This window comes from Lycorma delicatula, chromosome 10 (assembly GCF_047948215.1).
Source record: "Lycorma delicatula isolate Av1 chromosome 10, ASM4794821v1, whole genome shotgun sequence".
NCBI lineage: Eukaryota > Metazoa > Arthropoda > Insecta > Hemiptera > Fulgoridae > Lycorma > Lycorma delicatula.
The window spans coordinates 29,658,688-29,714,557 of record NC_134464.1 but is presented as its reverse complement, the minus strand read 5'-3'; the positions used below and the strand labels follow the sequence as shown (position 1 = coordinate 29,714,557).

Below are 55,870 nucleotides of genomic sequence, written 5' to 3'. Positions count from 1 at the left end.
TTTGGCCTACCAGGTATTAAGAGTGTGTTTTCTGCTGAACTATCCACTATAAATAAGGTTCTAATATCATTAACCTTAAGCACCAAAATATCCTTATTTGCAGTGCTCTCCAAGCCTTAAAAACTTTTATTCTAGACATCTTGTCATCATCAAAATCTACAACGCAATCACACAGTTGAACAGTCGCAGCACACAAGTGAGTTTCTGCTGGATCCCTAGCCATGCAGGGATTTTGGGTAATGACCGTGCAGATCCTGCTGCTAAAGACGCATGTGGTCAACCCTCTTTCACTACTCGTGTTACTACATCCAACTTTATTAACTGTGTAAAACTAACACTTCATGCAAAGTGGCAAGATGACAGGTGTGCCATAGAAGACAACTTCATCATATCAACGACACTATGTGGCCATGGGATTCCTCCCGCAAGAAAATTCACAGAGGTGGTCCTCTGCAGATTACAGATAGGACATACGAGAGCTACTCATGGGTACCTGATGTTAGTGGAAAATGTATCACTATGTGTAAGATGTGACTGCCGCTTAACTGTGTGCCACATTCTTGAGGATTGTGTATGTTATGCGGTCTTATGTAATAAATTTATATCGTCCAGAAACATTAATCAAATCCTGGGAAATGACAAGGTTTTAAACTGAGTGTTATTTCTCTAATGGATCAGTTTAGTACATAAAATTTAATACTGTTATTTTCTTTAGCGTTTCTGTTTTATCTGAGAGGAGCCCTTTACACTTCTCTTGGACTTTGTTGAATTTTATTAGTTTATCTAAATTCTATATTTTTTTTGTTTTAAATTTATTTATCTTATTATTCTGACTGATTTTATTGGTAGGTTTTTTGTGATAATAATTTCCTAAGTCTCGTAAAAAAAGATTAACATAAATATTACAGTATTTTCATTGCAACAAGCTCTGAAAAAACCATGCCATAACTCGCAATGGAGTCACATTACCGACTTATGGCATGGTTTCTAAGATGTGTATTTCAAGATCTGTTTTTGATATTTTAAAAGCTGTTGCGACATCTGAATTTAGTTGAAAGTTTAGTTATTGAATTCATTCAACAGATGGCGTTAATACCTAAAAATCAATTTTTTTGACAGTACTAGTTAATCTTTGCTCTACATCAAAATAACACATGCTGACTTACAGCATGGTTTCACAGACCGCATCACACATATTGTATGAACACTAAACTTGTAACTAGGTGAGTTATTACAAAATAATTGTCAATACCATTCCAATTTAATACAACTTATTGAGTTCAGACTTCTACTCATACAGTCTTGCTGTATAAACATTGTCAGAGTGGTCTGATGCATTTATTTTTTCCACTCTGTAAAGCTTCAATATAAGCACCTTTCATATGATAAATTGTGTGCTTCATATTCTAATATCTTCATATACAGTTTTAACTTCAACACACTTCTTTGAAGTAACAAATTCATTAACTCCAGGACCCAATATATTAAGCACAACACTTCATTGGTGCCTGATATTTCTATTTATTTTATGCATGCCTAGGACATAATTTGACTTGTTAATTTATGTTTGTGTAATGTTAGTTTCTACACTTTTACCACACTTAATATGTATGCTGTCTATTACTAATCTTTGTTGTCCAAGAATGTCCTATTTTACATTGGTGGTTGTAAAATATAAGTCTCATTAGTACAAATTACACAATAAGTCTATAATTTTAAATTTATATATTTTACAAATAACATACCAGTTTCTTATAACTATGTCTCTTCCAATTTACTCTCTACAATCTTCACTGACAAACTACTTGGCTGAGTTAGCAGAAGTTACCTAGAAGTAAGATAATACAGTAGCTGGCTACTTAACCCAAGTTAAATGTTTGGGAATTAAAAGATGATTAACTAATGAGTGATGTAGGAAAATTCAGACATCTTAATAATTATATAATCTATGTATAATAAGCACATACCAATAAAATAGGGACAGAAATAACAAAGTTTCAGTTGAAACTTAATTATATATTTAATATTAATGCCTCAATTTTAAATAAAATTAGTGTTCATAATTGTAACAAGTCTAATGTAGACCTGTTTGTAGTTCCTATTCCATCAAATTAATGTTTTTCACTTTTAGAATAAGTGAAAAAACATTAATTGCTTTATTGCTATATATTTTACCATTGTTTATGTGTACATTCTCTTTTCTTGAATCACATCCTGTTCATTATATCTGTATCAGTCAATGTTTGGCATGATGTTTTGTTATTGTTGATGTTTACCCACTGTGTCCTTGAACTGATTAACAATATTTATCTGGGACAATAAACAAGGAGTTGCTAGTTTTGTCTTTGTTTCTATATTTTCCTCTTAGGCAGTAACATTTTTTTTAACAATTAGGAATGGAATCGCTTATATTTTCTCGTGCATTTTGCAAAATTAATCTGTAATAAAAAATATCTTTCAGAAAATCTTCTCATGAGAAATACAGACAATTGTGGCTGTCTGTATTTATAGTATAAAGGTTCCTGTGATATAAGCACTGTATTTAACAGAAATATTAGGTAATATTTTAAAGTACAATGGCAAAATCAAAGCTTCCATGGGCAAAAAAAAACAGGCACATGAGATCACATAATTCAGCATAGTTGTTGGGTACATTCCTTCACGGTTAAAAGTGTTTGATACTATGAAGGAAGTACTGTAGTATATAGTTTTCACTATACATACACGATTAACATGGCTGATAAATAAAAAAGATAAACTCATTAAATCATCGAGAAAAAAGTTTTATTATTTTTTAAACATTTGATATAAAACAAATATTGTTACAAATCACCCTGAGGCTGCTTTAGCTGCTAACCTCTTATCTCTTTCTTCAGCAATACTTAATTTGATACCCTTACCTTTGGGTAATGAAACATATGGTTTGCTACCTTTACCAATAATAAACACATTGTTCAACCTATAACAGACAAAAAAATTATAATTATTAACACAAAACGTAATGTATTTCTTTAATATAAACCAAAACTATGTTCTAAAAAGAAGCAGTTATAAATAATAACTGCTGGGTAATATGAGGAATTTATTTTTAGCCTATTATTAACTAATGATACAAAGTATCATATCTGAAATGGTCCTGTTTGGGAAAACTTATTTCAAATACAGACTACAGCACAAAAATCCAGCCATGGAATTAGCTGTATGGAATTTGGATTGAAAGGTTAAAACAGTGTAATTAAACAAAAAATAAAGATATATACCTTCAGTGTTAAGAGAAAGGCACATGGATTGTGCTTCCGCAAATTGGTTGATTTGATAGTTGAGGGTTGTAAGTTAAGTAGGTAGTCATGGTTGGAGGAGGCCATGCAAAGGCGATATTATGTTGTGTAAATGCACCAATGGAATGTCTGCTGAGGCATTTGCATCGGTGGCATCCTGATGACTGTTTTGTTATTAAGTTTAGAGGATTTAAAGGACCTATGGGTAAAGGCCATCAGGGCTAGGAATGGAGGGGATGACTGGGATCACAAGGCTTCCTTTATAGAGGTCAGGATATGCCATTTATCCAGAAAGTACATAGTTATGGCACTTCAGGCTCATCCACAAGGTTCTGTGGATGAATTTATACTCTAAATAATCTTTATAAGCACATTTGTTTACATAATAAAGGCTATATAAAATATTAGTTCAGTACAGCCCCACTATAACATGGCTTGATATACCGTGGATATAACCTGTCCCCCTAAAAATATATGAAAAATAAAATAGGATGAAAAAATGCTAGTCACCCTACAACTGTATTCAACATCGGGGTAAAACCCACCGTAAATCCTTTGAAATTGTCAACAATACGCTTCTAATATAACACCTGTCAATTAGTCATGGCTAATTTTAAAGCCTTGGAATTCCCAAAAACATGATTCAATAAAACTAAACTATGATTCTAATACAGTAATAGGAGAAATTATGATATCCTGCACATGACTATTTCCTGTAACAGCGATAAGGCCATCTGTGCTGCCTGCACAAGACACAGTATATGGTATCCGAATGTTTACGTATTGTGACTTATTCTGAGCTGCTTTCACTGTGTTTAAAGATACTGATAAACACAGTGAAAGCAGATAAGTTTTATAACATTGGTTAATTTAGATTTTGTAACTTTTTATTTTCGTTCGTATTTGCCTAACATGTAGTCTAAATGAAAAACATATTCTGTAAAGGAAAAATTATAAGTTATTGAAAAAGTTGAGGCAGGTCGTTTAAAAGTCAGTTTAACCCGGCAATTCAGTATGCCTGAAGGTACTATACATGGTTGGGTGAAAGAAGAAGATGAACTGCATTCTTTTATTGATTTGGTAGATGAAACAGTCAAACTTAATTGCAAAAAGGTTCGACTCAGTAATGTTGTAGATGAGTGTATATACCTTTGGTTTTTTCAAACAGAGTGAAGGAGTGCCACTATCATGGCCAATACTTCAAGTTCAGGCACTAAATTTGCATATACACATTAACAATGGAAAGGAATTCAGTGCTTCTAGTAGTTGGTTATCATGATGGAAAATCCGTCATGGCATAGGTCAAGTAATTATTGAAGGAGAATTTCGTTCAGCAAATGTGATGGCAGCCGAACATTTTTCACAAACAATATTAAAAACAGTTATAGAAAGAATAACTTCAGTGATGAACAGTTGTATATAATTGTGATAAAACTGCTTTGTATTATAAACTATTGCCAAAAAAAAATTTAGATGCAAGCAGGCAACAAATATGAAAATGAACGAAGAAAAGGTAACTTTTCTTTTGAGTGCCAATAAGTCAGGAAATCATAAATTGAAGCCGTTGCTCATTGACATGAATGCCAGCCGACACTGCTACAAAAATGTTAATGATTCATTACCAGATATTTTTAAAAACAGTAAAAATGGTTGGATAATGTGTAATATTTTTTTAACGTGGTTTAAAGACGAATTTGTGTCTTGGGTTAAAAATTATTTACACGTTCGAAAATTGGAAGAAAAAGCTTTATTTACTTCAATTGCCCTGCTCATCCATCTACTGACTCGCTGAAATCTAAAGATGGGAAAATAATCGCAATTGTTTTACTTAAGAAAACCACATCTTTGATCCAACTATTAGACCAAGGAGTTATTCAGGCATTTAAAGCTTATTACAGACAAGAGCTATTGACTGCTATCGTTAATGCAGAATTAAAAGAAATACAATTTCTTAAAACTGTGTCATTATAAAGTGTTGTATAAAGTGCTGGAACAGCATGGATTGTAAATTCTATTACAATTAAAAATTGTCGGTCAGTATTGTCATAGAGTAATACACACTCAGCAGTATTGTAGAGGTCTACACCCTCAATAAGATGTTCTGGAAAATATAAATAGTGTAATAACATGGATGGATCAACAAAGTGTAAAGAAATATATTATAAAGAAGAAACAAACTACAAAACAAAATACAATAACCTTAAATTATTTTAAAAAATAATTTACATTCAAAGAAAAAATATTGTGTCATCTGCACTTAACTTGTTTCGGATAAGTACACGTTATACTGTATTGGCTTTTTCTATTAAAACCATTACTGTTTGATTTGCGTGTTTTTTCAATTAATCTCCTTTATGATTTAAAATTTACTTCTCAAAATAATGTGGTTAGCCTCTAACACGGGTGTTATATAAATTCTCTGATAACTGCGTTATAGTAGGGGTAACACTGTAGATAACTGATACTTTTGATCAGTTAATTAATTTCAATTACATACATAAAATAAAATTTTCAGTAATTACAAATATATTTAATAAAATTAAGTCACACTGATTATAAAGTATAAATAAACAATACCACTTTCTTTTACATACCTCTTGTGAAATTACATAAAAATACTTTTGGACTATATTAAATATATGTTTTTGACATAAGTTAAAAAAAAACTTTACACAAGGAGCTACAGCTATTAAAAAGAATATAAAATTTTATTGTATCCTCTGTTAGGAAGCAGCTATAAATTAAGAAAATTTATGGCTGGGCAAAAAGAGGAATTTAGTTTTTGGTCATTATTAACTGAAACCGTGTACCAGGAAACAGTCCTGAAATGACCACTACTTATATATATATTAAGCAAAATTTCAAGAAGAAAATGCCATTAAAAATAAATATTACAAATATATTATCTGAAATCATTCAGCTAACCAGTAAATTTTTTATCTTTATAACTTTTTTTTATAATAGGATAATTATCTATTATAACTTTACACAAGGAGCTACAGCTATTAAAAAGAATATAAAATTTTATTGTATCCTCTGTTAGGAAGCAGCTATAAATTAAGAAAATTTATGGCTGGGCAAAAAGAGGAATTTAGTTTTTGGTCATTATTAACTGAAACCGTGTACCAGGAAACAGTCCTGAAATGACCACTACTTATATATATATATTAAGCAAAATTTCAAGAAGAAAATGCCATTAAAAATAAATATTACAAATATATTATCTGAAATCATTCAGCTAACCAGTAAATTTTTTATCTTTATAACTTTTTTTTATAATAGGATAATTATCTATTATAACTTTACACAAGGAGCTACAGCTATTAAAAAGAATATAAAATTTTATTGTATCCTCTGTTAGGAAGCAGCTATAAATTAAGAAAATTTATGGCTGGGCAAAAAGAGGATTTTAGTTTTTGGTCATTATTAACTGAAACCGTGTACCAGGAAACAGTCCTGAAATGACCACTACTTATATATATATTAAGCAAAATTTCTAGAAGAAAATGCCATTAAAAATAAATATTACAAATATATTATCTGAAATCATTCAGCTAACCAGTAAATTTTTTATCTTTATAACTTTTTTTATAATAGGATAATTATCTAGTCAGCTGTGTGCGTTAATATGGACATACATTTAATCGTAAAAGTTGTTATTTGATTGGGTTTCAGCAAGGTATAGTAAGTGTTATGAAATCACAAATACAAATTTTACTAAAACAAATTGTATCCTCTGTTAGGAAGCAGCTATAAATTATATGTAATTTATTGCTGGGCAAAAAGAGGAATTTAGTTTTTGGTCATAATCAACTGAAACCATTTATCAGGAGACAGAACTGAAATGACCACTTAGAATACAATATTTACAAAATCTCAAGAACATGTACACCCTTGAAAACAAATGTTAGTAGCAAACACATTATACAAAATAGGATGATTAGCTTGCCAACAATTTGTTAAATTGGACAAATTTATAGTTTTAAAGGTTGTTATTAGATTTCAGCAAGGTGAGAAGTCTAAAATCTAATAAAATTTTTTTATTTTAGTATAATATAGTTTTACTTTCTGATATCACAGCACTAGAGCTATACTGCAAGAAGGAAAGTTTGGTAATTTGACAAAAAATGGGGCATGGGGCACAAAAAATTTTGTGAATTTTCTCAACTTTTCATGACCCAGGGACTACCCAAAGAAAGCGGGAGTAATGTTCACACATACATACGTATATGTTCTAGAGTGTTAGATGCTTCATAACTTTAGATTGGATAAACCAATTTTGATGAAACTAAATTAAAGTTTGGCATAGAGACTTATGTATTTTGGGGTCAATTTTCCCAAAACTTTCCAAACAGAATACTACTTTAAGAACTTTTTAAAGTGTTTCTAGTTATAGTAATATTGGTGCAAGTAACCCCAAAAATACTTTGGCACAATATTATGGGTGGGGGTAGCAGACCAAATTTTAAATATCAATTTTTCAAAACTTTTTTTGATTTATTTTCATGCATTATTTTTCCACTATACAAGTGGCCAAAAGTAACTTCTCAACTTTCGGTTTAAATAAAACAACAAATTAACTCAAATCTATCCTTAAATTAAATTTCAGTAAAAACATGATTTACTGAATTAGGTTTTGATCACCTTAAATGCTGACCTCTGAAGCATTCATAAATATACAGCTTCTTTTTTAACCCATGTTTTGCATAACCAAAACCAATCTTTCTTGTATTGCAGATATTTCAGCTCTAACTCTTCCAAATTTTGTGGCTTATTTACATAAACCATTTCTTTCAAATAGCCCAAAAGAAAAAAATCAAGAGCCATCAAATATAGAGTTCAACTGAAATCTAAATCTCTCAAAATTATTCGATTCCAAATTTTGACCTAAGAAACTCCCATTGTGGCTCTGTTAGGGTGATCTGTGGCTCCATCTTGCTGGAACCAGGCCTCTTTGACATGATCTTCAAGATCTGAAATGAAAAATTCCTCAAGCATTTGCTGATATTTTTTGCTATTCATTGCCACTGAAACACACACCATTTTCTTCTAAAAAAAATACAGCTTGATTGTTGAAAAAGAGCATACCACACCATAACTTTTTGTGGCTGTAAAGAATGTTCATGTCACTTCGGGATTGGTAATACCCTAAAAATGAGAATTTTGTTTGTTGACATAGTCACTAAGGTGGAAATTAACTTCATCACTCATCCACAAGTTGGACAAAAAGAAATCATTAGTTTGATAAACTGAAAGCAGTATTCCAGGTGTAATGTGTAATTGTTCAAGTCAATTTTATGAGCTAACTGGATTTTTTAAGGAAATATTTTTAAATACTTGTGCAATATTTTGATTAATGCTGAACTGAATGGAACGTTTTTGTGTTGACGCTGTGGCATCCTCCAGTAAACTGTTCCTTACAGACTCTATACTTTCATTATTTCTGGAAGATCTTTGTCTTCCTGATCTTCTGGCATGTCCCACTGATCTGGGCTCTGTTCAAATTTCAAATCTGTTGGGTGGGTGGCTGTGCCAGAAGAAAAATTTTCTAGTTTTGCAATCAAAATTTTAATTGTTTCAGAAACACTCCTCTTGACTTTCCAAGTAAAATGTGACAATTTTTATTCTTTCTTGGAGGGTGTATACTTTTAAAAAATGTATCTAGTTTTTATTTAAAAAACCGAAAGAAATCTAAAAAAAAATTTTAAATTTTTGTAGGAAGTGATCTTTGGCCTACCTAAGATTAAATAACCAATGCCAGACAGATATTACAACTTTGTTGTCATGGGTTTTTTACAGCACAATGGTTATAAATGAAAGATAAGAACACATGGCAATAACCTGTGGAATTCCTGGAAAAAACCTGCTATATAAAATACAGCTTAAAAACTGGGGAAGGGGAATTAATTTCATTAACACAAATTATATGTATCCTCAGTTAGGAAGCAGCTATAAATTATGAATAATTTATGGCTGGGCAAAAAGAGGAAATTTATTATTTGGTCAATATTAACTGAAACCATTCACCAGGTAACAGACCTGAAATGACCATTAAGAAAAAAAAATTTTTTTTATCACTGTCAAATATTTGTTACTATATATATAATAATAATAATCTGGTTAGAGAATCCTCAGCTATGGTTTTGAGTAAACTTTCTATGTAGATTTTCTTAAATTGAAATAAAATATTTTTTATATACTGTCACATAACACTGGCCTCGCCTTTTAATTTTGACTTAATATATATTTAATTTAAAAACAATATTCTAATCTGTACTTTTAAGTACTATATTTATCTTCTAAAAAAAACAATTAGTTATTAAAAAAAAACAACTAAATACAATTTCTTGCACCAAAATTAGTTATGCTACTTCAAAAGAGTGATGTTTCACAATTAATTTTTCTTTATTTTTATTATTCTGTTTTGACTAAAAATAGCTTATAGTTTCTCCATAAGTGGAAGTTAGGTCATTAAAACCAAAATCAGCATTAGATATTTAAATGTTTTATTAAGACAAATTGTAAAAATAAAATCATTTCACTCAACTACAGAGTAAACCATCTGCAATATTTATGTAACTAAGTTTACATTATAATGATGCATGTAGCATTAAAGTTTAATTTATAACATTAATATTAAATAACAAAAACATTTACAAATAACTGTAATCACCTAGGTAACACGAAAACCAAATATTTAAGTTATCATGATCAATGGATGAAATGTTACTATAGCCATTACTCAAAACTGAAATAGTAAATGTTCTTATAAACAATTTACTATTGAAATTGAATGGCATATAATAATAAACAAAACAAACACACAGCAAATAAAGTTCAAGTTAAGAAAAATCTATTTAAAAAATTATGATTTATATATGTTCAGTGTTGTAGATGTAAAAATAAGCTTGCAGGATAATTTTAAAAAGCAATTAAATTTTACCATGAAAATATGACATTAAAATGCGTTAAATTTCCTATCCTCAAACAAAAATGGGTAAAAAAAAATCCCAATAAATACAAATATTTCACACCATGCTTAACATGCAAGAACAATGAGGAACTAATAAATATGTTTTATTTATAATTTCATTAAAACAAAAACATTAGAGAGATATAGTCATTCAATCTTATCTAGTTTTATTTCTATTAAATTGTTAAAAGCTAATTATGTTGGAAAGAAGGGGAGAAATTTAATCTAGGGGATAAACAGTTTCTTTACTAGTCTAGCAGAAGTGGCTTCTAATTTCCCACATACTTTCATTAGACAAAATTATTACTATTATTTCCATCAAGGATCATCATTACTTCCTTCCATAGTATACCAGTAAGTTTGGTATGACTATAGATGTGTAATTTTTAGAAGATATTATTTTTATTTATCTAATTTTAGACTTAATAAAGATATATTAAATTTTTAAGTATACATGTTCATGTAGAACGAAGTTAGTTTATAAACGTGGATTATTCATCTACTGTGCAACCTCCCACATTTTTTCAAAAAAAAAAATAAAACAGCATTACAAAAAAATAATTTGACAATTTAAACAGGTACAGTTATTCATCTCATCATCATACAGGTACTTTATTCATCTCTTATCAGATTCTTTATAAAGTAATTTAAGTCTGCTTTTGCTCTTATGAAGATATAAACATTTTTCCACTTTTTACCTATTGTTGTGGTCATTTATCTAAACCAGCTTCAGTTCACAATTTCATTAAAAGTCATGATCAATCATTCATCAATTGTAGTATTACTTTTACCGATTTTAGAAATATTCCAAATTTTGTTATCAGAAAAAAATATTTTTAATTATTAATAAATAATAGGGAAGGAATAAAAATCTGTTTTCATACTGGGTAATACAAAATCTATAATCAATATTAACAGATCTTGTGACCAAAGAATGAATTTTTATTTTTTGCCATTTTTTGACCATAATATTTATGAATTATCTATTATGGCTTCGATAGTGGCAAGTGTATTCATTTTTCAAACATTATAAATCAACAAGTGTGGTTAAGTATGTTTATAAATGCACTTAGTAGAATAACGAACAGTTATAATATACATGAATATATATATTATATATATATATAATATATATATATATATATACACACACATTATTATAATTGTAACCATAAAAATGTTTCTGATAATTGTAATTAAATGAATTAAACTTGCCTAGTAGCAAATGTATGTCCTAATGCATCCTTGACGTGAACAATATCAAATGATCCTGGGTGTCTTTCTCTGTTAACAACTGTACCAACACGACCCAAGTTACGACCTCCAGTAATCATACACAAGTTACCTAAAAAAATACATATAAAAAAATAAATTACTATATGTTGTTCACAAAAAAAGAAAACAAAGACAAAAATAGAACTATCTTCCTCATATGAGTAAGGAAGGATTATCACACTGATCAATGAAAAGAAATCAGAAGAGCCCAGAACTTTTAATCATTGGAAGAAAATCAATCTAATTTTTTAAATAATCAGAAAGAATTTTATACATAGTCTGTCAATTACTATTTAATTCATTAATATTATTACTGTTTTCTTTACTTGGCAGAGACAGTGAATAAACAAATGGCACTAATAGACATATTAGAAATAAAAGTAATTTAATAGCAACATATATTTGAATTACACATTAGTGGTAGAGAAAACTTTACTTGTTAGTTATAATTTTGTGTAGTTTGTATTTATTACACATTTCCTGTAAAATTTAAATTCATCACACAATGTCAAACGTAATACCTTTCAAGGCCAAACATATAACATTTGCATTAGAGGAATGGAAATTTTACTTTTCTATTTAATTTAACATTGACAGCCACACTGGATTTTCCTTAATTGAAGGGGCTAAACCACTTCTACAAATTTGCTATTCAATTTTTAAAAAATTGTTTTAACAGAATATTGCATTCCATTTTCTTCTAAAAGGAAGGGGCTAAAAGGCAAGTGCTGGGGAGCCTGAAAGTAATGGGCTACTACAAACTACCTTTAGATAACTATTGTAATTTAGTATATACAGGGAAAAGTAAAAATAAATTGGAAAAATAGGGGAAAATGTGACTCAAATACAAAGAATGTAGAGATCAATGTCAGATTTCTGCTTTGAGCAAGGAGAATTGACGAATTTAACATAAATTAAAAAAAAAAACATTTTTAACAAACGACAAAAATTAAATCAATCGAAATTACTCTATTAGCAATTAAAGAAAATTAATTACCAATGATGTCCTCTGTTGTTGAATAAGAAATAAAGGACCAATATCTAATAATTAAAATTTCTTAAAAATTTTAATAGTTTTACATTCTGATATAAAAACTATCATGTCCAAACAATTTGTCAAAATTTTATTTAAGGAAAGATATAACTGATATTTGAACTTTCTAGAGATTAAGTTTATCTTAATGTAAACAGTAATTTTATAAATGAAACAAGTTACTTTTGATAGTCTATAAAATTTTTCAACTTTTATATGTAAAAATAATAAATATAATAGTTTTATAGAGAATGGTTTTAAGTTTGCACAACTGCTGTTGCTGATGTCAACACTTAATACAATCGCACAACTAGTCTGACAAGATGGCCACTACTACTGTGAAAAAAGCTTTTTGTTTGCTTGAATTAGCCAAAACAAATCCTGTTATTAGCGTGTTTGTTTCAGAATAGAGTGAAGTGATTGACTAGAAAAAGCAATTAGAAAACTTAGGGTACTTATAAATTTAAGTGACATTGATTAAGTCTATATAAAGATTTCTGTGTGGACATGCAGGAACACGCTGCTTAAGATGATTTCTTTCATTACATAATTTTTGATGGCTGTGTATTTTATATTAGTGGTAAGTTTAATATATACATCTGAATGTGGGGAACAGAAAACCCTAAAAAAAAAAAAACTGTGCAACATATAAATGATTTGCCTGAAGTAATGAGTTTTGTGCTATTTCCTGTAAAATAATGTACAAATAATTATTTTTTTACAAATATATATATATATGTATCTTATGACTACTTTTCGTAGGATTTTATGAAAGACAAAATTTTGTCTTTTCCCTTTCTGTTGATGGCTTAAACAATGTATCAAGAACAATGATGCTAATGTTGAAACTACACTTACAGCCACAAGAATTTTTCTGTAAAACAGGTAAGTAATAATCCCCATATTTGAATAATAATTTTTTACAAACCATTGAATGTGATTTCTTTTCATTTGTAATCACCTTTTAAAATAAGATCTTTCTTAATCAGAAACTACTTGGGCACAAAACAACTTCTACTCCGACAGGTTTCTGCTTCAATTACGGAATGGAGTTTTTCTTTAGATAGGTTTGTAAAAAAAATCATTTTAATTATTGTATTAATTCTGTTCAGTTTACCTGTCATAGTTTTATAAGCAGTGTCTCACCTTATCCATTCTTATTTTAACATGACTGATAAAAAACTTTATTTAATTTAATTATTTGAAACCAATTCTTGGAAATTTCTCTTTGCTATTATTTTACAACCGAGTTTGGTATTTTTCCTATCTATAATACACTACAAAATGATTAATATTGTAAATATTAAAAATAAAGAAGATAATGTTTTTCTTTCAAAAACCTACTACTATTCAGTTTATTTATAGAATGTAAATTATATTTTTATATCATGAAGCAGTTACATATTTCAAATACAGGGAAAAAAGAAATAAAATTTGAAAGACCAAAATTTTCTTCTAAGATGCACTTTAATAACATACTTTCCCTTATAAATTTAAATGCTGTATTTTTGTTACTTATACTGAAACAAACCCCGATAAAAATAAATGAAAATAGTTATACAGTATGGCCACCATCACCACTAATCAATGCTATAAATGGGTTTATTTTTTTTAATATCTGCGCCTCTCAAAGGAATTACATTCCTTAAGAAATAGCTACGTAATATCTGTAAACATTATTGTAAACATACATTTTTTAAATCCAAAATAGGTCAGTCTTGTGATCAGAATTGAAGATATAATAACTTAAGCAGTCTCTAAAATGTATTATTTACCTGAAACCACATAAGGACTCATGTTACAGGAAAAACAACAAGTAACTGAAAATAGTAAAAAATATTAACAGAATAGATAGTAAAGTTATTGTTTTTAAATCCTTTTGTTAAGATTAAAGGTAACAGCAACCATGGTAAAAAAAAACAAACACAAAACAGTGTGTTCAATCATGTATAAAGTGAAACAAAAATATATTTGAGGATGAGATAGGCATTTTGTACCAGTAAACATGGTTCCTAAAAAACCAACAAATACATACCTAAAAAAAGTCTTGGAAACTTGAGTAAATTTTAAATAGAGTAGAATAGCATTAACTGGACCCATTATCCAAAGATGTGATACTACAGCTCATAATGTATGAGGGTAAGTCAATTATTATCAACAATTTAGTTATATTTTCATTTATGTTGGTAATACTGTTGTGTTGATGACGCATGCGTGGTTTAATTGTTATGTCTGTGCAGGTTTGTTGCTGCCCTGCTGTTAACCATGGCTGCTCCGCTTTCAGTTTGCACCAAAGAAGAGCAACATTCAGTGATCCGTTTTTTATGGTCGAAAGGTGTATCAGGAGCTAAAATTCATAATGACTTTTGGTACAGTATGGGATGAGTGTGTTGCCGCAACGGAGTGTCTATGAATGGATTGAAAAATTAAAAAATGGTCGCAAAAGTGTTACGCACGACGAAGGAGCCAGACAAATGTTTACCGCCACAAATGAGGAATAAATTGAGCATTGCAGGTGATGTGGTTTTCTTAGACAGACAAGTAACTATTGATGAAGTGGCACATCATCTGCAAATTAGTCACAGTTCTGCCTACAAAATCATCCAACAGACTTGGGTTTCAAGTCTGTGCAAGATGGATCCAAAAACAACTCGCACAGTTGCATAACAAATGCGCTTGGACATCTGTCAAAAACATTTAGATTGCTATGGTAACGAACGGGACATCTTGTTAGACAGAATCATCACTAGTGACGAAACATGGATCCATCATTACGAGCCGGAGAGTAAACGGCAGAGTATCAATGAAATCATCCAAATTAATCCTGCAAAAAAAAGTTCATCCGCAGGAAAACTGACGCGTATGGTTTTTTGGGACTCACAAGGCCCAGTACTGGAATATTAGGAGGAAAGGTGCACAACAATTAACAGTGCGCGTTACAGTGAGATGCTTACTGCCAAGCTGAAGCCTGCAATTCGAAGCAAACGCCAAGGACTGCTGTCGAAAGGTGTTGTGTTGTTGCACAACAATGCCTGTCCACACTACTGAAACGCTCCAGAAACTTGACTTTGAAGTACTGGCTCATCCTCCGTACAGTCATGATCTTGCCCCTTCTGACTTCTACTTGTTTGGTCCAATCAAAGAGGCATTAAGGGGCCCCATTGATTTACCTCGGACGAAACAGTGCATTCCTGGCTCGCAGCTCAGCCGAAAACCTTCTTTTACGAGGGCATCAGGAAGTTTGTGTAACGATGGACCAAGCGTGTTGAAATGTAAGGGGACTATATTGAAAAATGAAGTACATTGCGGATAATAATTGACTTACCCTCGTACTTTCTAAGCCAACTGCAAGACAGAGGTAAGGAACTAGAATGAAAGCAAAGATTTACTTAAATAAATTTAAAAAAATCTTTATCAGCTTTTTTTATGTAATTAAAATATTTTTTTTAATTTATTGGGATACAAAAATAAAAAAAATATCCATTTTCAATAACAACTGTCTCCTCCTCTGGTTTATTACAAAACTATTGGGAAAAATATAAGTGCAAGATCAGTTTTATGAGAAATGAAAATTATAACTGTTTTTTTCTGAAGTCTAAAGAAAACAAAAATTATTATCAACAGAAAATTATCTCCCTCATACCTTTCTTTTTTACAACACATAATCTTTCAGTGGATTATGCCTGAAATTATAATAATCATAGGGAGATAAATGAGCTAACTAAATTCAGCAAATTAAATTAATATTTTATAACACATTAGCCTCCGCTGGGTATTACTAAGACTCATACTCTACTTTCTATGGGTATACTGTCTTTCCATTAACCAACTTTTTTCCTTCTTTTCTTCTGTGGGGGTTAGTGGGTGTGGGTAAGACTGCTAGGTCCTCTATAAAGATACTCTGCCAGTATTTTCATATGATCTGGGTTGGAGGACAAAGATAAACTGAAATGAGATTGTTAATGTCTAACTCATTGATGTCACAATAGGTGTGGCTGAAGTATCAGGAACCTCCAACCTCCAAAAAATCTGGGGGCACTTTTGAGTCTTAATGTTGTAGTAATTCTTTTTTACAATTTATACTTCGTGTAAACTAACTAAATTTTTTAAATACTATTTTAGGAAAGATAACAAATATGATTAAAAAACTTACTATGAAAAACATACACCCAGATATCAAAATAAACTAAAATCTATAAACAACTGGCTTAAGAGAAGTCATATTATTCATTCAAAATTTATAAATTCATTACAATTATATCAATTTTTAAATCTATCACGAATTATTTAATCATATTCGCAAGTGAATATGGTGACCAAACTTTCAAATTATAGTTAAAAATGGCTGAGATAACGTAATTTGCTTGATTGATATTTTAATTCACAAATCATAAATCATGTTACTTATTTAACAAAAGAGAAAAAAGCAGTGAAGGAAGTATAAAATTATATTTTACTTAAATGACCAAACTTCAGATTTATAATCACAATCAAAACTAAAAAAGTTCTAATTAAAATAGTAATACAATTCTAATTACCAATTTTTCAACCACCTAACTTTTACATGAGTTAGTGGGGACAGAAGAGATTACCTGAATCAAATCTAATGCTGTCCATTATTTTCGAGCTGGCAATGTCAAGTTGAATGGTATCATTAACTTTGACGAGAGGGTCTGGGTAGCGTATTGTTCTACCATCATGAGTGGTAAGGAATGGTATTCGCTTGGGACCAGTCTGGACCCTCTTCACTTTACATAGCTTGTACTGAAATAAAAATAAAGATGTTTACAAAAGCACCTCTTGAAAATTTAACACTCCACATCCATGTAAAATAGGTGCCATTTATTTTGTAACATTTATAAGCACTAACATATACACACTCACAGAACATTTATATTCCAGCACTTCAACAAAAGCAGTTATTATAACTACTATTATTATAAAAATAAAATCCTGGAAACATTCATTTTCGTCCCTTGACTCACTCTTAAACAAAGAATTATATTTAAGAGGAATAAATGAGACGTTTAATCAACCTAACATTTGGACACTCCTACTACTAACATCTGGTACATTAACAAAAATGAAAATTACAGGATAAATAAACAACAAAATGCACTTATAATGTGAACCCTTTATGTTGTATTAGAAATAAAATATTAATTGAATTTGACTACTAGCATGAAATTGGCATGTTTATTACTTAAGATAAAAAAAGCCATGAGCTGGGCATATAGAATTTTAGCTGCAAAAACACCTTTACTGTGGTAGAAAGTTGAAAAAGGCATAAAGTGAAGCTGAATATCCTTCATAGAAATATATTAATCAATCACCTAATAGTGATTAAGGATGACCTGTGTATACTATTCAAGGGAAAGAATACCTACATGGAATTAAACATGATATATAAAAAGTTTGCTCTGCTTAATCATAGCAAAGCTTCAGCTATCCTGGTGAAATGAGGTTGTACTGAAATTTTTAGGATGTTAACTGAGAAGCAAAATTAGTGATTTCTTATGGTTTTTGATCTGAAAACCTAACAAATAGGTTCCAGAACTGCCGTATGTTTTGAGAAATCTAGGGTGAAACAAAGAAATTGGGGTAAAAAACCTGATTTTTATGTTTGACATGTAATAACTTTGTTATATAGAAAGTAGAAAAGTACTTATTTAACGTAAACAAAATCAACATTTTTTTTGGTGATGTGAAAAATGTTTAAAAACAAAATTTACTGTAAAATAAACCCTGGAAGTAACAAAATTAGTAATAAAAAAATTTATCTAACTAATTTTTATTTTACAATTTTATTTTATTTTCTGTTTTTTACAAAACAGAAATACAATAATTTATTTCTTAGTTGGCTATAAAATAATAACAGCTGATCAACAACACTAAATACTGTATTAGTGCTTAAATCATGCTGTAAGGTATAATAAGTATACTTTGTACTGTCAACCACAATCTGCCTTTAGTGAAGGTTTACTGTAAATTTTAGTTTGAATATAACACCATACTAATTTAAAAACATGTTTATATGAACTATTTCCATTATTTTCTTAAGTAGAATATGTCAGGAAAGAACTTAATGATACACTATTCTGAATTTTGATAGGTAATTATAACTAAAATATGAAAAAGAAACATAAACACAGAAATTGAAATGCTTTGTTTTCTAGTTAGGACTGAAATAAGATTCCACCTGATTTTTCCTGCAGGTAATAAAATGGACATAAAAATACTGGACATATAATTCTGATAATTTATTTTACCAGGTTAACACCAAAAATTTAGTAATTTAGTAAGAATTTTTAATACTTTCTTACCTTGGAGCAAAAATCAGGGTGACATTTTTTGGCAGCTAAACAAAAACTGGTATGTTTATATTACTTATTTTTAGTTCTACAATCTTCTAAAATAATGTACTCTGCAGGAGGAAGGGACACATTCTATATGATTATATAGGTGGGTCACAAGAAAAAATAACCTCAACCAACATCTACAGTAATCTACATTAACAACTAACAGTTAAACAGTTGTGTGCATAGTTTAACAAATGCAGTTATACCTGCATCAATTCTGCCAGGGTAATGCACACCCTGATTCTCCTTCAGTTCATCAATTTGTGTGTGAACTGTTTTGATGTGCACTAACCTTTTCAACATTCCTAATAAATAAGTCACATGTTGAAAAGTCTGGTGATTGCAGTGACCATAAGCCTCTACTTACTCTTCATGAAGATGAGCAAGGGACCTCAGATGTATGACAGGTTGCCTTAACCTGCTGCAAAAAGCAGTACTCACATTCTTCTGTCTATTGTTGATCAAAGTTATAAAACTGCTCAGGCAGATATCTGTGTTGATTGTTGTGTTGAAAAACATTGGGCCAATAACTCACATGACAAATACAACACCCCACACACCTATCTTCTGGTCATGTAAAAGTACCTTGTGTATTAGGGGCAAATTTCCTGATGCCCAATACCTACTGCTCTGGCCATTTACATATCCTGATAAATGAAACCATGCCTTGTCTGACAAGATAAACATAAATGGGTCCTCTATTGACCATCTACACCCGTATTCAACAACTAAAACAAAATTTAACACTTTTTCTCTTATGCAGTTCCTTCAATTGTTGCACAACTGTGGTCTAAACTTTAAATGCTTAAGGAACATATCTGCAGGTTGGTCCGACCTATGGCAATAGTTTTCTGAGGACTATGTAGTATCTATTCAGAAACACATGTACAAGGTTTAGGAGTGTGACAACTGACACCTGTTCTTTGGTGCATTTACAACAGATCCTGTTTTGTGCTATTTCTTCATCAATTGATGAATGCTACATAGGTGGGACGGAACAATTAGGAAACACTTTATGGAATAACTCTAGTTTCCTTAAAAAAAGAGAAAAGCTGTAAGTAGGAATACAATACCCACTCTCTTTGATTTCAAGTACACGGCTAGTGCACCACAACACAACTCACCTTCTCAATCTCAGAACCGATGGTTAGGAGAGAGGGATGATCACATGAAGGGAATTCATATGTAGGATTACACGCCCCCTTCATTTGTTCCAATTTTCCATACCAATGTCCTGTGTGCAAACTTATGAAGATGATATACTATTCAATATTCTATGTTTGGGAGGGGGATACTCTTTTGTGACCCACCCAGTATTATACACATGCCACAAATAAATATAATTTTCAAAGCATAGGATTCGTGTTAAAACAGATTTTAGTGTAAAAATAAAATTGATCAAGGGCAAATTTAATAACTATATAACCAGAAACCGGAGATTGTGGCTACTGCAGAAAAAGTTGAACTAATTTTTAGGCAATTACAGGAAACCTGGTATTTACTGATCCATAGTGCACGCGCAAAACGGCTTTTTATCTTATCTAATCTGCATGAAAGCTTTGTTTGCTTCTGTTAATTCCCACATGTAGTTGATTTCAAAATCAGAAAAAGAATATTCAAGTTTCTTACTTCTACTTTTCTTTATGCAACCATAGAAAATATTTTACAAACCATTAAAAACATCGTACCTTAGCTTCTTCAGAAGAAATTCTGTGCACTGTGTAACGTCCCTTTACGTCATATATTAATCTAAAAAATTCATTTGTCTTCTCAATTTGAATAACATCTGTAAAAAAAAGAAGACAAATAATACTCTAGAACTAACAACAAAACTAAAAATATTCATCTTTGACTGCATAGACATATGTAGAATTGTTGCTTCATTAGTATAATGAAAATGAATCTACAAATTCAAACAATGATAACTAAGAAGCATTTAATTTTTGTCCCACGAGACACTCAACAGTTTCAAATTCACTGTAAGCAACAATGAGACAATAATTCAATCATAAATACTTTTTTAAGGTTGCTTATTGTTAATTAAAACTCCCTAATAATAAACACATTTAACTAAAATACATGTTATGTTCTGTGTATTAGCAAACATACTTGGCATATACATAATATACAAAGTGATTAATTCAATATTTCCACATTGGAATCTCACAAACTATAAATTTTATGGAAAACATTAAATGGGGAACCTTCCCTAGATTTAAAATACAGTATTACCATTTTTTAAATCTTTACCCTTTTTCCAAAATGGCAGCAAACTTAATTATTTCAGATGGAAACCCTGTATTTTTATTGCATTTTTGGGTAGAAAATAATATTTTAATACATTTTTATTCTTTGGTATTTTTCTCTAAATGCAGCTGTCAGGAAGCTATGGGCTGATAATTGTAAACTTACATAAACAATAAATGCTATATAATTTCAGCAGTTTTTTTGCATTGTTGAAAAATCTTTTGAGTTTAATAGTACACTCACTGATGATTAATTTGTCATGCATATTCATTAGTTTATTAATTGTAAAGAAGTTAATAAATAGTATTATTTTTAATACTCTTTATTTCCGTTAAGTTTCTTTTTTGAGGTATTTATTTATTAGTTATTTGTATAATTTTTATTTTAATAATGCATAAGATAACAAAAAATTGGATAGGCTGGAAATTTATTTTTTAAGTAACAGAAATTAATATATATTTACAATACCCTGATTCACTCTCTAACCTCTTATAATTAACATTAAATATGCATAATATATACAACTTATTAATAATATAACCTTGATTCGATGTTATAACATCGAAATCCAATTAATGTTAATCCACCGAAATCAGATTGACTACTTTGTTTTTAAATAAAGCTGTAGCTGCGGTGGTGTTAATACGTAAGAGGTTAGCGAGCATAGGTTATATTTAGTTAGGTTATTTTGATATACGTACGATTTGTCAGTACACAAAGTCAACATAACCTAAACAGTAGCTGTATGACAAAAGTGATAAACTGTATACAAAATGTTAGTGAATTAAATGGTGGTATTTAAATTGGTAGTGAGTTAATGGAGAATAACTAAGCTTTTATACACCCATCCAAAACATTCTTGAAAGCTATTAATGTTTTCAAGAAAGTTAACTGCTTGAATTTTTACTAATAGTGGCTAGTTTGAAAAAAAAAAAACTGTTATAACTGACTTTATGATGCTTCCTTCCTAACATATAAAACTAAAACCACACCTTTCAAGGTAAAAGTTTTTTAATTTTACTTTTATTTTATTTAACTTTATAACTTTGAAAATATTATTTAACAACAAGGCACTAATACTTTAGATTTCTATTTAAAATAACACAGATAGCCACCATATTTTATTTTACAGCCTGCATCTTCATAACGGGTGTATTTAGAAAAAAAAATTGATAAAAATATCTTAAATACAATTTTCTATCAAAAAATAACTTAAAATCATAAGGTTTCCATTTGGAATAATTAAGATGGCTACCATATAGGAAAAGGGATAAAATTTCAAAATTGGTAACACTGTATCTCTAATGTAGGGAAAAATCTGGGAAAGGTTATAACAAGTTACTCAGAAAACTTATAGTTTCTGAAATCCCAATGGTGGCAATCTTGAGTTGATGATCCTGTATATATGTGGAATTGTAGCTTATTTAGTAGTATACATAAGATAAAATTGTAATTTATCACACAACTCCTAAACCAAGCATTTTATTTTTGTCTCATTTGACACTCAAACAGCAAAATTAAATAATTACTGTAAGTAACACTAAGACAATAAAATTTACACATTTGTGCTTAATATAGTTGATATCTTTCAAATACATAAGAAAAATATCAAGGAACATATATTTCCCTTACATAAGATTTTTAACATTACGACCAATAATAACATAAAATCAAAAATCACTTAGGCTGTGAATCATTAAACACTTAAGCAATTTTTGAACAAAGTGAAAATGAAAAAACAAATTCTGTAATGCCTCAAAATTCTAATTTAACAACAAAATATTAATTTATATTTTGCACAGATTAAAAAAACAACTGCAATGTACAAAGACAAAATTTCACTGTCATAATATAATAATATGTTTTATATTTAATGTGTAATATATATGAATAAATAAGCTAATTCATTTACACATATCTATCAAAATAAATATAAAAAGAATCAACATTACCTTGAAGGTGAAATGGCAATCTAGCTGAACCTACGGGTTCAAGAGAATTATTACACAATTTCAAGAGAATTATCAGAAGAGATATCACAGATGTTGCTTAACCACACTAAATAATAAATTTTCATTGCTACAAAAACAGGCTATTTCATTGAAGAATAATTAAAATTTTGCAACAATTTACTTTTTCTTCAAATGCTTACAAAACTAAATCAATATAAAATTGAATTCTTAAAAAAAGATGTAGGCAATAGAGGGGCTAAATATAAAGTGCAAAGAAGACGAGAAACCCCCTTGGAGCACTTATTTAGTAAAAATTGTATCACTTTTAACAGGTTTTTCATGATTTCCAAGGACATCTACAAAAAACACTACAAGTTGAGCAAATTTGAGATTTTTATCAACAGTCCCAACAGTTATTTAAAGCCAAAATTTGAATAAAAAAAAATTTAGTTTTCAAAAATTCATAAAAATTTAGGTGGTAAGTATATCACCATTAATATTATTTATGGTTATACTAACCATTATACCAACTATTATTTATGGTTATACTAACAAATACCTACATATAACAAAAATAATTCAAACTGTGTATATCATATCCCTGCCTCTTGAAAAAAATTACCAAAAGTGAAATTTCACAGTTTTTCAAGTTCAACTTTATTGGTAATTTTCTCACAAAAAGAAGAGATAGGTAAATAAACCACTGGACCAATATTTTACCTTGCAAAAATATGATTAAATTGCGTTCTGTTTCATCCTTCCAGGGCCAATAAGCTTTTAGTTGATTTTTTCCATAAAACCTTACGATCACAAAAATAGGTGTGTGCATCATAGCAATAATGGCCACCACAGGTAAACAGATTAAATAAAAATAGTATATATAACAAATTGTAGCTTTATTAGTAGTAAACATAAGATAAAATTAATATTTATCACATTACTCCTAAACAAAGCATTTCATTTTTGTCTCATCTGACACTCAACAGTAAAATTAAATTATTCACTGTAAGCAACACTGAGACAATAAAACTTAACCATGGTTAAAAAAAGGGTTGACTTTTTCTATTATCTGTCAATAGTGTTATTAGTTTATTGATTAGTTAAGAAATAACAATCCATCTTTCCAATAAGTTTTGTTTTAATTTTAAGCAAGCTGATTTCAGACTTTTATTAAATCATTCATTCATGAAATAAACTGAACGATTTCTCACCAGATATCAAACGAAAATAAATTTAAAAACTGGTTAAATTAGTTATGGACTGCAGATAACTATTCCTTCAAATTAAGATACTAAAGGATTCGTTAAATTTTGGCAAACAGTGCAAGTTTTTATTTTACACTGTTTGACAAAATTTAATGAATCCTTTAGTATCTAAATTTGAAAGAATAGAATAAAAAAATAATTTCTTAGAATGTTAGAACTCAATGCCTGGGCGTTTTACTAGCTACAAATTACATTTTTATTTTTAAAAAACCAGGATAACTGTGGTTGTCAAGAGTAAATGAATAATTTGGTTATCACAGTATAACAAAGTTGGAAAAAAAAAGTTATCCGATCAAATAAAACTACTGTAAAGTACTCTTGAACAATAGTGAATTACAACATTTTTGGTGAGGATACTTAACTTATAATGAATGTAATTTGGATGAAAGGAGTTTCAGATCAATCTTAATTGTAATAAATATCTTAGGTCCTAACTAAATAAGGTATATAACAAATTTCATCAAAATCAGATTCCATAATTATATACAATTATCATTTCATTAATGGATATGTTATATATGCAATTAAGAGATGCATTATTAAAATGTACGAAATTACAAGTAAAAAAATGCTAGACACTTTCTGGGAACTGAGCTGAACTGAAAACCAACATGTTAACCACATTATGAACATTCTTGGCATATAAAACATATATGTAAGATGTGATTTTCCACTGTAATTGGAATGTTTTATTGTTAAATTATAGCACTGCAACTGTTTTTACATTGATCCCCTACCTTACTGTAGGGTCTACTAGTTGCATGTTACCTGCACCTTGGCAAAGAAATCTGTTAACACAAATCACGATTGAGACAAAATAGTAAACAACAAAGAATTAAAATGGAAATAAATTATAATACAAGTATACATTAAAAAAAAACTTACCCATAAATCCAGCAGGATAGTTTGGATCAGTACGGACTTTTCCATCAACCTTAATCAACCTCTGCATAACAATCTTCTTGACTTCACAATTCGTCAAAGCATACTTTAATCTGTTTCGAAGAAAGACCACTAGTGGTAATGATTCTCGCAACTTGTGAGGCCCTGTGCTAGGTCGTGGAGCAAATACTCCACCTAATTTATCTAACATCCATGATTTCGGCGCTGCTAAACGCTTCAAATGCTTCTTAGGTCCACGAGCCTAAAATGAGGAAACAATAATTAAAGTAAAGGGGGCGGACAAACAAAATGTTTCTATATGAATTACAATAAAATAAGAAAAAATAATCTTGCACAGGTTAAATAGGAGTGTTTAACGTTTTATAAAATTAGCCTAAAATAAGAAAAGTTAATGCGTAAGAAAAGAAAGAATATATTTAAATTTGAGCAGCAACAAAGAGATAACAGACGTCTCTATTAAACAAATTAAAGTGAATTAAAAAAAAGAACAAAACAAGAACAAATGGGAGATTAAACTTCACTGTAAAATATGCTTATTGAAGAAAACATTAATGCAAAGGAAAATATTCCATAAGAATTAATGTGAATGAAGAGTATCATAAAACAGCGTTTTATACTAACATTTTGACCAGATCATAACCGTTAGTGGTGTACAAATGAAAGTAAATTATCGCCAACTTTATTAAAACATGTTTATCACTTAGTCTATTAAAATAAATTAAATCATCTAAAACAAAATAGTTACCGTAAAATTTATATAACTTCAAAAATCTAGGTTTAAAGTTTATAGACGTCACCATCATAAGACACTGCGTGCGGCACTAAAATAATACAAGTATCCAATACTTGTGTTATGAATTAGTGAAGTACTTTAATTACAGAACTATGTATTACCGTTAGATAATTATTTAATCGACAGAAGAAATGGATTATAATGGATAAAAATGACGCACAGTAAAAGCAAACTTACCATGCCTTACACCAAGCGGAAAAGACACCATACAGGTTTTGCAGAGAGCAACTAACCACGAGTAGTAGTTCCGGCAGAATACTGTATTTCTTTTCTCGTCGTTGTTGGCTACCTGAATTTTGATTTTTTTAACAAAAAAAAAATTATTAGCAGCTCCAAATTTTCAATATTTCGTTTGAAAATTAAGTTTAATGTACGTAAAAAATGTATTCAGAATTAATCGTACTATTAAGTGATTGCTTAAAATTTATTACAATTAGTAAATTATCAATTTAAGTTGAAATACATCACGTAAAGATAACTACAAAAGTACAGAATATAAAAGATAACTTTTTTCCAATTTGTTCAGTCAGAAGCAGTAACATTTTTCAAACGTTTGGGAAATCAGCTGTTCGATATCAAGTTTCAATTATGGTGTTGAAGGAATTTTATTTTTGAAATGATTTTAAAAGTACTTAGTCGGTGATTTTTTAGACTGTAGTCAAGTCATGGATGAACAGTTTTTAGATAGTAACTTTAATGAAACCAACCTACAAGATATTTTTATTTCTTCATGTGATTTTCCATATGAAAACAAAGGGAGTAACTGTCAAGAAACTTGTTTTGATATATTAAATTTTGATACAGCGTTTGATCAGTGTCCTGTTTATACTCCAAAGATATGTAATGAAAATACTCCTCAAGCTACAACCAGTTATGTTGCCAAAATTGATGCCAATAATGAAAATAAGGGGTGAGTAATTTATTTATTTTGGGTCTATAAAACTGGTTTTGTTGAATGGCACTTATTGCACATGAAGTTGCTTTAAAGTAATTAAAAAATGGAAATTGAATTATATATATTAAGGAACTTGGAACTTTCACCTATAGATATGGGATAGAATATGAATGAAGTAATTTGTTATAAAAATAAGTTTTATTCAAGTTTAAATAGTTAAATTTTCAAAGAAAGATATCTACTTTATGATAACCGAGAGGCACATTTATAACTTCCATGTCTATATTTACCTAAGGGCATACAAGACACTAGACTATGTTTTAAATTATAGTCAGAGAAATTGTATTTTACATGCATTTAATAAATCTAGTTTTTGTTTGGTTTTTATTTTTAAATAATTTTTTTTTTAATAATTGGACGCTGTATTTTTAAAAAAAAATAATTAATTTTTTGTGATAAAGAACTTCAAGTAGAAAATCAGTATAAACTTGTATGGACATGAAAAATACTTTTTTTTTTCATTTACACACATTATTTTTTTTTTTTTTATCATTTATACACTTATGTTATGTACTTATATCTTTTACCCAAATGCTCATTGTTATTAGAATTACACTATTTTACATACACTATTTTACATATTGATGTGAAGAAATCCTTTAATAATAAAAGAATTGTTTTTATATGTTTACAAGCCATTATCATAGTTAATAACTGATTAATAGCTAACAAACCAAAACAACAAAGTTATACTTTCTTACTACCATAACTACCCACCCTTTGTTTGATCTATTTGTTGTGTAATATTTGCATATTAATTCAAGTGCAGTTGTTATTTAATAAAATTTTAAATATACAAATTTTATATTTCTATAATTTGTAAGTATCTCTCATTTTACTCTCCTTTGTTCTAAATTAGTGCAATAATTCAGATTACATGAAAGAAGCCAAATCATGTGACATGTGCCACATATATTACCAGAATTGGGTAAAAAAATTCAGTTTATGCTGGTATAGAGTTAGTCAATATGCCCCCAATTAATTTATCGATGCTAAATAATGATGAAAATTAAAATTATGCTAAATTATTAGTTGCTGGCTAATTATTATTTAGACCTCAAACACCGTTTTACCAATGTACCGATGTACTGCTACAAGCTTTTTTTATGGAAATAAGTATGAAGGATAAATAATAATAAGAGTAGATTAATAGCACAGGACAACAGAGTTTTTCTGCATTGAAAAACAAATCAGTGTTTTATTTAGTTTTTTACTACAGCTATTATTGCCAGTGTCCTTCATGATGGAAATTCTGTTTTGCTGCAGTGAATCCAGTGCGGAGGTTGACATTGCCACCACAACATCTTCATTTTAATTTCAGAATAAATAATTTAAATAACTTTGTAATTTATGAAATAACAAAACATATTAATATAACTAAATAAATAATTTATTAAAAAAAACTATGTATTTTAATTTATAGATATATACATCACATAATTAGCAATGATGAAATTCAGATGCGAATACAAGTTGGAGAGGATGGTGATATGCCTGAGTTTCCATCACATGCAACTATTACAATAGAAGCGACTGATCCAGCCACACATCAAACTCAGGTTAAAAGATATCAATGTGATTATGATGGTTGTACGCGAACGTATAGTACAGTTGGGAATTTACGCACACATATGAAAACTCATAAAGGTTTAACTTTTTTTTTTTTTATTAACGTTTGCAGTAATAAATTGTTTTATTTACTTTAGCTTGCGCTTAATGTGCTACTTTATATTTTAGGCTCTAAAATAATTAAAAGAGATTAACTGTGTGGGTTTATGTGATTTATTCTAATGTAATTAGATCACATTTATAAAGTTATTATACAAGTATTTACTGTACCCACCTGGTTGGTCTAGTGGTGAACTCATCATTGCAAATCAGCTGATTTTGAAGTCAAGTGTTCTAAGGTTCAAATCCTAGTAAAGGCTGTTACTTTTATGTGGATTTGAATACTAGATCATGGATACTGCTGTTCTTTGGTGATTGGGTTTGAGTTAACCACATATCTCAGGGATGGTCGACCTGAGACTGTACAAGACTACACGTCATTTACATTCACATATATCATCCTCATACATCCTCTGAAGTAATACCTTATGGTGGTTCTAGAGACTAAACAGAAAAAAATACATATATACTGTTTGATATAATCACTAGTAAATATAGCCCATCTAAAATAATTTATCTGATTAAGGATTGATGCTGTATATTATAATTTCCTTATAATTAGTTATTCAGGGTAAGTATAAAACATACTGAACATGTACTGATTGAATAAAATCATCATAAATCAGTCAATATAGGTTTGGCTTGTACCTTTTCTTCTACTACTACTTTGCTGGTGACAGAATAAAGAATTTTGTATCACATTAGATCAGTTTGTTTTCCCATTCAGAAATTACTGTGTAATGAAAGATTTGCATTAATGAAATCGCAACACAGTGTTACACTATCAATATATCGATAGTTTCATGTAATTTGATTTGTGGTGTACAAAGTTTGATAAAAAAATGCACAAAATATTTAATTTCCCAAGCTTTATAAGTCCAACCCACTGGGTGGTCTAGTGGTTAAACTCGTCATTGCAAATCAGCTGATCTCAAAGTTGAGAATTCTAAGGTTCAAATCCTAGTAAAGGCATTTACTTTTACATGGTTTTGAATACTATACACAGATACCGGTGTCCTTTGGTGGTTGGGTTTCAACTAACCACACATTTCAGGAATGGTCGACCTGAGACTGTACAAGACCACACTTTATTTACATTAATGCATATGATCCTCACTCATCCTCTGAACTAATACCTTACAGTGGTTCCGGAGGCTAAACAGAAAAAGAGAGAGGTTGTATAAGTCCAATAGTCACAATTTTTTTTTTTGTGTTGTTACACTTGTCCCTAATGTATGTTTACATTGGTAGCCATATTGGATGCTTAGTTTATTGTGGGCTGTGAATAAGGTTACACGTGTTTTGGTATGGTCAGCGATTTTTAACTTGTGGAAAAAATGTAACAAAGAAATTGCAGTTATGCTTTAAGAATGGAATTAAGTGCAGCACCGTGTTGGAAATATTGAATGTTGGTGATTCTTCTATGAATAAAACAAACGTTTACAAGTGGTTCAAATGTTTCCTAGAGGCTCTTGAAGACGTTGAAGGTGATGATTGTCCTGCACATCCCAGCACATCAATAACTGATGAAGTCGAAAAAGTGAAGAAAATGATTATGAAAAATTGCCGAATCACTGTCGGAAAGACAATAAGGATCTCTGCTTGGAACTTCTATGCTACTTGCATGAAGCAATCTGAAGAAAACACTGGTTTTATGGCAATACAATTCTTGGCAATTGCACCACAATAATGTGCACCTCCTCACACTTAGTGAAGTTTTTGATCAAAAGCAACACTGTTATGTTCCTTCAGTCTCCTTATTCACTGTACATGAACACCTGTGACTTCTTAATTCCCAAACTTAAAAACCATGAAAGACAATGTTTTGTGAACTTTGAAGAGATAAAGACAGAATTGCTGAAGGAGTGAAATGCTGTATCAGAAATTGTGTTCCAGAGGTGCTTCAAAAATTGGAAAAAGTGTTGGCACAAATGTTATTTTATCTGAAAAGGAATACTTTGAAGGTGACAAAATAAAGATTTTTGGAAAAAACTAAAATTCCGCATATTTTTTGATCAAACCTCATGTACAATGAAATTTCTCCAAAAAAAAAAACACTTTTTAAGAAGTTCACCTCTAAATAAAATCAATATTAATGAGAGCATAATTAAGTATCAATACTGATAATTATTTTCTGTTGGACAACTACTCCCTATACTGCCCAGGACCATCAAATATATATTTTTTTAATACCACATAATATCTAATGAAGTAGCAAACTTAGATATAAATGAAATAAATATTCGTTTGCCAGACCATCATTGTCCATTTCACATTTTCTGCAGCAGATTGAAGATGCCTTGTATTGTCTGTTATTACAACCTCTTTTTTCCCATTCCAATACAGAGAATACCCAGACAATGTTACAAAGAAAAAAACCCTTTATGACAAAGAAAAATCTAAAAGTTGTAGTAAGATTGAAAGAGGATATTTATGTATTATTTGTGGGTATCTGTTAAGTGAAAACTGAGGATTTATTTTTTATGCTTGGGACAGTATGTCATTGATTAAATGGAAGATTCTGCAGTAGAGAGATGGTAGAAAAAAGCCTAGCTATTGGATGTGAAGGAAAAGTTCCAAATTCTTTAGAAGGTATTTGGCTTTGTGTCTCTGAAGCGTTTAGGAGAACCTCAGAATTTTGTTAGAGGTTTGATATTCTTATTTCCACTTGACCTTTGTATAATTGCTGAGACCTCATTAGAGGCATATAAAGTTATCACTGTCGTATTGTGGAAGAACGTTACTAATACTTAGAATTCACCTATGTCTATATAGGTTCAGTGACATTATAAAAAAAAAAAAGTAAGATGCTGAATTATGAATCTAATTGACCTATCCTGAACTCCAACTAGTTTGGTAGGAAGGCCCTGTTTTGTTATTATTAGATTACGTGAACATGCATTTTGAAAGTTTATTTCCAGTGTGGTTTTTTAAATTGTATTGTGTTTAATTTATCACACAATCTGAATCATAAACCAATTACTGTGGGAAAGGAAATTGATTTAGTTAACCATATGACATAATATGTTTGCTAATAATGCCTTAGAATAATTAACACAGCCAACAAATAAGTTCCTCTAGGGTTAGATGCAGTGTACTTTCTGGATTATCTCATACTTAGTAATAAATGTTAAATATATAAAAGAAAAAAATACAGAAATAGCATTAATAACTGTTAGCAGTGAAAAGTGGTGCATATTTGATGAGGTGAACAAATATGATACTAAATTTTCATTAAAATGTGGTACTGTAATACATCATGAAATATGTGCATTGTGGTGGTTTGTTATAATACAGATTCATTTGAATAAAATATATATGTATATCTATTTTATTAGTGATTTTGTATAATATATATATATATATAAAAGTGTTCTAGTATAAATGTAGCTTAGCATACCTTATTAAAAATGTTTTTGTTATTGTTATTAACATATCTTACTGCTATTACTAATTAATATATTTTGTGTTTTTTATTTATGTATTCAGTCAACTCTTGATTTGATAAGTTGATAAAACATACTCACATGATAGTAAAATCTAATTAATTATTGCACACTATTGATGCAGTCATTAATTTATGCAATAAAATGAGGTATTCTTAAAAAATTTTGTTTTTGCTATTTTTTGAATTTATTTTAATGACCAATTTTGCAACTATTTTAAAAGAACTACTTATTCTAACATTTACTACTTATTACTATTTGAAGAGAATGGCGAATCCTGGAAATTCTCTTCATAAGAAGAGGATGTTATAGGGAAGAAACTATTTAATTATAATAATTTTTTTACTTCTCTTGTGATATAAACAAAAATGCATATGGATATAATAGATACTCTCTAAAAAGTTGGATTTTCTCATTTTCAAAAACATGCAGTACATGATTGTATAGTTAAAATCCAATGAAACATGATTGAAAGCCTTATTCATTATCATCTTCAATTGTATATTTATTTATTTTATCTTCTTCATTAAAATAAATTTGTATATCTATGTTTGAAACTCTAAATAAAATGGATAAAAAAAATGTCAAGTACCATTGCAAATCAAAGGCACGTTCTTCTGTTTGCCAGTTAGTATCTATTCAAATGTGGTTGGAGGCTCCTTTTAAAATTAGTATTTCAGTTATATTTATGAGGTATATAAGTCAGTTTCCCCATATATTAAATAAAATAATGTTTTTAATTATAACATGATTAATAAACAAAAGGACATGTTCGTAGTGTACTTCTGCCCTTATGATTTTGTGGCAATGTTTAACTGTTGTTGAATTACTCACTTTATTCCAATAAAACTTCTGTCTTGATTTGTAAAATTAACAGTTTTCAATGAACAACTTGAGGAGTTCTGATCATTTTATTTAAAATAAACATCTTGACAACAATTACCTAGTACAAAAAAAGATCACATAAATGTGGTGAACATTCAGTTCTTCCTTGGTATTATATCCATTCATAAAAAAATTTATTTAGATAGAGGTAATTGACTTGAAATACAATGTGAGGAGGTGCCAGTATCAAACTCAGGGTTGTTTAATTGCTTGGAAAGAATGTCATGTAACATCTCAAGGTATGAGTCGGCTGTTACACTTTTGTTGATGAAGTAAGGTTCTAACACTCCTTTTTTTATGATCCTTGTCTAGAATTACATGAAGGTTTTCTAGGTCAGTTGGTTTGAAGTGTACTTCATCAGACTGTCATGAGAGAAATGATCTGCTTCTCAACAAATAAATTCTTCACAAAATCCCACTTTTCTGTTAAAATCATTAGTATAAATCACATGAAGGCGCAACTTTTAAACTCCAATTCCTGTAGAATCTTCCACAAACTTGTTCTGCTATTTCCATTAAAATTTAAGCCTTTCTGGGTGATATTTTGAGGCTCTTGACCAATATCTCTGCAACAAGTTGTTTGTTATCCAAAATACATTTAGTTCTAGGTCTACATGATCATGAAGTATCTGTGTTGTCTGCAGTATTTTCAGATATTATATTTAGCTTATGGAAATGTTGGTGGATTGGTAATGGAGAATTAGAAAATTAAATATGGAATTCCGTCACAAATGGCAACAATATCCTTTTTATTTTTCCAACAACATTGAAGCATGTGAACTCTTTTTTGTTTTTGTGTACGTTTCTCAATTCAGATACAAATATGAAATGAAAAAAAAGTGAATATTAATCATACTATCTGATTTCAATCGGCTACAAACCCAAATTTTCAACCTATAACAAAATCCAAATCTGCATGCAGAGAATATTGACTTTTAACCAGAGTATATTTATTTTAGAAACTGCAAATGAGGAAATAAGAGTAGTGAGAATAACTCAAAACTACCATTAATTGTAGTCTTCAATAAAATCTACATCATTAGTCTACAATGCTAATTTTTACTTTTTATTGTTTTATTAGTTTGATGCTATTTACTATTCCTTCTATTTTGTGGTAATCTTTTTACATTATGGTTTTATTATATCCTACATCCTCATTTATCTGTTTGGTATATTCTGCTCTTTGTCTCTCCTACATTTTTTGCTATTTACAGTTCCTTTTATAACCAAATTAACAAAAACCTGGATGTAATTATATTTACTAATTAATTACTGTACTATATTTATCTAAAAAACAAGAACATTTTTTTCCTAAAATCTCTTAATTTTGAACCATTCAACCCAGTTTTCAACCACTCTCCCTCCTGGTCTTCCTATTGTCCATGTTTAATTACTATGTTGTGGTAACAAATATTTTTTATTAATTAGGGATTAGGAGCATGGTTAAGATCTTGGAAATAGAATTAATTAGTTTTAATGGTCTGAATAAAATAGAACCCTTCTAACAGATTCTTAAAAGAAAATATTTTTCATTAGTAGATATATATGAAGTCTTCTAGGATTTCTGATTTAACCCATCGGGTTGGTCTAGTGGTGAATGCATCTTCCCAAATCAACTGATGTGGAAGTCAAGAATTCCAGCGTTCAAGTCCTAGTAAAGGCACGTAGTTTTATATGGATTTGAATACTAGATCGTGGATACCAGCATTCTTTGGTGGTTGGGTTTCAATTAACCACACATCTCAGAAATGGTGAACCTGAGACTGTGCAAGACTACACTCATACATATCATCCTCTGAAGTAATTCCTGAACGGTAATTCCCGGAAACTAAACAGGAAAAAGAGAAGTTCTAATTTAGGATTTGTGATTTAAAAAATGAATGAAAGTTTACTGAGTAAAAAGTAAGGCAAGATAAAAGTAAGAATATATGCGAAACTATTCAAAAGAGTTTAATAGATAAATTGAAGCTAAAAAACCTAAGTATGGGACAGAACAGCAGAAGTAGATCAAACTAATTAAAATGTCTGATTGTGAAAAAATATCATTCTGTTTGGTAGATTTCAAAAGAAAGCTACCTATTGTAGTGGGTACCATGATTTGATTTCTGGAAAATTTTGACATATCTTTGCTTTTCACATCCCCCAGACCCCAAAAACCACAGTCAGTTCAAAATTTTATACATTTATATATATATATATTTCACTTTCTTGTGGACATGATAACTGCCGTAATTTTGCGCCAATCACTTTTAAATAGTTCCTTAAAAATAACTCGACCCAAAATCTCAGTAGAGTTCGTTAACGGCCAAAATTGGACCAAAATTGAAGGTGGAAATAGGGTAGCTTTTTCGAAAAAAACAAAATATCACTAACTTTCTTATTAAGTAAAATATCGAATTCGTTCCTACTATTCTTTGGATAAGGGCCTAAAACATATCTTAGTAAAATTTTGTGATATTACCAACCATTGGCCCAGGGGGTGGAAAAAATGGGGTTTCAAAGACAAAAAAAAAATCATATATCACATTACCTATAACGTTTTTCTGAAACAACTTTAGATATGACCAACCCTTACGACAAGGAATGATCAAAATGTTGCTGTAATTGTAAGATGGGGCTTGTCATATGCTAAACATATGAAACTTTTTTCACATGCAACCATTGTTGTAGTGATTAAATTTAAAGTTTTTCTTAACTTTTAGGTGGAAATCTTTTTTATCTCCTACTTAGTGCCAGTGAAATCTACCTCCTCCAAGGGATTTTTTTTTTTTATCTTGTACTGGATAAAGAAAGTTTCAAGTGCATTTATCTAATGTGTATCATATCAATAGAGTTGATTGCATATTTATTAAAAAATTATAGTGTTAGTTAAATTAATAATTAATTGTAATATAGATGGTGTTATGTTGATTTGTGTCTTACGGCAGGTTAAAAAGAAGAAGTGACGCTTGTGCTTTGTTGTGTATCCAGCTTATCTTCAATTATAATGTTGGTTGTTTGCTGCTTCCTCTAACTAATAATAGTGTATGTGTCTCATATTTATAATTATTTATTTATTTATATGTTCATTAATTTGTGTTTGGTATTCTTCAGCCTGAGGGCTACTTTACTATCAACTTTAAAACACTCTGGCATTGGAGTGGTATTTTCAGCCTAGAGTAATGGAGTAAATCCATTTTAATCAGAAGAATAATTATTGACTAATTGTTAGCCAGATAAAAATTTTGATACAGAAAATTAATGTGCCTCCCTATCTCCAATTCTTTTATGTTAACAATTAGTAAACACTAGTCAGTCAGTTTATAGATGGGTATTTTAATTATGTGTTTTATAAATGACTATTCATTGTATTTTTAATTTACATTTTGAAACCGAGTATTGTTTAAAATATTAGTAGATTGGTTCAAATTGCATATGAGAGAAACTGATGTGTAAAAATAATTATGATTGAGAGAAATTATATAGTAGAAAAATAATGGTGCTAAGATGTGGTACAGAATATTAAAACTGTAGATAACAATATCCTTGCAATTTAATAGATTTAGAAACTGATTAATCCATATTTATTTCCATTTTACATTGTTATTTCTTAAGCATGTATAAATATTTTTAATTTAATAATGTAAAAAAAAAATCAATCTATTCATAATTATTATATTTGCTTTATTAAAAAAAAATTAAATATTTTCATTTTTACTATAACTAAAATGTACTCAATTTAAAATTTAGTTTTAATCTTATACGATTTTTGTTTACAGTGACACTTGTAGAATCTTAGTTTGTCATTATAAAGAAAAATTCATTTTTGCATAAATCACATAAATTGTTTTTATCATTCTTATTTAAATATGACTAGTGTGGAAAGAAAAAAGCAATGATATTTTTTACCCGTTTTTTAAGAATGTCAACAAAATTGGATTGAGGTAAAAAAAAATTTAATTTTACAGGTTCATTAAATCTACTTTTTTCTAAATTTAATTAAAGTTTTATCCAAATATTAACATCTTTGAAGTATACAGAGCATTTTGTATAAAATTGTAGTGTATATTCAATATAGAAAAAAGGTTTTTGTTCTAACATCATACTTAAGTATTCTGGAATTCAAACAGTTTTTAAATAGAAATCATGCAGTATGAAAGTAAATTATTGTAAAAATTAATATGTAGTTAGGGCATGTATAAACAAAAGCAGTGAACCTTCATGAGTTTGCAGTCTGACTGATATAATTTCATATTAAGCTCTGCCTTTTACATGATTTTATTACGAGTAACTTTACTAAATAAAGAAACTATTTACTGGACAATATTTTTTCTTTTTCTTTTCTCTTTTTATTAAAATACATTTGTTAACTTTTGTAACTAAATAAATCAGATGTAAAATAGTAATAAAAATGCAGTTAAAATTTAAGTATCAACTAGTACGATTGGAAGTATCTGTGGCTACCATTAGTTAAACACTGGCCTTTTGCACAACTGCTGCTAGAAGTAGAGTATTCTGTAACGCTTTTTGAATCAATCTATATTACATGTCGTGCATAAGATCATATTTTTACAGATTTTACAATTTTTTTATTTATTTATTTATAACAAAATACAGTTTTTTAATTGTTAAATTTGGTTTAAAATATACTTAAACTGTGTTTACAGTAATGGCATAATTTTTTAGTTTCTAATTATGTGAACATTTGTTTAATTTATTTTAAAACACTCTGGCATTGGAGTGGTATTTTCAGCCTAGAGTAATGGAGTAAATCCATTTTAATCAGAAGAATAATTATTGACTAATTGTTAGCCAGATAAAAATTTTGATACAGAAAATTAATGTGCCTCCCTATCTCCAATTCTTTTATGTTAACAATTAGTAAACACTAGTCAGTCAGTTTATAGATGGGTATAGATAGTACAATGTAAATACTTTACTTTTTTAAATATATAATCAGAATTTTTTAATTCAAAACTTTTTATAAATGAATTTAATATAATCTGCTGTATTATATTAATTAAGTCTTAAGAGCCTGCATGATGTATTTGTTTTTATTTACCACTATTATTTATTCTGTTACATGCCATATGCACGTTTTGCATTTATTTAATTATGTCATAACATTATTTTAAAATAATAATAGATATATATAACATTTTGTGTTTTTGTCTTTGTGTGAAGCTCTATTTTATATGCTGGTATTCTATTAACATATTACATATACCAAAAATAAATTGAAATATCCCAAATTTTTATTACTCTACTGTATTGTAAAATTTACCTAAGTGACTGGTTTTATTTTTTTAATTTTGTAGTATAAACATGTTTTGTAAATAAGAAAAACTGACAACTTTTCATTTTTTGCATAGGGGTTTCTGCATAACGTGTGAATGTCATTAGGCTTAGATAATTTGTTTCAGGTTTTACCTGATCATCTGTAATACTTTTGAGTTGTTAAATAGTTTTTGAAAAATAATTTATTCTTGTTCAATTAACAGCATCAATTTTTAATTTAAAAGTGTTAATAGTATCAAAACTTTGAAGCATTCTTAAGGATCTTTTTTTTTGGTTTTTATGGGAGAATTTCCTATTAGCAGGATATAAAAAATTAATTAAAAATCTATTGCTACTGCTACTGTCCATCATAGTTAATTTTCATCAAAATATTTAATATAAAAAAATATTATTAATGTAAACTTTATTGTCTGATTATGGATATATTTGATAAACATGTAATTGCTGACATTATGTTCACCTATTACTATTATTAGTATACTTTGTACCTGCAAGAATAAATTTATTAAACATATCTTTGGCTGTAAGCCTATTATTTATTTTTTCATGTCACATTCCCTTTTTTCTCATGATTCTTCTTCCTGAGATGTTCCAGGCGTAGTGGTATAGTGTAAATATTTAAACCTCTTCATCCAGAATAGTTGGGGAAGTGTTTATTACCATACAAATTTGGTCCTGTCCAGGTTTTATTAATGATGTTCTAGGAATTCAGCTAGATTGCAGCATGATTGCTGTACTTTGGATAATAACCTATTGTGAGATATTGTAACTTTGAAATAAATATTAATAACTTAAATTATGCATGCCTTAATTATGAAAAAATAATCAAAATAATGTGCCATAAAATATCTTATCTTAGATGTTGCATTGTACGAGGGTAAGTCAATTATTATATGCAATTTAGTTATATTTTTGTTTGTGTTGGTAGTACTATCGTGTTGTGTAGATGACGCATGTGTGGTTTAATTGTTATGTCTCCATTATCGCTGCCCTGCTGTTAACCATGGCTGCTCCGCTTTCTGTTTGCACCAAAGAAGAGCAACGTTCAGTAATCTGTTTTTTGTGGTCAGAAGGTATCAGGGGCCGAAATTGATCTAAGACTTTCGGTACAGTACGGTAACAGTGTGTTGCTGTAACAGAGTGTCTACTAATGGATTGAAAAATTCAAAAATGGTCGCACAAGTGTTATGCATGATGAAGGAGCCGGATGACCGTTTACAGTTACAAATGAGGAAAACATTGAGTGTGGATGTGACATGGTTTTTTTAGATAGATGAGTAACTATTGATGAAGTGGCACATCGTCTGCCAATTGGTCACGGTTCTGCCTACGAAATCATCCACAACAGACTAGCGTTTCATAAAGTCTGTGGAAGATGGGTCCCAAAACAACTCGCACAGTTGCATAAACAAATGCGCTTGGACGTCTGCCAAAAACATTTGGATCGCTATGGTAATGAAGGGACATCTTCTTACACACAATCATCACTAGTGACGAAACATGGATCCATCATTACGAGCCAGAGAGTAAACGGCATAGTATGGAATCGAAACATCCAAATTCACCCTGCAAAAAAAGTTCAATACCCAACCATCGCAGGAAAACTGATGCTTACGGTTTTTTGGGACTCACAAGGCCCAGTATTGGAACATTATGAGGAAAAGGGCATGACAATAAACAGTGTGTGTTACAGTGAGATGCCTACTGCCAAGCTGAAGCCTGCAATTTGAAGCAAATGCCAAGGACTGCTGTTGAAAGGTGTTGTGTTGCACAACAATGCCCGTCCATATACTGCTGAAACGCTCCAAAAACTCAACTTTGAAGACTGGCTCATCCTCCGTATAGTCCTGAACTACTTGTTTGGTCCACTTAAAGAGGCATTAAGGGGCTGTCGATTTACCTCGGATGAAACAGTGAAAAAAGTGGTGCATTCCTAGCTCGCAGCTCAACCGTAAACCTTCTTTTATGAGGGCATCAGGAAGCTTCTGCAACGATGGACCAAGTGCGTTGAAATGCAAGGGAACTATGTTGAAAAATGATGTAGCTTCCTATTTGTATTGCAATAAAATGTATAACTACATTGCAGATAATAATTGACTTACCCTCGTAGTTTAGGAATGTATTAGTAAGTGATTAAAGAGTTAATAGCCCTGCACATGCATGTGTGGAGACGTTGTGTTTTTTAAGCTTAATTAACTATTAATAAAGAACTATAAATTTATGTTAAAACCACAATTTAGTAATTTGTAATAATTAAATACCATTAATTTATTATTCAAAAATTTTCAAAACAAAATTTATTTGTCTAGTGATGGGCTATTTTTTGTTATTATATTTTCACATCCTTAGTATGTAGATTGTGATGGCATTAATTTGCTGAAGATGTGCTTAGACAAAACACAAAATAGGTTTCTTTAAAGAAAAGACTGTATTGGACCCAATATTTTTGAATTAAAGTTATATGGTTATTAAGAGAAGGAAAAGTTATGGTTATTACTAAATGTTGGTCTGTCTTAGAGACATGATTATCTTTGACTATATATGTATATTCATTATGTTATATTTTTGCCAACCATTTATTCTCAATTGTTAAAAAAAAATTATGATTGTTAGATTTTTTATACATGTCAAATTTTATTTATAATAATGCTTCATTAACATGAAATTTATAACTTTTTATTATTTTGCTGTTGTTAGGTGAATTTCGTTTTAAATGTACTGAACCGAGTTGTGGTAAAGCATTTTTAACATCATACAGTCTTAAAATTCATGTGAGGGTGCATACAAAAATTAAACCATTTAATTGTGAACACAATGGCTGTGATAAATCATTTAATACACTTTACAGGTATGAACATTATTTTAAATATTTATATACCTTGGACTGTACAATTATATTACTATTATATAATGTTCATCTTAAATAAATATTTCCTTAAATGCTTTGTGGAAAATACCTATATCTTTTTTTACCCAGACCTGTTTAATTTTACTTATTGAACTCAAAATTATGTGTGAAATACAGAAATAACAAAAGAATGAAATCTTTTGTCAGAGTTTCCTGAAAAAGTCAGTCTTTTTGTTATTAGTTTTCAGGCATTTGAAAATTTATGCAAGTCTTTTTTTGAATATTTTTCAACTTTAAGGCAGAACAACCAGAAAAATTATTATCGCCTGAAAAGTTTAGGAATAGAAAACCATTAATACAGTTTTGAGAAAAAGCTACGAAGGGTACACACAACAAAACAAATTTCTAGAATGTAGTACTCAAGAATAACCTAGTTTAACCTAGTTTTTGAATATATATAAGTAAAGAAAGTAGGAGTTGGTGTTTGAAAGGGACATCCAGTTACTTTCGGTTCAAGTTTTAAAACCTGAATGGACATGAAAATCCATCTCAAAAAAAATATTATAAAAGATGTAGTCATAAAAAACTAATGAAGAAAAAACAAAAATGTTATTTTGTAAACTGTCAATGTGTAAGAAAGAAATGTAAGTGCTCTAAATAAAAATAAAAATGAAAGGAATAGAAGATAGCTGATAAAAGTCTTGATTTGAAGAATTTGCAAAGTTTTTGTGCAATGTTGCATAAGTATACAGTCAGAATGTGAGTACAACTACCAAGCAGTTATCCAAGGAACATATTAAAGCATTTTCATATAACATGAAGGTTCATATGCTTAACCAAGTGTGCCTAAATGCAGGTAACAGAGGACAAGTTTCTCATAGCTACTATTTTGCAGTGACAACTTTTAATTCAGATTTTTGTTTTTAATGTAAGTTACAGTATTGTTCATTATTAACATAATCCATTTGCTGCTACAGACATGTAGATATACACATTATGTAATTCTAAATTTGCTGGCATTTTAGTCAACAGTTGTATCAACCCTCTTCATATAACTTAAAATGTTAAAAATAAAATGAGGGCTTTTTCCTTGCTTTAAATAAATCTGTGTTACCAACTCCACTGCTTCTATTCTGATCAAAACATACTGATAGAAGACAACCTAACTCACTTTAATGCCATGAAATTAGTGTATACTTTAAAATTATGCTGATTCTTTCATTTTTTAAACATACTGTACAAAATGTAGACTGCAAGCCATTAATGAAAAATAATAATAATATAATTATACCCATGATTGAGAAATAATTTACCAAATATGAAAATATTTCTACTTGCAAACCAAAACTATGGAGCAAAACTTATAAAAAAATTGACTGTTGTTACTAGACTTGAGGAATTTGATATGACAATGAAATATGACATATGAAATATCTAATAAATAAAAAGATAGTCTTTTTATTTTGGTGAAGGGGGAAAATATGCAATAAATGAGAAAATAGCTTTTTTTGGTGATTGGTGGGGAAATTTGGGGAAAATTAAAAAAAATGGTTTGATAAATATGCATGTATGTACTGAACTTATATAAACTGAAATTACGTTAGCAAAATTTTTAGAAAGTTGGCGCCAAAAAACTATCCCACCCCTTGGAGATAACGACCCCAAAATTTTACAATTAAGATAAAGATTTAATAAATATTAAAAGTTTAGAAAACAAGTTTAATTGAAGTTGAATTTGGCTATTGTTAAAACTCTTAAATTATTTTATAGTAGTAAATTGTACCAAACCAGTTTTGTATAAATATTAAGTTATCCATCAGTATTCTCATTTTTTGGACATTAAAAATATCTGTTCTATCTAGGAACAATTCTTTTGTTGATGATGTCATCATATCAGTTGATCAACTGGATATCAGTTAGTTTTCACTGGCTTAAAGATTCTGCACAGACTGATTTCTAGTCATTTATTGAGTCTTGAAGTGCTAGAATCTGAGAAAGAGAGAGTTAAAGAAAAATTTAAAATAAAATATGGTTTAATGAAGTATTTGAAAGAGCTATTCAAAAAAAGGAAAATTTAAGCTGGAAAAACCTGTCAACAGCACTTCACGGGTAAAGAAGTTATGTATAATTTAATCCTGCTTATGTGTAGAGTGAGGAAAAATTTCAAAAGAATGAAATATTATGTCCAGTTTACAAGAAAGGAAATAAGTGAACATGTGAAAATTTTTATCTCTTTTTTTTTTTTTTTAACCTCCGGGACCACCATTAGGTATTACCTCAAAGAAAATCTAGAGTAACATCAGGCTGCATATCTACAGTTTATCAGAATTTTCTTTGACGAAAGGATATTGAAAAGGGTGTGAATATTGTAAGGATGCTTTTATTTTTAAATTTTAGAAAAGTGTTATGATAGCATTAATTGAAAATAATGTTAGAAGTAATAGAAGAAACAAAATTAACCAATTGTATAAGAATCCATTGCAAAAAAAGAGTACAAGGGTGGAGGGATTTGACTGATTTGTTTGATATTCTGGAAGCCTCCAGATACTTACGTTTTGAATTGCCAGAGTAATACTTACTGTTAATTAGGACTCAGCAAATAAAATGATGGCCAGTATCAAAGATACTGTTGATATTGTTGAATAAAATGTAACTGTAACTGAATCTCAGAACTTATCAACCTCCTGCATTGGAAGGCTAGTGCTTAACAATCTTTTCTACTCTCTGGGTAAAAGGAGTGAAGTGGTTTTCTGGCTAAGTCTGGTGTACAGTAAGTTTTATATTTTTCCTGCTAGTTGGTAAAAGTATGTTTAACTTGCTCTAATATAGGTATTAGCATTAGGACTGAATAGATTTAGATATGAAAGCAAGAATATTTGCGTTTGCTGTTGATTGATGTTTATAAGAAAATAGCAGGACATAGAAAGGGCAGTAAAATTCTAATTAAAGATGCATTGATGAGCAAATCTGAAATCTAACCAAGAAATACCAGAATATATGGTGGTTATTGAAATTAATATTAATATAATCAATAAGAAATGAGGATTTGATTTTTAAGAAGGCTAATTTATTTAAATATTTGGGAAGTGTAATAAAATGAAGTAAGTAGCATACATAGAAGGATTGTGTTAATTTGACTAATTGCGCCAGTCAGATGGATCTGAACTTGTAAGTTCTAGCATTATGGGAGACTAGTTTCCTACTATATAACAATAAGTGCCTACAACATACAAACTCCTCTCACCATAGTTTAATGTAGATGATCTATAGATTTCCAGGAACCTGCTCTCAAAGTAGTATTTGTGTAGGGAAGCCATCAAATTGTAAGGAATGGAGTTTTGAACTTAAGTCATTCATGTCAAAATCTTTTTTTTGTTTTTATTATAATGAAGGCATTTTTACTAATTTGTTGGTAGGATTGCTAATTCTGTGTTAATAATTTAAAAAAAAATTAATAAATTAAGTATTCACTAATTAAAAAGCTCATCCTACTTTGGTAAGAATTCATGTCTTGATTTTTCGAGCCATAATATTTTATTTTACACAGCTGCGTAAAATGTTTGTTTGATTTGTATTTATTAATTACTTTCCTTTCATGTTATGTACTCAGGTTGCGTGCTCATCAGAGGTTACACAATGGAGACACATTTAACTGTAGAGAAAATGGTTGCACAAAGTATTTTACCACACTAAGTGATCTCAAAAAGCACATTCGAACTCATACACAGGAAAGACCATACAAGTAAGTAAACCTTTTGTATTATTCATCCTCTCTTATGTAATATTTAATAACTATTTTAATATTAACGACTACTATTATTTCCTTTCTGTTAGCTTTATTCAAAACAAACATTTTTGTTGTGGTTGCTGAAAAGTTAAACGCCTATCCAGTCCAATCAAAAAAGGTGGACGGTATTTTAAATTTATTTTTCACTGATATCTTAATATACTAAAGCTTAACATTATTATTAATATAATGATACTTTTTAAAATAACTTTTCTTTCAGCGGTTAGTTTTTAATTAATACTTTGCCAAAAAGGAATTTTAAATTATCTATATGTATAGAAACTTCAGAAACGTAATAGGTTGTTACTTCATAGTTTTTTATGAGCAGTCACTAATATTTTTCAATATAACTTTTTTAATTTTTCACTCATAATTTTTTTTTCAGTCTTTACTTTTTTACTACTCTTTCTCTGAGGAATCAGTCTTTATGATTTGAAAAACTAGCATTTTAACAGCACAGTATTGAGTTCACCTGTTCACCTCAATTACTGGGTTCAAAATATCTTTGCAGTAATGCTTTGTAAGAAAATTTTTTCTTACAGAAATTCATTCTCACCTAAAAATTTGTTTTATTGCTTAAAAACGATCGATTTATGACAAAATAGTCTATTCGAGTTCAAAAATGTCTCCAAAATTTCAGCATCCTTATGTTAAAAGGATAATTTAATTAACAATATTTTTATAAATATCATGAAAAATGTAAGGATGACATCTGCTTTAATGGTTTTAGGTTTTATTGGGAATAATTATCATTAATTGCTATAACTTTCATATGAAAGAAGAATTTTTTTAAAAGATCAAATATAGTCTTGACACTTAATTTTACCATTATAATCAGTGCCATAATGATTCACTAACTTAAAATAGAAATATTAAATTCAATTTAAGTATTTAGCTAACTCAATCTGTGGAATGGTCAGATTATGAACATGGGCAGTAGATTATTGAAAGTAATACTAAATTAGTAAACAATGTACATGACAGTGACCCAACTGTATTGATGAAATCAATATTTCAAGATTAAACAACTGAATTGAGAAAATACATATTCATTAGTTGCTTGCAAAATGTATATTGAATGAGCTGATGAAGTTGTGTGTTTTCTTTTACAGGTGTGAAGAAGATGGCTGTGGTAAAGCATTCACTGCCAGTCACCATTTGAAAACTCATAAACGGACTCACTCTAGCCAACGACCTTCTTACTGTTGCCCACAAAATGGATGTCGTAGAACATTTAACCATAAACATTTGTTGACTCATCATCTGACCACTTATCATTATGTAATTTTTAGTTTGCATGTATTTTATTAATTTATTTTTAATATACAATGTTTCCCTTTTGCTGAACTCTTTTAGTGTGAAATAGTGGAAGAGTTGTTTAATGCTAGCATGATTTTACTTGCAATTACAATAAAACCCTTCTTAGGCAACTGATCTTTAATTTATTTTAGGATTTTTATTTAATTTTTCTGTTTTATTTAGACTGCAATATTTCCTGTAGATTCCTTTTATCAACAAGAAATCAACAGGGAGTGTAATGGGTTCACCATATTTTATTATATTGTTTAGACAATTAATGGTCAACAGTAGTTTAGATAAGGGTACAACCAAATTTTTATTTTAAAATCTACTTTTTATTATTTTTAATAATAAAATCTTAGCATAAAAGTTATGCTAATGGAAATTCAAATAAAATGACAGAAAATAAAAATCTCTGGATGAAGCAGATTTTGAATGCCAATCGCAATCCGTAGATTGAATTTAAATTCAAGAATTTAATTAAAAATATATATAATTATAAAAGATAAAACAACAAGTTAATAAAAGAAAAACGAGCATGAAATATTACAAAAAATTGTACAATCTCTATTTTATAGTTATGTTCTGAATAATTATTGATTCAACCAACATTGTAATCATGAATTAATTATTTGAAATTAAATTTGTGGAATAAACGTTTTGTATTCTTATTGAACTGTAGCCTGTATATTAAAGTTAGACTAAGCCTAGAGTTATTCCAAAGTTCTTGGAATATGTTCTTATTAACAGGAACTCCAAACATTAAAAAGTTTGACATGGATGATGATGATGATATCAACATGTTTGTTTTGCTTTTTTTCAAGTGAAATAAGTTGATTTTAAGCTAGGAGACAAGTAAAAATTATTTAATGCCAACTCAGGACAATGTGTGGTGAGTTCTCTACAGCTTACATGCAACCATATCAGGTACTTTTCTAAACATTGATGAATGAGTTTGACATTTTTTTTTAATGAAATTTTGTCAAACTTATGCATTATCACAACACTATATCGAATATTGTGTTTGATATATTTCACAATAATTCAACTTCTGATGCTGTTCACCGATCTCTTCTATATCTGTGAAAATATGCATTTAAAAAGGTGGATGATACTAATATAATCATCATATAAATGTTTTTGCCTCTCATAAACTTGTTGTTTTTCATTGCTGTTTCAAGCAAAAATTTGTCTCGGAGCAGCTTTTGAAACAAAATTTTACATTTGTATGCTGTTTAGTTATACTGACATATTGAATTGTAATTTCATATAAATAGTAATTGTCACTACTATGACTGAGGTAGGAAACAAGAACATGATGCTAGTAATTCTGATAGTATGAACACTGCCAATTTATTTATACAATAATTTTGTTATGATACTATCTCAAACAGAAGATATGTTAATTTCAGAACGTTTTGAAGCTACCTCAGGTTGAATCATAATTCATCTATATTAAATGTAGAATCAAACAGCACTTACCACATGAAGAAGAATTTCATTTCTGTAAATATATGAGTACACAACGTGGTTTTCTTCAGATTATAAACCATATAAAGGTTGATAGCATATGTATGTGGATTTTATTTGAGGCATATAAATTATATGAGTTATTTTTTTATTGTATTTTAATATTTCCACCCTAATTCTGTAATTCATATCAAAAGAATCAATATATTTCAATTGATAACATTCTGCTGTGGTTGCTTAAGATAATTTTTAGTTTCTTGGGTTGATCTATTGTAGAATTCAGAAAAAATTAAAAATTATGTTTTTAATTTATGGTGCTTATGACATTTTTATTAGTTGTTAGAGTATGTGTCATGTAAGCTCTTGGGCAAGATGTTAATTTATTTTGATGGTAAGCAGTCCTGTGGGTTAAGTCCTCATTCCTTATCCTTTATTCTTTCTTCCTTGAATGAGTGCCATAGGCATTAAGCCAACCACTGCTCTGTTTCCTTGTGGTGTCATGTTGGCATTTAGTAGTCAGCAAGGCAACTGTTTACTTGTTGAGGCTCAGGCGTAAGTACTGAAGAGCACAATTTTCTGTACGTTTTACTTATTGGGGCTCAGTTAGATACAAGTACAGAGGAATACAATTCTCTGTACTTTTGGATATTTTAACAGTAAGGAATTTGAATATAATCAAATTTTATATTTTAATCTGAGAATGAGAGAGAATTTAGTAAAGTTTCCTGGTTACGTAGAATGAATATCTTAATTTGTATTTCCTCTATTGTAATTATTTAACCTTATGTTTACATTTAAAAAATTTTTCTTTGTTTTGAGATTATGCTATCTTTTTTAAAAAAACTAAATATTTTGTTAGCCTAGTTAAAAATTTAATCTGTTTTGTCTATCAGACTGTTTTTGAAAAGGTCTATTAATTGAAAAACAAATGCAATAAACTATTAATTTGGACTTTGTTAAAACCACTTTAAAGTTAATTTTTAACTAAGTGAATTTGAATCAGATCTTTCTATTTAGGACAATAGCTGATTAGCTGTTAATAGATTTTGTGAGATAGTTGGGTATCTTTATCAGTTAAATTTTTTTTAGATTAATTATTTTTTATAGGTTTATAATTTTAACTTTATTTATTATTATTATTTTTTTTTTTTATTTAAGGATATTGATGACTGGGATCCTGGGCCTTCAAGAGGAGATATTTCAGACCTTGATGATCTGTCATCAGATCATGAAGATAGTGGCGATCATATTAAAAGCACTACAGATAGATCCAATTTCACAGCGATCTATACTCAAGGTACTGGTGAAGTCCGTTTCTTATTAATAGTAGGCACTAGAATAATTTTATTTATTGTTCAAATATGTTTTAAACTTGTTTGATGGAAAGATGATTTGTCAAAATAGTTAAAATACAAGTGAAAATTCAGAAACAGTATTAAGGCTTTTTGCTGCAACACCCCTGCATTGTTATGTTCTAAAGTTTTCTGTATTTTGTATATGATTAATCATATCAGCTATATAAAATATGAACTGATTTAGTTTAAAATTAGTAAAGAAACTTTTTATGTTACCATCTTTTAAAATCTTATCTGGTGTTAATTTCCCCTATCAGGAATATATTAATATTCCTAAATTGAAAACAAAATCAGAATTTAATAGTAGTTATTTATAATAAATTAAATTTCAGGAACAGTTATAACCATAGAGAAAATATAATAAATAACAAATCTGATACTAATCTTATTGCAAGAAATTACATATACACTTGATTCCGGATAATTGGCTTACTGGTAAATTGGGGCAGCCAGTTTTTGGGACAGTTATTTAAAGAAAAAAAAACAAAATGAAATTTTACACTGATAAGTAATTATTTTATTTGGTCCATAATGCCGCTTATTAGTGCTAATATGTACACTTCTTATTAAAAATGAATACAGGCCAGCGGTGAACAACAAACTTAGTGCTTCTGAGAATTATGCACCTGGATAATAGTGCGGGATAGAAACAGTAAACATTCCGATGGATAAACTGCAGTAATGACACTTCGCTTCGTTAATCATAAAAAATAACAAACATAATCAATCAAATGTTAATCATAATTACTTGTAACAAAGAAAAAGTTTGTCATTGCACATAACTTCACCCGCAATATTATCGATGTCAGTGGTCCAATGCTTAAAGACAAGGCAGAAAATTTTGCTAAAAAGTTTAATCATAATGAATAAAGCAATGGATGGCTGGTTATCTTGTTGGAAAACAAAAAATCAGATAAAATATGAGAAGGCTCTTGGTGAAAAATTGAATACCGATACAGAAAATGCTGCTTGATATAAATCTATCAAACTCCCTGAAATTTTTTTGCTGACATTTATAATGCTGATGAAACATAACTGTATTATCATGCTACGCCGGATTGGTCCTTGATACAAACATGAATTGTTGTTTGGATCCAAAAATGTTACTTCATGCAGCCTACTTTAACAGTGCATATTTTTAACAGTAGGCTGCATGAACAGGTATTTAGAATTTGGTTTTCACATGAAATTTTTGCGACTGCAGTATACCGTACCACGTGTGTATAACAGTAGAACTTGCACGTAGAATGTGTAGTATATGTTGTATTTTTAAAGCAATACAGTATCGTACATGCTGCAATTTACGATTTTATTTATGTGGCCCAGACGTTTAATTGGGGCCAAATGCTCCAGTCCCAGTAAACTGTAATTGACTGTATTTTCTAATCTAGAAAACATCACATTTGAAAAAATACATAAAAAATATAAATCTAAAACATGTTAAAAATCTTATGGAAAATGAAATGTCTTATTAATGGAATATTTTACCATTCATATTTAAAAAAATGATTGTAGTAATTATATTCACTCACATCAACCAGATACTCGATAACATATTTAACTACAGAAAAGTCTAAGTGAAAAGAAACATGCCAGGATTAGTAAAAAAAGTGTCTTCCAATAAGCTGATATAAATAAAAAAATACATAATTTTTAATTGAAAAAGTTTATATGAAAAAAAAAATTATTAAAAATTTACTGCATAAATATTTTATCAATGCAGTTCTGAAAATGTCAAAACATTTTCATTTTTTGATCCGTCTCTAGTGGTTCATGCTGCTGTCATTACTGGTGAATTTTTCAAGTTAGACACACACATTTGGAAAGTGGTTGAAATATATGTTGAATTTAAATTGAATCTTTCACTTATTTATGTATAAATTTCATTATATCTAGTCTATTAAGATGTAGCTTTTTTTTGCATATGTGAGAAATACAAAGATTTTTCAGTGTTGTTTGATTTATGAATGTGAAATCAGTAAATGTTGACTGTTTTACTATGGAAGGATTATAAGTGTTCATTATATCTTTGTTTTAACATTATACAATGTTAACAAGGTAGAACAGTCTGTAGGCAGAAAAGACCAGTTTACATATTCCAGAGAGGTATTGTCTAGTGTTTGTGTTCTGTTGTATGTTATGATCTATTTACTTTTATTTGTTGTTCTGAAGGCAATATTTCATACAAATATTATAAATTTGCTATTTTGTTTGAAACTTTATGTATGTATGCTAATGTGATGTGTTACTTGTTTTGCTAATCTGTTTTTATTTATTTTTTTATTTGTTTGTGTCTGGTAGGTATTTTATAACATGTGAGTTCTCTAGATGGTTTTCTGGTAGTGTCTTATATGTTATGAGTAGTCTGTGAATCATGGTTCTGAAAGCAAATAATTTATATATGATTAGGTAGTTTTGACACGTCTTTTAATGAATGTATCTGTAATTTTTTTTTTACATATTTTTAGTCTTAAATTTTTATTTTTAGTCTTGTTTTTAGTCATATTTTTAGTTTTTGTTATTTATTATCTTAAATAATTTTGTGGTTAAGTTATTTATTAATTTTTGATATAACAAACTAAAGTATAGCTTGATATTAACAATAAATAAACACTTCTTCATCTCATCATCACTAATACAAACAATAACCATGGAATATCTAAACTGAATGAATTTCTCTCTCTCGCTGCAGAACGAACTGTACAAACAGTTCATAGCTTCAAAGAAAGATACATAAACCCTCCACAGTAACATAGTTACTTTAAATATTATATGTCCACAGTATCATTGTTACTGTGGACATATTGTACTTGTCAACTCTGATATTATATATATTCCATATCCTTAATTATTACAATCTGACTAAAAAGAAATAGGTTTAAAAATAAAAATATATTAAATAATAATAATTATTATATAATAATTAATAATAAATAAATTTAAATATATTTAAAAAAAATATTACATACATAAATACAAACACAATTTCAATTTGACAAACCATCAGACAGTGTTTGAAGGAGACTGTCGTATAAAAACTGCAACACACAGCAGCATTCATTTATTAAATTAATACACACACAATTTTCATTACTTTTAGTATTTGTAATTTTTAATATGCAGTCTAATTAAATATTTCAGTTGTGACTGAGGATGCGGGATCCTGCGAAAGTACTTTCATAGTAAAATTGAGATAAGGTGTGTCTTACCTCAATATTTTGTACTAGATGGTTTATATTAATAGAATTTAAAATATAATTATATTTATATGCAGAAAAGACTATATCTTATCATACTAAAACATAATGAAACATATAAAAAAGATTGTGCAAAAATAGTAACTATTAAAATTCAACATCTCAATCACATTCTAAATACAAGTATGTCCACTCAAAAAAACTCACCCAGCAATAATATCAAATGATTTAGGATATGAACATCAACACTAGTTTGAAGTGACTAAGAATATTGTTTTTTCTTTTTTGTGTTTACTGAAAACTATTTGAAATTATTAAAACCATTATATTTGTTTAAAGGAAAATAGTTGTTTATATTATAGGTTAATATTTTTCATACTTCTCAATTATGGAATGTTAAAAATTAGTTTAAGAAAATAAGATTTTTGAAGAAGGAAGGTTACCTTGTTTCTAGAAAATTAATTACAGTTACCTTTTTCAAGCAGACATAAAGCTACTTCATATTTTTGCTTTTTTCCAGGTAAAGGTATCACTGAAGTTACTAATTCAACAACTGTAAGTAACGATAAAGTTATATTAAAAACACAGTCTATGTCTGTTAATGGAGATGAAATTTACGTTGCTACCAATGAAAGTATTAAATCTGATTCGTCTGCTTCTATCGGTGGTAATCTTCAGAAAACAGAAACATTTATTGATACTGACATAGAACAAAAAGAAATGACCTCTTCAGTAACTCAGAATATTGCTGATATTCAAATTCCAGTTATTAATATGTTGATTGATGTTAATGATAATAATAATAGTATTGAAACAAGTAAAAAATTGACCAAAATTTCTTCACTTTGTTTCCAAGCAGATTCAGGTTCTTCAACATCCTTACCTTCAGTATTACTACCTACTAATATTAATAAGGATTCCGATAATTTCAATAATGTAGAGTTATTAGCGGTTGGTATAAATAACATCACATCAGAAGAATTTAAACAAAATAATAAAGCTGACTTAAGAGCCGATAATGTTATAGGTAATCAAAATTTAAATGAACTTTTTATTAAACAGAATGATGATATAGATAATAACTCCTACATTTTTGACAAAAATTTACCATTTAAAGAAGTTTCATTCAGCAAGTTGGATAATAATATAGAATCTTTAGTCAACAAAAATGATAATATGAATGATATATTAAATGATGTTCTTATTGGAGGAAATATGAGTAGAAATAGTACAGATTTTTTAATCGGTTGTGAAACAGTCAGGGAAATAAGCGATACATTGTCGTGTACTACAGTTTGTACATTAAATAATAATGATAATAAAACAGTTGATATTTCTAATAATACTGATTGTGTCAATAATGAAATTATTATTTCTTCTGGCACTAACGTAAAAAATAATGAGAGAAATACTTTTTTAAATTCAGACTCCAGTGATGATAATGGAGTAAATAATATAACAATAGGGAAAAATGATAATATAAATTGCAATACTGCCATTGATTCATTTGACCCAGATAAAATGATAATGGATTTATCTAAACCATGTGATGAGTGGTTGGATGTAAATGCACTCGATACTGTTATCAGTCCTGAGCTGGAATTATTAGACTTACAGTGGAATGAATTACAAGATAATAAAAACAATACTTTAGTTAATGAAAGTAATTTAGTTAATCTTATTTATACAGATCTTAATAATTCAACTACTGTTAATGATGATGAAAGTAATAAAAAATTTGAAATTCATAATGCAATACCATCGGTTAATAATAATTGTTTCAAAGTTAAGTCTGGAAATGAATATAATAATAGTACGTTTAACAATATAATGCAAGAAGGTGATAATCACGATAATATCAGTAGCACATCTAATTTACCACCATATGATGATATATTTAATAGTGCTGCTGACTCCCCGTTTAGCTCAGGATCGTTGTCAGATATTTTAAATGAAAATTTAAATAAAGATAGCAGTTTTAATGATACTATTTTTAAAATGAATAAAAAATCAGTTAATAATTTGGAAAATTATGTATTTAGTGAAAGTGGTAGTAAAGCTTGTTCTGCAGAAAATTTGAAAAAAAATACCCAGTGTGATTGTAATGAATGCAAATACAGTGATTGTAATAATAAAAGTAATAAAAGTCCTTGTTGCATTACTGTTTGTCTCAAAACTATACACAATTTAAAAAAAGTTTTTGGTAATGGTTGTTGTAAATTTCCAAGCATTAACTGTAATAATCGAGAAGATACTAAATGTAATAATAAACTGTCATTATCATCGAGTACTCTACAATTGGCTGCTGCTATAGCATCATCGTCAAAATGTTCTTTATCTGATGCATAACTTCTTTTTTTTTTTATATTGTATGTTATTCTGTATTACTTTTTTATATATCATTTTTCTTGTTTTGTTATGTAGGTTTAATATGTGTTGTATTATTGTATTAAAAATAAAACTGAGCTAAAATATTTTCATGTTACCTTTTTTTTTTATTAGATAAACCTCAGGCCTATCATTTGAATGAATATGACTTATCAATGTGTAATTTTGTAAAAAAAATGGATTGTGGTTTACAATATTTTTAGAGGCAATAAGATATTCCTTTAAAACACTTTTGTATAAGCCAATATATGTTGACTTATACAAAAAACACATAAATATCTCAAAATCTCAACATTTATGATGAAAATTTATATGTAACTTTGAAAAAAGATTAAGGTTAGAAATAAATAAATAAATTTATTACACTTTACACTTAGTGTACTTAGCCACTTTTTTTTCAAATCTAAAGAGTACAATCCTGACTTGATCGTTACTATGTTTGCCAGCAAAATGAGGCTCCTCCTCGCTATGCTTTTAAAGTTAGAGACTTAAGTAATCAAACTTTTCCTTAATGGAATGGAACAAGTGATTATCCATCATATTTATGAGGTTTGACGCATTTTGGTCTTTTGTTGTGGAAAGTTCAGACTTTGTACTTTCTTCAAATACAAATGATGTGAACTGCATTGAAAAAGAATTCAGTGGTTTAATGTGCTGTCATGAATGCAAAAATTGCAAGATAATTTTCAAAGCTTTTCAGATGTTTAGAACTACTTACACCATAAATAGTGCATATGCATATGTATAAGTATAACGGAATTATATATGTCAAAAAATTCATTTGAACTTTGCCAGTAAGAATCCCCAGAACTAGATGGTACGACAAAGTCAATGAACTATGTTTACAGTTCTAAACATGATCTAACTAAATGAAATGGAAAATGGGATAAAAAGTTTTAAAAAAAATTAGGATGAAAACATTATATGTCCAGTTCAATTAGATTTGTAATAAAGAATACTTTTAAAAAATACCTCGAATTTTGTTAGGCAAGGTTTTTTTCCCATTTGATGAACCGCATGGGACTCGAATGTGTCATTTTATTCATTTTTTTTATGGTGACTTTACAAATCCCGCTACTAGGTAGCATACAAAAACTTGTATATGTACTTAAGATAATAAAATTTAAAAGAAAATATTACACAGCCACACCTAGTTAACAACTGTACAGCTTGTTTTAATAGTAAATGCTGATCTGTATATGAAAATACTGAAGATG

The 55,870-nt window shown here is 29.0% G+C and overlaps 2 protein-coding genes across 2 annotated transcripts; one reads left to right on the top strand and one right to left on the bottom strand.

Annotated features, from left to right (window-relative positions):
• Positions 1 to 2,767: 2,767 nt before the first annotated feature.
• On the bottom strand, positions 2,768 to 26,367 carry RpS4 (ribosomal protein S4). The gene is made up of 6 exons (XM_075376844.1): positions 26,256 to 26,367; positions 25,268 to 25,526; positions 20,607 to 20,704; positions 17,152 to 17,323; positions 11,467 to 11,596; positions 2,768 to 2,959 (listed from the first exon to the last, which is right to left on the bottom strand). The coding sequence occupies exons 1-6, from the start codon at positions 26,256 to 26,258 to the stop codon at positions 2,830 to 2,832; spliced, it is 792 nt and encodes a 263-aa protein (XP_075232959.1). The 5' UTR covers positions 26,259 to 26,367; the 3' UTR covers positions 2,768 to 2,829.
• Positions 26,368 to 26,616: 249 nt separating this feature from the next.
• On the top strand, positions 26,617 to 54,741 carry LOC142331138 (uncharacterized). Its single transcript, XM_075376835.1, has 7 exons — positions 26,617 to 26,988; positions 28,457 to 28,680; positions 41,007 to 41,157; positions 44,768 to 44,899; positions 46,057 to 46,225; positions 48,872 to 49,010; positions 52,786 to 54,741. Exons 1-7 carry the CDS (start codon positions 26,744 to 26,746, stop codon positions 54,612 to 54,614), a joined length of 2,889 nt encoding a protein of 962 aa, XP_075232950.1. The 5' UTR covers positions 26,617 to 26,743; the 3' UTR covers positions 54,615 to 54,741.
• Positions 54,742 to 55,870: the final 1,129 nt, after the last annotated feature.

Bases quoted from the DNA above. Each gene is read 5' to 3' on its own strand.
- RpS4 (XM_075376844.1), bottom strand. The intron at 20,705-25,267 runs GTAAGTTTTTTT...TTTTTTTTACAG, and splicing joins CTATCCTGCTGGATTTATGG to ATGTTATTCAAATTGAGAAG. The intron at 11,597-17,151 runs GTAATCTCTTCT...GTATTTTTTTAG, and splicing joins CAGCATTAGATTTGATTCAG to GTAACTTGTGTATGATTACT.
- LOC142331138 (XM_075376835.1), top strand. From the start codon at position 26,744: ATGGATGAACAGTTTTTAGATAGTAACTTTAATGAAACCAACCTACAA. The intron at 28,681-41,006 runs GTTTAACTTTTT...TGCTGTTGTTAG, and splicing joins ACATATGAAAACTCATAAAG to GTGAATTTCGTTTTAAATGT. The intron at 49,011-52,785 runs GTACTGGTGAAG...GCTTTTTTCCAG, and splicing joins CACAGCGATCTATACTCAAG to GTAAAGGTATCACTGAAGTT.